Source organism: Oryctolagus cuniculus, chromosome 8, assembly GCF_051225735.1.
Source record: "Oryctolagus cuniculus isolate XC-2025 breed Fujian yellow rabbit chromosome 8, ASM5122573v1, whole genome shotgun sequence".
Classification (NCBI taxonomy): Eukaryota; Metazoa; Chordata; class Mammalia; order Lagomorpha; family Leporidae; genus Oryctolagus; species Oryctolagus cuniculus.
The window spans coordinates 45,412,757-45,484,845 of NC_142874.1; the positions used below are offsets into that span (position 1 = coordinate 45,412,757).

The 72,089-nt window shown below is 39.3% G+C and overlaps 2 long non-coding RNA genes across 8 annotated transcripts in view; both read right to left on the bottom strand.

The window, feature by feature from the left end:
- Positions 1-6,509, bottom strand: part of LOC149125003 (uncharacterized) — an 11,402-nt gene extending 4,893 nt beyond the window's left edge. Inside the window, exon 1 of the long non-coding RNA XR_016211886.1 lies at positions 6,425-6,509. This is a non-coding gene — a long non-coding RNA (uncharacterized LOC149125003). The remainder of the gene's footprint in view (positions 1-6,424) is intronic.
- Positions 6,510-32,313: 25,804 nt separating this feature from the next.
- LOC127483261 (uncharacterized) lies at positions 32,314-50,244 on the bottom strand. 7 transcript variants are annotated; one of them, XR_016211890.1, is made up of 5 exons: positions 50,174-50,244; positions 49,055-49,266; positions 47,357-48,510; positions 33,331-33,397; positions 32,314-32,391 (listed from the first exon to the last, which is right to left on the bottom strand). It is a non-coding gene; the product is annotated as an uncharacterized LOC127483261 (long non-coding RNA). The 7 variants fall into 7 exon arrangements; XR_016211887.1 differs by lacking the exon at positions 50,174-50,244 and adding an exon at positions 49,813-50,101; XR_016211888.1 differs by lacking the exon at positions 50,174-50,244 and adding an exon at positions 49,785-49,916.
- Between the last annotated feature and the right edge of the window lie 21,845 nt (positions 50,245-72,089).

Below are 72,089 nucleotides of genomic sequence, written 5' to 3' on the forward strand. Positions count from 1 at the left end.
AGGTGATCACATATTTGTGTTTATCTGTTGGGGCTCAAATGCATGCTTTCTGCCAGAATTACCTGTGCTTAACTATTTAATCTAACTTGGAAAATAAATGAAGTTCCAATGTCATGCACAGAAAAGATGGGCCTACCTTCATAGAATCAAACACACACACACACACACACACACACAACTATGTGTATATATATATATATATATATCTGTTTATAAAATATGGATTGGAAACTGTCTGCATGAGCTAATAAGTTTTACTTGATACATATGTTGAGAAGATTTGGTGAGCCTTAGAGACAGGTTAGAAAAAAAAAATTGGGTCTCTGTAATTACTATACCTACTAGCTAGGTTCATCATTCACAGATTTGGAGAACATTACTGTCAGGATTTTGTTGTTGTTATTTTTACTTTTAGTAAGTGGCTCTCTTCTCTGAAGACATTCAATCCTAAATTGTATGTCAAGTCACATCCACTAAAATGTATAAAGGACACAGTCAAATATAAACCTTGTGTATTTTTATTCCTTCTATTGAAATGATTTCACACAACCTGAGGAAAAAAGTTAGTAGTTAACTCAGAAGATTAGTGCACAGGATGAATAAAGATAGCACCATGGGGTAGATATCTATCAAATCAATGCACATTGTCCCCTCAAAACAATGCACACTGCTCCCCAACTGCTCAAGGAAGCTAATAGAAATACTATCCCATTGCTATAATATCCTATTGATTTGTCTTCTAGGCATATATGTATGAATAGACAAGAACTATTTTTTAAGGATTTATTTATTTGAAAAGCAGAGATACAGAGAGAAGGTGAGAGAGAGAGAGAGAGAGAGAGAGAGAGAGAAAGTCTTGCATCCACTACAGGGGCCCAAGTACTTGGGTCATCTTCTGCTACTTTCCCAAGCACATTAGCAGGGAGCTGGATTGGAACTGGAGTAGCCAGGACTCAAACCAGCGTCCAAATGGGATGCTGGCAGAGCAGGCGGAAACTCAACCTTCTATACCACAGCACCATCCCCAACAAGAGCTAGTTTTGGTCCTTGGTTGAGAGGATTGGAAGGTAAGGATTGGAGCAGGGGTTAGGACTTGTTGCTTCTTAGAACTCAAATCCCACAAAACATTCTGGCGTGAAGAAGCATGTACCAGGGATACAGGGAAAAACCCTACTTAGCAACCCATGGATCTGGGCTTACATCTCAGCCTTTCTACTTTTTCACTGTGAGTTTATGGAATTTATTTAGGAGCCTCTCTGACCCTCAATTTCCTCATTAAGTTAGTAACACCTCAGGGAGTTATATGAGGATTAAATATATAAATGAAATAATTAACAGCTTACAAAATGGCCCAGAAAAAAATGTGTGTTCAACCACTGTTAATCTCCTAAATGAATATTAGTACTAACTCCAAGCTCTATTGATGGTAAGTCAACAGTAAGGTATGCCTATGAAAAGATGTATGTCTATAATAAATAATAGGAAAACATGTGAACAATGATCTTGTGTTTTAGGCTACTTATGTCACTATAATATCAATTAATTGAGACAGATGGTCTACATTAACAAAATACTTGTTATCTTTATTTCAGTATTTTCAAAAGCAGCAAGTTTAAGGGCTGACGATATTTGAAAGACTGTAGAATAGCACAGAATTGAACTAAGGTCTGTCACCACAGATTGAATGTGTTGATTTTGTTTCCCCAAAGGTATCCATCCACATAGCAACTTGGCAGTAACAATTATCCTAAAAAGTCTAACAGTTTTTATGAAAAATAATAATTGTACCCTTATCTAAAATGTTACGTCCCAATTTCATTTTAAAGACTCATAATACTTTTCTTTTATATATATATCATATAAATTATATATATAAATTATATATAATATGTATATTATATATAATATACATATTATATATATATTTTGGCAGGCAGCGTGGACATTGAGAGAGAGAGAGAGAGAGAGAGAAAGGTCTTCCTTTACCGTTGGTTCACCCTCCTATGGCTCCCGCGGCCAGCGCACCGCGCTGATCCGAAGCTGGGAGCCAGGTGCTTCTCCTGGTCTCCCATGCGGGTGCAGGGCCCAAGGACTTGGGCCGTCCTCCACTGCACTCCCGGGCCACAGCAGAGAGCTGGACTGGAAGAGGAGCAACCCGGACAGAATCCGGCGCCCTGACCGGAACTAGAACCCGGTGTGCTGGCGCCGCAAGGTGGAGGATTAGCCTATTGAGCCGTGGCGCTGGCCAAAGACTCATAATAGTTTTCATAAGGTGCCATTTTTTATTCGAATCCTGTCATTGTAGATTGAAAAGAAGGATGCACACACAAAACTAGGTACTTAACTCAAGAAGGTATTTTCTCTGTTATATAAATCCAACCTTATTGATTAAAGGGATATAAAATGTAACTGTGAACCCAGGGAACTACTCTCAGTTACACTGTAATTAGAGCTCATTTTTTCAATCTGTCAATTACAGTTAATTTAAGGTCATAACCCATCCTCAGAATCTCTCATATCCTGTACAGCACTTATCAGATGCCTGCTATAGAGCCAATGCCCAATGAATGTTTACCACATTGCACAAGTTGATCATCCATCTTATTCACTCACTTGGCTTTGAACAACTTACACTTTTTTTTTCCTGCAAAAATTAAGTCCACCCACAAAGGAAAAAGGCAGAAGGATATTGTGGCAAAAATGCTATCCTGGAAAACGATCTTGGTTCTGGTCCCAGATCCATGTGACTTTGGACAAATCACTGGATCTTTCTAGATCAAATTTCCTCATGAAATGAAAATACTATGCAAAATGCATGCACCAGGCTACAAAACAAGGTACACTCTAAGAAATTTAAAATAATGTACCTGGAACTGTAGACACTTGCAGAGAGACTATAAAATTGTTTTGAATAATTTCAGAAATACTGGGTTAAATTCTAACATTCCAGGATAATTGCTTCACAGAAAATAATGCACATTTATGTTTTCTCTTATGTTTTAAGGGGTTTTTTGGTTGTTGTTTTTTGTTTATTAAATTGCATTACCTTAGAAAGTAGATGTCAGCAAAAGTCTGAAGTTGCTTGGTATTTTTGTCAATCACTATTTAGAGTTTTTCTTTGTTTTTCTTTAATGTATTTGGCTTGGGATAAAAACATTTGTGTGATATAATGAGAAAGAAATAAAAAAGTTCAATCTATTGCTCTTTCAACCTTACCTTTACCTTATGACACATCTGATGCTCTTTTTTAAAAATTTATTTATTTATTTGAAAGGCAGAGATACAATGAGAGAAGGAGGAGTGGGAGAGAGAGAGAGAGAAAAAGAGAGAGAGAGAGAGATTTCATCCACAGGTTCACATCCCAGATGGCAGCAACAACTGAAGCTTGACCAGGAGTTGATTCCGGGTCTCACATGTGGGTACAGGGACCCAAGAACTTAGGCCATCTTGTGCTGCTTTCTCAGGCACATTAGCAGGGTGCTGCATCAGAGGTTTAGCACCCAGGACCAAAGCTGGCATTATGGGATGCCGACACTGCAGGCAGACGCATAGCTACAGCGCTGGCCCCAGATCTGACGCTCTTAAGGAATTCACAAGGTTATTAAAGACTTGAAAGATCTTAGATTCCTACAAAGTGTTTACAGAGGTTCACATTTTGCCAAGTCATATACAAGAAGCTAAAGAGTAAGCTTGCTTTATCTACAATCTGTGTCACACTTGTTCTTTTCTATGAATGTTTCTTTGATAGTTATGCAAAGTTACCAATCAGAGATTCCCCATCAAAATGATTGTTATGTAACTGGTCATGCAGCAAGATATACTCATATCCATCTGAGAGAGAATTTTCTAGCTTATACACATATTGGGCTGGTGTTTGAGCTATGGTTAAGACACCTGCATCCCATATCAGAGTGCCTGGGTTTGAGTCCCAGCTCTAACCCTTGACTCCAGCTTCCTGCCAATATATGCCATGGAAGGCAGCAGGTGATGTCTCAAGTACTTGGGCCTTTGCCACTCATAAAGGAAACCTGGATTGAACTCCCAGCTCACAGCTTTAGCCTGGCTCAGTCCTGGATGCTGAGGGCATTTAGAGAGTAAACCACAGATGGGAACACTCTCCATCATTCTTCCTCTCCTCTCCTCTCCTCTCCTCTCCTCTTCTCTCCTCTCCTCTCCTCTCCCTCCCCACTCCCTATCCCTCTCAAATAAATTAATAAGTAAATAAAATTTTACATTCATATAATCCACAGCTAGTACACAGTTTAAAAAGTTTGGGCCTTTATATTGCTGGGGAACTGCTTTGTTTTGTTTAGATCTGCACATAAGTGCATTTCCTTTCTCATCTCCTAATGTATGGCATAAATGGAAATCTTCACTCACTCAGATCTCACTGTAGACCCAATGAATGGCACAGATCCGACACAAACACCCACACACTTCCCTCAGTTACAGATCTGTGCTGAAGACCAGAAGTTGGCCATGGCTACAATGAATATACACTTCTGTTGGATTTCCATGGTATTTGGTTTCATTGGATTGTGTTAGATTAAATATTTTTTTAAGTTTCATTCTTTTTATCTCAAAGTTAGGGTGCCTGTGAGGGGTTCACAAGAGGATTGGGGCTGTCATGTCAGTCTCCTGAGCCAAGAGAGGAACCTCTGAAGCCATATCAAAGCTGCCAAGCCCAGGCTCATACTGGAATACTGTGGAGCCGAACCAATTTTTAAATGTCTTCATCTGGTCCCTCCTACTTTCATGGTTGCTCTGGGGGTGGTGAGAATTGGGACGCAGTGAAAGCTGCTGGGACATCTGACTCTTTATTTTCTTGGCTCTCTGCATCTTAACTATGCAACAGTCCTCCCAACTGAGCAGATTTCACTTTTGAGAGCAGAGGCTAAAGGAGATGCATCAAGTGGGGCAGGAGCCTTCACTGCACTTTAGGGAGAGTGCAGAAGAGGTATCCACAGTCCCCAGATACTGTGGGCCAACCTGCCAATCAATGTCACTCCTTCCATAATCTAACCTGAATTTGCATCCTACAACATGCTGATACGAATAGGTGTCCCCCAGGGGAACCTGATTTTAATGGTCTCAAATATCTAAGAATCAGTTATAGGGTTTCAAACTGTTCTTTGCTGCACCAAACACAACACCAAACCCCATTATAAAAGTCACTGGATAATTTGGTTTCGTATCAGAGCTTTCTACCAATATCTTGGATCATGCTGGACTGGTAGGAGTCATTAATGTCCCCTTATGGAGGTAGTCAGGCAAGTTCTGGAAACTCCTGTGGCACAGAGATAAGACAAAGAATTCTGCATGGTGAAGAAGGACATTTCTCCCTCCCACCTCCACTCATGGAGAAGGAAATGTCTGCTGAGCTTTTGGGAAGGTGTATATTCCAATCTGATTGGGCTAAAACTAGCATTCTTGGTGCCGCATCCTAACAGAGAGTGATGTCATTGTAACTTCAGAAAGACACAAACATGGCCTGCTCCCTTCCTCTCTCCCTAGACCCAGTCAGAGCAGGTCTTTCCTCACTTTCTCTCTAGGTGTATAAACCATTTGTCAGAGGGTCAGTACCTTACTCCTCTTCTCCTGACACAAAAGGCAGTCAGGTCTCCCAGTGGGATACGTTCTGGGGCTTCCTGGGAACAGCCATCCGTGGAAAGCAGGCCCTTGGCTGCCCGTCTCCTTTTGTCTGGCACTGGTAGGTGCAGCAGACTGACCTTCTGCACACTCTAGGAATGAGGTCCTTGGGGCTTGAGAGGCCTCATCTGGCTCCCCCGGATTATACTGAGTTCTCAAATCCATCTTTTAACAAAGCCCAACAATCAGGGTCTATTAGCCCAGCAGTCAGCCAAGTTGGTTCTTTCACTCCCACTCAGTTATGGCTCTTTGCATTACACAATCAAAACCCCCAAACAAAAACCCAACCAACCCTCACACAGAGCTGTCTAAATAGAACATGGTTTTTCCATAATCATTCGTAAAGCACAAACAGAATTTCAAAGCACATTCACATTATCCTCAGGAAAGAATTCAGGTTTTTTCATAGCAAATATTGAGCTATAAGATGAAAATTTTAAAATCAGTGTATAATTTATAACATCTTTTTTAACCCTAACATCCTAAGACTTAGTGTTCTGTTGAGCATAAAAACACAATTTAAATTTCTGCAGATTCACAGTGCTATTGCATGATAGATTTTATATCTTGGTGCCTCCTATCTATTTAATCACTCAACGAGAATTCTTTGGAGCCTACTGTAGAAAATGTAAATTCCAAATAATCCCCAGGATGAAGTCATCCCCATATCAATTAGACTGGCTTCAATAAATACCACAGCCAGCCGTTGCCATGTGTTGCAAATAAACAATAAACAGATATTCTTTGTACCTTTTAACAGAAAGCTCTTCCTTACCCAAAGAAAGTTATTCCTATAAAAGTCTGTCTCTCAAAGTTCTTTTCTTGTGGTGTTTCTGATACCAGTACAATCAGGAAGCAATGAAAGTGTTCACTGAGAAGCCAGTTTTCACAGAGCCAGGCAGGCCAATGAGAGTGAAGATTAACTCAAATAAACTTCGGAATGCCAGCCAAAGCCCTGCAACTCGTCAGCAGTTCACCCACTGAGAGTGATTATGCTTTTTCAGGAGAACCTTATCCTGAGATGACCTGACCACAAGGCCAGTGTCAGATGATACAGGAAATCAGGTGTTCAGTGTGAATTTTGCTGGCACCAAGTCACCAAGTGCATTCCCATGCACTTTAGCTGTCACGTTCGCTGATGAGAAACAGTACCTTTTCAATCTCCGGCCAAACTTGCAAGACTGGGATTTCACTCCTTCAGGATCTAACCCTCAGTGGATTTGGGGTTAGAAAAACAGTAAACTAATTGAAGCATCTTTGTTATTTCACTTATATGGCATTTTTTGATGGTCATTTTACTTCCATACAATGGCCACTGTACATTGCACTTCGTTACTGAAGATACACCAAAGTCATTCAAATATTGGAAATGAAAGAGTTCAACTGATGATTGACACTGACCTTTCTCCCAACAAATATTCACTTAGTATGTTACAAAGCTTGATTTCTCATATTGGTGTTTTATAGCATCTTGATTTATAGTTGAGTACATGTGAAAGCTCTGTCAGCATCTCCATTATAAGGCCATGTTTTTGTGGGTTTATAAATAAGCTGTTAAAAAGTAATGTGGACTGAAACTCAGAATGCCATGTTTCCACCTTGATCTATAAAGCTGGCCCATTGATATGTGCCACACAAATGCCTGCACATGTAGACCTACATTCTCATCAGATTTCTGCAACTATTGTTTTGTGAAATACATTCATTCAATATATCTCCTTAATGAAAAAGAATTGAAAGAATGCCAAGGCTATGAAGTGAAATTAAACAAAGCTGTCATCAAATGGTAGCAACTTATATCCTAAGATATATTTTAGTAGATATGAAAGTTAATTTAATGACAAAAAAAGTGTTGTCTAGTTTTCATAGTTAAGGATTAAAGGGCAGAAAGATGATTTAATACCTCCACAAAAGAATCACTTTATCTTAACCAGAAATGCTTGCAACTTTCTTCCGCACTATACGGTAGATATTCTCTGAAACTCTTTGTAGATGCAATCTAACATCCTTGAACACATTTATTACAATTCATCTTCTACACAGCAACAGACAGGGCCATGCTCATACACCAGAGCTGGAGCTAGGTCTGGTAAGGCATTAAGGAATCCTATCCATGTGTCATCCAAAGCTTGCAGGCCCACTGCCTGCCTATAAAAGGGAAAAAGGATTTCTGATACACAAATTCCTTCCTAAGACACAGAAAGCTGTTGTCTTCAATTCACATCTTAACCCATTTCTGTATTACTTGACTGTTTTCAAACGCTAAAACATACCTGAATAAATTTTCCATGCTTCTCTTTAAGATGACTGTATTTTTCATTTACATGATCATGAAATCTGTTAGCAAGTGAAAAACAGAATCATTTTCACTGAGACAAAAAACATTGTGAATTAGTGGAGAAAAATTCTGAGACAAGATAACCAAGAGTATAATCTTTTGACAGAGATAAAGAAGAGGATATGTCTGAAAAAAATCACTGACATTTCTTAATCATAGAACATACACAGACAAATAAGATTCAAGAATGAAAAAGGTAATTTGATCGGAACTGAAGTTGTGATTCATGGATCTGTTTTAGCCAGTGAAAAAATTATACATCCAAGATTGAAGCACAGGTTACTGTGTTAATGGCCAGTTGAAATCCTAAATCTAGCACTTATAAGAATCATGACTTTGCACTAGCTACTGAATTTCTCTCTGCCTTGGCTTACTCTTTGGGAAAGCAGATAAATAGTATCTGCCTTGTAGATAGGTTTCAAGGCAGAAATGAATTCATGAAAGGAAAATCCTTTCAATGTCTGGTACATAATAAGTCCTATATAAATATTAACAATGATTATTAAATGACGAAACTCAGAAGGAAAATTCTGTAGCTAAGTAGTGACATTACTGAGTATGTCAAAATCATATATTATCCTGCAAGCCTAGCTCTTTATAATCAAGAAATTCTAACCAAGAGGGAGGCCACATACTCAGGACACAGTGGGTAAGAATAAAGGCAATATTGGCTTCCTTGTTAAGGGCTTTGTAAAAGAAGACCGGGAAGAAATATTCCAAATTGCAAAACATTTCACACTGATCCTTGCCTGTGACATGGTGAGTTTTGTATGTGACGATAAGGAGGAACTAATTTGTCTCTACTTCCTGATGTTGCTTAAGGAAGTAGGTAAAACTAAGGTCTAAACAGAGAAGTTGGTCTCATGAGTGGGGGCAGGGGAGGGGGAGGAATAAAATTATCCTACCCCCAGAAGAAGATTCTTCATTGTCAAATGTCATCCTGGTTATATTAGAAAATGGAGAACATTGCCCTCTCCTCTCTTCTCTGTACCTGGAGGAGAGGGGAACCTAAGACTGCACAATTCAGTGAAGGGAGCAATTGAAGATGATTTGGGTGCCAATCAACCTACAGTCATTACAGGGACAATAGTTTACCTCTCTTCTTACCATATGATTGGCTCAAAAGAATGTACCAAAGCCAGCTGACAAGTGGCTTGTGTTGTGGCACAGCGGGTTAAGCAATTGCCAGTGATGCAAGCAACCCATGTAAGCACTGGTTCTAATCTAGGCTGCTCCACTTCTGATCCAGTTTCCTGCTAATGTGCCTGGGAAAGCAGCAGAAGATAGCCTAAATGCTTGGACCCCTGCACCCCATGGGAGTTTCAGGTTCCTGACTTTGGCTTGGCCCAACCGCAGTCATTGTGGCCATATGGGTAGTGAAACAGTGGATGGACAATATTCTTTCTCTGTCTTTGTGTGTGTGTGTATCTGTTTGTATAAGTCTTTGCCTTTCAAATAAATATTTTTAAAAAGCCAGAAGGCAAAACACAAAATAATCTGATCAGAGGGTTCCCTGGTATGGAACCTTATCCATTTAGCCTAATGGCTTAGATACCTGCATCCCATATCGGAGTGGCTTGATTTGATAACTAACTCTAGTTCTTGACTCCAATTTCCTACCAGTGCTGACCCTGAGAGGCAGAAGTAATGGCTCAAGTAATTGGGTCCCTACCACCCACATGGGAGACCCTAATTGAGTTCTTGGCTCCTAGCTTTGGCTTAGCCCAGCTGTGCTTGTTGTAGGCATTTGGAGAGTAATCCAGCAAATGAGAGACCTCTCTCTTTCTCTCCCTCCCTCCCTCTCTCTCTCTGACAAATAAATAAATAATAATTAATTAATAAAGTGCTTCCATGCTTTAAAAATTTCTACTTTTCAAAGTGCCATGAAGACATAGTTGGATTAATTATCCCTGTCATACAAGAGACTTTCTGGACACAGAATGACAAATCTTATCTTGCTCTCCTCTCATCATTTCCTGTGACTCCAGAGTCAAGGTGAGAATAGGCTTCTAGGTACTGTCAACAAGTAAAGAAGTTTGGGTATGCCGACTTCAACAAACAGAACTCCTTGCAGGGAGAGATCGACGGTGGATGTGCTCATCCAAGACAGTTATTCCTATGGTGTCGGTCACTCCACCCTAGAGCTATGTTTCACCTGCAAAAAGGAGCCCCACACATGGGAAGGCACATGAATATACCCTCTGGCCCAAGGTTTTATAGTCACACTTAATAAGAGCAATGGCGGCCAGTGCCGCAGCTCACTAGGCCAATCCTCCTCCTGTGGTGCCAGTACCCCAGGTTCTAGTTCTGGTCGGGGCGCCAGTTGCTCCTCTTCCAGTCCAGCTTTCTGCTGTGGCCCTGGAAGGCAGTGGAGGATGGCCCAAGTGCTTGGGCCCTGTACCCGCATGGGAGACCAGGAGGAAGCACCTGGCTGCTGGCTTCGGTTCGGCACAGCACACCGGCCATAGTGGCCATTTGGGGGGTGAACCAGCGGAAGGAAGACCTTTCTCTCTGTCTCTCTCTCACTCACTGTTTAACTCTGCCTGTCAAAAAAAAAAAAAAAAAAAAAAAAAAAAAAAAAAAAAGCAATGGCAAAGGCAAAGGAAGGCAAGCTTCTGTTATTTTCTAATGCAATTCCCAAGCTTGTTCAATGGAAAAATACAGCTTGGTTGCCTCTCCCCACCCTTTATTGAATTTCACTGCATATTTTCAGGATCAAAGGATTCAGTCTTCCTCCCATTTCTGCCTTATTATTTGAAAATAAGAGAATTTAATAAAAACTATTAAGGTTCTGTTTGTTTATTTGAGATTCAGAGAGAGAGAGAGAAAGAGAGAGAGCGCGCGCAAGCCCACATCTGCCATTCTCCTCCCCATCTCCTCAAATGCCCACAATAACTGGGAATGAGTTGAAACAAAGCCAGGAGCTGGAAATTAATCTGGGTCTCTCACACAGGTGGCAGAAACCCAACTACTGAAATATTACATCCCGCCTCCTGGCTTCAGCATAAACAGGAAGCTGGAGTCAGGAGTTGGAGCTGGGGATGGAAACCAACTACCTTAATATGGGACTCAGGCAACCTAAGTGGCATTTTAAGTAGTAGGCCAAATGCTCACCACTTTCTATGAATTTTTGAAGATTCCTGATAACAATGGATTTCAAAAAAAGTTTCATAGCATGAAAGCTTACCTTTTAATTTCATTTTCCATGAAGTCTGATGTCCCCTCACAGTCGCGACTATGAGTTAACTCCTACATTTAAAACACTGTACTGAGTACTTTATACATGTTAGTTCATATTCCTAGTAAAACTCTATAGGAAAATATAAATATGTTCATTTGTCAGATGGAAAAACTTAAATTCATTGAAATGAAATCACCTGTATGCTTACGACAAAATTGGAAAGACAGAAGTGGAGGTCAACTGTGTCACCCACAGGAAACTAGCTCTGAAGTTCTTGTTGAGTGAGAGGATAGCCTTCTTTAGCATACATATTAGAGTAGCTAACACACAAAGTAGCTGACAGCTCTTGTTTGTTGATGCCCACATGAGCCAGGTACTGTATTTGTCAGTCTGCATACTATCCTGTTTAATCCTTACAAAAATAGGCATTATTTTCCTACTTTATAAATGAGGAAATAGGCTTGAAAAAGAATGATTCAACTTGTCCCAAGTCACACTATTCCTTGATCCAAAACCAGGATTCTGATTCTTACTTCCTGACCACCATGGCTGGATTTGGGCCACTGTTTTGTCATACACAGTGCCAGATCTCCTGTGGCCAACATGGACTGTTCTGTTATTTGCAGGACCTCAAGGGGCAAGTAGGGTGAAGAACGAAGTCTTCTTGGTTATCCTCCTTAAAAGTTGGTTATATCTCAATTTTCTCAGGAGTTCTTTATGACTCATATTAAGAAATGAGGAAAATGCCTTTGGCGACATTCCCAAGAATATGCTTAACAGTTGTACAGTGGTGTAACTTAACAAGCTTTAAAACAAAGCATACAGTCGAGCATATTCCAATCAGCCTTACTCACTTACCTTTCCTTTAGGGATTGCTCCAGGAGTTATTTGAGTTTGGGTTCATTACCAGACCCAGTTTAGGCAGTTCCCCAGATAGGATTCACTGCCCTACAATCCCAGTCCCCAGTCTGCAGCTGCTTGCTCTAGTCAATGGCCCACATTACCACCATCATCCCTTATCCTGCCACACCAGCATCTCAAACTCTGCTACTGTAGCAGCCACAGTGGTTCTTGGAAACTTGACCAAATTGGATGGATCAATGCACCTGTAACTCCTGCAAAATTTCCAACTCTACACAATGCACTATGCTATGGTATAGGAATACTGCTTCCTCAGTGATTATCTGGAGGTAACCAAGTCCAAAACTATTAACACCCCACACAGTGAACTTTGGCCAGTGAGAGAGGGGAGATAGGAAGGAGAATACAATAAATTCCACTTCTTTTTCCTTCTAACACAAAGATTATCCAACAACTGCCATAGGGCCAATCTGGCCTGCTTCCAATTTTTTTTTTAAATAAAGTTTTATTGGAATGTAGCACCACCCATTCATTTACTATAGCTATGATTTCTTTTGTGCCTCAACAGCACAGCTGAGTAATTGTGACAGAGTCCATATGCCCGACAAAGTCTAAGATATTTACTGTATGGTCCTTTATAGGAAAAGTCTCCCTCCACCTTCTATCCTAAGGGACTGTAGAGATGGTACAAAATCTGGAAACTGGAAAATGCAGTGCAGAATGCAGCCCCCAGTTATGTTTCTTCTGGAGCTGTGAAGAGCTGAATTGTGTATCCTTCTGTATTTGGTTCCCTCCTTCATGCCTCACTTTCCTTTCTGCCTCATCCCTTCTAATCTGAGATTGCATCTATCATTAAATGAACATTAAGCACTGTCACAGGCTGCATTTTTTACAGAATCAGGACAAAGAGAGCTAAAAATATAAGGCCACTTTCATGAATTTTGTTCTTCCTAAATGCACTGATTTTTTTTATATAAATTGTGTGAATCCATCTTGAAAAAATGCTCAGGATCACTGTCCTTCATGGAAATGCAAATCAAAACCACAATGGAATTTCACCTCACCCCAGTTAGAATGCCTCTCATACAGAAATCAACAAACAATAAATGCTAGTGAGATGTAGGGGAAAATGTACCCTAATCCACTGTTGGTGGCAATGTAAACTGGCCCAACCACTGTGCAAGACGGTATAGAGAGACCTCAGATATCTGACTATAGACCTGCCATATCATCCAACCATCCCACTGCTGGGAATTTACCCAAACCAAAAGAAATCAGCATCTGAAAGAATTATCCATATCCCCATGTTCATTGCAACACAATTCACAATAACTAAGATATAGAATCAACCCAGATGCCCACCAACTGAAGACTAAATAAAGAGATTATGGTATATATACAATACGGAATACTATTCAGCTGTAAAAAAAAAAAAAAAAAAAAAAAAAGAAAAGAAAAGAAAAAAGAAATTCTTCTTTTACAACACAATGGATGTGCAACTGGAAACCATTATACTTGGTGAAATAAGCCAATCTTCAAAAGACAGATATCATATGTTTCCCTAATCTGAAGTAACTAATAGAGTACCTAAAATGGAATGCATTGTAGTGAAATGGTAATTTTGATATTTAATGATTTTTTATAGCCCTTGCCTCTTCCGTTGAGCAACAGTTTTTTAAAAATTTTTTCTTTATACTATTTGTTGGACTCTTTTATTTACTGTAGTGTTAATTTTATGATCATTAAGTAAACTAAAAGCAGACCTTCATAAAAATAAGAGTGTGAATGGGAGAGGGAGTAGGAAGAAGGGTTGGAGCATGGGTGGGAAGGAGGGTAGGGTGGGAAGTATCACTATGTTCCTAAATCTGTGTGTATGAAATACATGAAACTTATATAATTTAAATACAATTTTAAAAAATTAAAAATAATCATTTTTAGTTCTGCCATGTTAATTCAAGTAAGTTTTACAAAACCATTGCATGTGGAAGATCTCTAATGAAGATATTGTGAAAATCCAAACCAGTTTTACTTATATCATGTTTATTTTTTGAGCTTTATTGCCATGCATGATTCCCCTCAACTATAGTATCTTGTACTTGGTAGCACGCAGTGAGAAGTCACATGTGTTTTCTATGTTCACGTTTAATGAGAATTATGATTGGCAACCTTCCTCCACCAAAGCTCAATGTCATCTTGCCTCTGTTGTGATTCTCCAATAACTGTCAATCTATTCCTGTCTCTGCTATACTTTTCCCTATCAGTTATAAAGTTTTAATTTACAAATTTTATTAAACCATCAACAGAATACTCACTTTAAGCCTAAAGAAAAACATCAGCTGCTGAGATGGACAAGAAATTGAGCACACATTGTAAAAAGTGGACACGGTGAGGGCCATTCAAATATGCATATTGAGGGCAGGCATGTGGCCTCGCAATTAAGCTACTGGCTGAGATATTGGATGTCTGGGCTCAAGTCCCAGCTCCATGCTTGATTCTAGACCCCTGCTAATACAGACTCTAGGAGGCAGCAAGTGATGGCTCATAGTTGGGTCCCTACCACCCACATAAGAGAACTGGATTGAGTTCTTGATTCCTGGCCTCAGCCTGGCCCAGACCCAGTGATTGCAGGTACAGGCATTTGGAAAATGAACCAATGGATTGGAAGTTTCTCTCCCCCACCCTGACACCACCTTCCTCAAATAAAAAAAAAATGCATGAGTACATATCATAATTTGCCTTGTCTCATACCTTGCTTACTAAGGAAGTTCTCTTGAGACAGGAAAAGTACAAAAGATAATACCAATGTGAATTTGACCTGAACCATTAATGTTCTTAAAACCCAAGATAAGACATACTTTCTACAGGTAGACAAGATATCTAGCCTACATCCTCTCCCTTCCCGTCTCTTTATCTGTTTTTAAGATGATATACACCAGTTAAAATAAAAAGGGAGCAAGAGCCTCCATCAGGGACATTCAATGAGCCCATATTACAAAGTGGGAAGTAGACTTGGACATCTCAGTCAGGTCTGACCACGAGAGATCTTGGAACAGAGTTGTAGAAAAAGAATTGCCTTGATTCCTTCCTCAACTTCTCCTCCCATTTCTCGGGCCAAAATGCATGATCTGCTCTCCAGTTATTAGGGGATGAACTTCACAGCTCTTGGTTGTCTTTTCAACATATTCGGCTATAGATGACCACAAAAGAAGTCATGATCAGACTTCAGAAATAGAGATTGAAGTGGAGGCAGCCATACAAAACTCAGGGACTGTGCTTCACTTGACAACAGCTGCATTCTTCCTAGCCTTTTTATCTTCTGCTTTCATAGGGACATTCACTTGTGAGTGTAGAAAGTGAAATAAAATCTAAACCTCACTAAAAAGTCATCATGCTTTGATCCAAAAGAAAACTTTTGCTTTCCATTAAATCTTGTCTTAATATCCATAGCAACTCCACCTTTGCAAGTAGAAATCAATCTGCAGATCACTGCTTTAGCTGGTATTGAAGTACCAGCCTTAAAGAAGCCATAAACATTCTAATTAGTAAACTTAATCAACTCATTGCTGTTACTCTCAATACTATACATCTGCTTCAGTTCCAAAAGTAAGCTAGCCATAATTATTTAGAATATTAGAAGTCTGCAAATGTGTAATGAACTTAGAACAACAGATAAGACCTTAAAATTTGGTTAATTTTGTTCTCACTGTATGATTAAAATCCAGTAAAGTTCAAATAAGATTTAGGGAGAAAAGTAAGAGTGGCTTTCCTTGTAATTATGCATAAACTACAGAAATAAAAACTCTTATAATTCAAGAAAAAATCAAAGATCTATATTAATCTTGCTAAACCAATACTTGCCACTGCAGTCCTTGCACTTCAGAATCATCTTCTAGAGATCTAATATAGAACATAAATGTCCAGATTATCATAAACAAAATATTCTGATGGTTTCCAAATAGTGTCATCTGTGTCTAGATGTTTGAATAAAAATGCAATTCTTCACTTATCCTCCAAAAACTAAAACAAAGTCAACAAAAAGTCCAGTTACAATTCTTCTTGAATTTCATTTTAAAATCTCTTATTTACATGTCTTAGAATCCCTTCCAGTGTGTTTAAGTCTGCTGTAAGTTTCAGAAATAATGCTTTCACAAAAATTAGTGTTAAATGTAGTAGGAAAAGGGTGGCCATTAAGTGCAGTGGTGAAAACACCCCTTAGGACACCCACACCCTGTATTAGAGTACCTGGGTTCAAATCCCAGCTTTGCTTCCAAGTCCAGCTTCCTAATAATATGCACCCTGGGAATCAGCAGATCAAGGCTCAAGTACTTTGGTCCCTGCTACCCACAAGGAACACTTGGATTGAGTGGAGGGCTCCTATCTTCACCCTGCCCCAGGCCCAGCTGCTGCAAGCATTTGGGGTAGTGAATCAGCAGATGGAAGATCTTTGTCCATCTGTCTATGCATTCTCCCCCTCTCTGTCATAAATAAGTGAACTTTTTTTTTAAAAAAAGAATAATGTACCAGGAAAGAAGTTATCACCCAAATTAAGGACTTAAAACTAAGCCAGCGCCGCAGCTCACTAGACTAATCCTCTGCCTTGCGGTGCCGGCACACCGGGTTCTAGTCCCGGTCGGGGCACCGGATTCTGTCCCTGTTGCCCCTCTTCCAGGCCAGCTCTCTGCTGTGGCCAGGGAGTGCAGTGGAGGATGGCCCAAGTACTTGGGCCCTGCACCCCATGGGAGACCAGGATAAGTACCTGGCTCCTGCCTTCGGATCAACGCGGTGGGCCGGCCGCAGCGCGCTGGCTGCGGTGGCCATTGGAGGGTGAACCAATGGCAAGGGAAGACCTTTCTCTCTGTCTCTCTCTCTCACTATCCACTCTGCCTGTCAAAAAAAAAAAAAAAAAAAAAAAAAAAGGACTTAAAACTAAATTCAAATTTTTCAAAAAAATAATAGGATTGTAGTACCTACAGATGCTATTAAAAACATTTTATGAAGTATCTTAAAAGACATGTTTCCTCCATAATGCTGATTTCTATAATTTGAAAAAGAACATCCATAATGTTGAGCCCTATAAGTTTTGAGTATTTCACAACGCTTTATTTCTGTGAAAGTTCTTTAAGGAGATCATATTTCAGAATCTCACTGATCAGGTCCACTCTCTGCACTAAGATATATCATGTGTTGCCAACATGGCAATGCTGGGGGTGGAATTCTGCATTCTTTAGGCACTACTTCATTTGCTCGGAATTGTGGTGCTGCTGTGAGGCCCACAGCTTCTGCTTCCTGATGGGGGTAGTAGTGGAGCCAGACTCACTCTTCAACAGCATCACGATACTGAGTTTTAACCTCCAAAGAAATCCTGCTCCTCTAAGAGAGAGAGGATTCAAGTGTGCTGCCATGTTTGTTTAATCATCTCTTCAGTTTGATGGTCCATCAGCTGTGTGGTTTGACCACAGTGCTGCTCCTTTTTCTCTGAACTGCCTCACCAAACCACGAACATATTGTCCCCTCTGAACCCTGGGTCTTGGACACATGAAATTTGAGGGAATCCCCCATTGGTTGGTTAGCCCAGAGGTCTTCAAACTTTGTGTGGAGAGAAGCTATGTTAAAATATCTGGAGAATTTTTAAGGCAAAGAAGCCTCCAGTGATGGGGAGTGCTTCCCTTCTCATGGATGAAAAAGCTTCTGTTCTCCACTCAACCACATTAAAGTCCTATCTTTCTCCAAAAATTTAAGGGCTTTATCTTGTACAGATGCATTGGGTTAGACAACACAGTAAGCATTTGTTCTCAGATTCAACATTCATGTTACACCAACAAGGAGTAACCTTGAAAGAGTAAGATTTGAAGCTGGACCTGTTGCACACTTGAAGCTTACCTGATCTCATCCACAGCACACCTCACAACCATTGTTCAGTACTTGTGCCAGCACAGTAAAACCAGGAGGTGATAGAAATTCTGTTTTCCTATGGAAAAAATAGCCCACGAAAAATAGGCAGTTACAGGTGCTAGAGGGAGAAATGAAAGAGAATGTGAAAGAATCTAAGGAAGTTTTGGATCTTACAACATAAAAAATTTTACAGGAAAAAATTTGTTACTTCAGTGTTTGTAAATTTGAATATTTATAAGGCCTTGAGAAGTCTGACTCTTGAATTTCAAGACTTTGTTGTGAATCTAGGGTTTTGTGATAATCATAGTATTATACCAAAAACAAACAATTTATGAGACTGAAGTTTTGAGAAACCAAGCATAACCAACTCAGTCACCAAGTCAGCAACGAGAACAGGTCACAAAAATAAATGTTTTATGAGGAAACCACATAGAGATGTAATAACAATTCAGACTCTACTCAACATTGGCTTGATTTTCACTCACCATAAGGTTTTGGAATCTGTATGTCAATACAGATGAAAGTAATGGATATTGGATGCTTCCCATCAAAAAAGATTCTTATATATTTTGACATATTTTTAGCTGCATTTATAGGACTCAAACCATTTATAAGCGAAGGGAAAAAACTGCATAAAGTCATCACAAAATCTGACTGTTTTATTTTCTTTGACTTCAGTGGTTGTTGGATGCCTTGCCTTTTTCATGTACTACTAAAAGAGCAATATCTTTAGCTATGGAATGTGTAAGGTTGCATCAATTTCAGTGCTAAGACCTGGTCCTGAAACTTTCTGCAGACAATTACATCTAAAGACAAAGAAAGTAGAAATTCTTTGAAGAATTGAGAACATTTCATCACTTTCTGGACTGCAGCCATATCTGGACAACTTAAACCTTTTTGTTATTTGGCGCCCATCCAGCCATTATAGGAAGGCACTAAACTGCCCATAAGCAGTGTCATTCATCTGGCTTTTATGAATGTATGATGTGCTGGGTTCAACTCATATGATAACATCTGTCTATATGGAGAAGCCAAAGCCAGTCTATAAAGATTGATCTTCATATTTCAAAGAATTCTACAAAGGGTAATCTGACTGGTAAAGGTAGTTGGTGGCCATGTTGCCTTACCACAAGCCGCTACCAACTACAGTGTCATCATCCTGTCTACAACATTTCAATATCTCCTTTAATCTTCACAAGTGCTTCAAAATACATGTTATTTAATAGATTGTGTGTGTGTGTGTATGAATGCATGTGTAAAGTAAATCCTGTTGATATTTTCCTCTATTCAATGATGATGGCTCAACTATTCATAGTTATATAAATTTTAAAACTTGAAATAAGACTAAGTTAACCTTCCAAAGTCCACATATAATTTTCAACAATCTTTTTGAAAATACATAATGTTGAAGAACCTGCTTGGCATGTGATATTGAGGTTCTTTTCATCAACTTGCATCTACACGATGTCAAAAATCTAAATCTTTCCAATTTATATGCCTGAACACTTGAAAAATTTATCAAAGAAAGTGCTTATTTCCAGCACAAGAAGTGATTAGTCATATTAAATACCCAAGAAGTTGAATGAAAGTGAACACTTTAGCAATTAAGTAAACACAAAAGAATGAATTCTTATCATTCCAAGAGTTTAATTGCAGCACATCAGTTTTCACTGGACATTATACACAGCATTTGCTTTAGTAACTAAACCAGAGATTTTAAGTTAACAGAAAACTGTAATGTTATTTAAGATTAGCCATTTGTTGGGGCACTGGATTGAATTCTTGCATGACCCTCTTAGTCAATGCCCAACTCTTTCTCCTGCTTTGCCTAGCTTCTACTCAAAATAGACTTCAATGGGCAGCCTAGAGTTTTCCCACATAAAACACACTGACCCCATGCTATTAAAATGAAGCAGTAGTAACAAGAAGCAGAAAATGTAATCTGATAGAAAACTGTCTGATGCCTCCCAGAGTCAACACTCCAAGGAGAGTTGCTTTGGATGTGCTGATGTGAATGATATGTTGTAGTTCCTGATGTTCTCCTCCAGAGGGGAAAGAAAATCAAGATGTGTGCCACTCACACAATCTTGCCCTTGACTTAAGGAGATGTACATATACTTAAATGCTTATTTCTCAATACTTTCTAGGATTACTTATCTTCTCCCAGCTCTTTATCGTCTTAAAAGGAGTGCCCTTATCTAGCTTTTATACGCTGCTAGCTCTCTCAGAAAGATTTCTTGTGACTAAAATGTTAAAGCAGAAGGTTTTGCTTAAAGTTATTCCTTTGGTTGCCACTCAATCAGAGGTAGGGTCAACTATATCTTGCATATAGAAAACCACAATTGGTTTCATATCTGTCAAGAGAAAATATTGGTCTGCTCTGGTGTCCTTTAAAATGACTGGTGAGGGTCAGTGTTAGTAGTTAAGATACCAGTTAAGATGCACATGTCCCACATCAGAGTACCTGAGTTTGATACCTGGCTTTGGCTCCTCACTCCAGCTTCCTGCTAATGCAGATCCTGGAAGGTAACAGTGATGGCCCAAGCAATTGAGGTCTTGCCACTCATATGGGAAGCCTGAATAGTACTCCTGACTCCCAGCTTCAGCCCAACATTTGTGGGCATTTAGGGAGCAAACTGACAGATAGTAGCATTTTTCTCTCTCTGTCTCTCTGCTTTTCAAATTAATGAATTAGTTAATTTAAAAACACTAGAGAGGTGGGCAATCATTCTCCAAATTCATTAGACATTTCTGAATCATTCTAATAGTCCACTGACTCGCTTCTGGGGTAATAAGCTATATGGTAAAAATTAAATACACATACAGACACAAACTCACACATACATATACACATGCACACATACATGCATACATGAGTCACAATAAAGTAGACATTAAGCATAAAACTCTCATTCTGTAAAAGTGAAGATAGTTCCCAAATGCAGACCCAAAGATTTCACAAGAGTCCATGATATAGTCTGTTCCTTTCAGACACAAAAGATGAGGTTTCTCTTCTCCATCATCCCACACATTTCTTTATGACTTAAAAAATGAAATAAAATTTCTGTAGTATCTAGGTCTCTCTGTAAAATTACAACATTGCAGATGTCCATGACATAATTTGTAAAACATAAAAACATGCCAGTAAGAGGAAACGGACTTTCATTACAAAGTACAAATTCAGCACAAAACTGAATGAGCTGTAGAAAGTGATTTGCACATGGATTCAAGGCCCAGTTCTAATCTTGGTAATTCAACTGAATAGCTTTTTGACTTTAGTCCAGTTATTTTACCTCTCAGCTATATGTGAGTATGTTACTTTAACAATTATAATACCAATTATAATATATTTATCAAATTAAATTAGAGCTCCAACATCCCCTATGTACACAAGTTCATGTCCTGGCTACTCTACTTTTGATCCAGCTCCCTATTAATGTACCAGGGAAAGCAGCATAAGATTGCCAGTGTGCTTAGGCCCCTGTCACACAAGTGTGAGATGTGGATGAAGCTTCTGGTTACTGACTTCTGCCTGACCCAGTCTCAGCCATTGTGGCCATTTGGACAGTGAGCCCATAGATTGAGAATCTCTCTCTCTTTCTCTCTATCTATATCTCATTCTTATTCTGCCTTTCAAATAAATCTTTTAAAATAATAAATGAGATAAAGCATGTATTAGCCAAATAGAGTAGTAGATGCATAGTAGGTAGTCAGTAAATATTACTAAGGTTTTATACCTCAATATAGTTGGAATGAAGCCTTCCAAAAGTAATGGATAAGAGCTAATCTTAGCCACAAAATTTAAAATAGAGGTTTATTTGAAAATATGAAAATGAGAGATGAAATTGCTCCTGATTTATTGTTATAAAGACAATAATTCAATTACTGCAAAGAGGGGGGAAAACAAGCATTCATTTCAACTTTGGGGGATTCCAAGAGAGGTTTGCACTATTGTTCATATAATGAGTTTAATTAAACAAGAAGGCTCTTTTCTGATCAGTGTGTGGTTCAAGGAAGATCTGAGCTCCCCAGTAATAGGAGGCAAGTAGACAACTCTCCCCAAAGGACGTGCCACCATCTAATTCCCTTACTTCTTAAGCTATTTTCATTCTATCAAGGTGATTTCTATATTAAGAAGGCCACAGGGAAATTATCACTCAGAAACTTACAGCATTGGATAAACTGACTATCCAAAGTTTATTTTGCTGGACATGTCCTACTTTACTTCTTTCTGTTTCTTTCTTTTTGTTTGTTTGTTTCTTTTGTTTTGCAAAAGGAAAGGGCAGTGTTGCTGGTCAGGCCCTTGGTTAATAATTCTGAGAGGACAGAGATTTGTATGCACAGATGATTGAAGAGTCCCTTTGGCATTGGCATCTGTGGGATGATAAAGGAATTAGGACTAGGCAGAGAGATAAGGAGAGCACCATAAAATCTTCAGCCAATCTCATGAGGAGCTCAGGAGCTAGGTCTGCTCAGGGCAGAGTTGTTAAATGCTTAACCTTTAGATCCTGCCTATCAGATTCAGCCTACCACAGGAAGGAGTAATGACACAATTGTTCAGGACAGGGAGAATGCAGGTTTGCATTGTTGGACTTCAACACTCCCAGAATGATAGCACTTCTTGCTATTGGCCAAGTTCCATGAAGGTTGAAAAATGCTATTCCACAGTAGGGTGGAGATTTGGCACAATGGTTAAGATGCCATTTGGGATACCTGTATGCCTTACTGGAGTACATGGATGGATTCAAGTCCCAGCGCTGCTCCTGATTCCAACTTCATGTTAATGCATGCTGCTGGGAGGCAGCAGTGATAGAACAAGCTGTTGGATCCTTGCCACCCATATAAGAGACCTTGGTTGAGTTCCTGGATCCTTACTTTGGCCTGACCTAGCCCCAGCTCCAGTCCCAGCCATTAGAGGGATTTGATTTGGGGAATGAACTAGAGGATGAGATATTCTCTCTCTCTCTCTCTCTCTCTCTCTCTCTCTCTCTTTCATACACACACACATTGAAGTAAATAAATAAATAATTTTTAAAGATTTAAATTAAAAGGGAAATGTAATTCCAGGAAAGAAAGGTGGGGATGGCAGGTTGTTTCAGTGTACTTGTATTTCTCATTAGGAATATTCTTACCCTATGAGTTTAGAGACCAGTGAGGAGTTCTTCCCATTATATCTAATTATGATTTTGGAAATTAGAGAAATATCACTGGGACACTGGCCTGAATCAAACCTGGGGCAGGACTTTATTCCTTACTGAAAGACAGAGTGACAGAGAGAGGGAGAGACAGAGATCTTCCCTTTACTGGTTCATTACCCAAATGGTCACACAGTTGGGGCTGGGACAGACCATAGCCAGGAGCCAGAAACTCCAGTCTGTGCCTGTCACATGAGTGGCACAGGTCCAAATACCTTCTGAGGTACATTAGCAGGGAGTTGGGTTTGAATGGGAGCATCTAGGACTCAAACAAGCACTCTGATATGGGCAGGCAGTAATTTAACCCGCTATACCATAGTGCTGGCTCTGGCCTCAAATATTTCAGAATATCATCCTTTTTGCCAGCAGCTCAGTTCTGTAAAGGCAAATCCTACCATCAGTTCTGACCAGCTTTGGACCAGAGCAACCAAGGGTCATTCTTGGTGATTCTGGGGTAGTTCTTGCCAAAGCATTCCTTATTGCTTTGATAGGTGGAGTGTGTTTGCTTACATATCAGGTCTAGTTCCCAAGTTTTTTATACCTTCGCTCTCTGCCCCTCAGTGTTGTCACTTGTATTAGCTACTTTTCCGTCTCTATCATGAAATGCCTGAGGAAACTTACTTCATCAAGAGAAAAGGTCTATTCTAACATTTTTGGAGGGTCAAATCCAGAAGCAAGTAGCCTGGCTGGTTTGGTTCTGACGAGGGGAGTACATGACAATGGTGGAGGATGTGTGGAGGAAGAACCACATAACAATCCAGGAAGCAGAGAGTGTGGATGAGTCCAGTCCTAGACTTTCATAACAACTCTCTTATGGGATGTGCTTTTTGGAGAATGCCCCCAAATGACTTGAGATCCTCCCACTTGACCCACTTCATACAGGTTCCATCTCCTCTCAGTAGAGCTGCCTGGGGACCAAGCCTTTAATATATGAGCTTTGGGGCATATACAAGATTCAGACTAATATCCAAACCATAGCATCATTCTATTTGACTTAATGTGGTCCATCACTTTCTTCAAGCTCCTAGTTTTTTTTCCCAGTGGTGTGACAGCATTAGCTCTCATGATATTTATCCTGGGAGAGTCCTACTTCATTGATGAGCTCCCCCTTAGGCAACTTTCCTCTCCTCTCTCATTGGGCAGTAGGCCACAGGGACAGTTTAGAAAATTTGACATCAGCCCAGAAAGAAAGGATCCTGAGCTATCAGAAAGTTCCTTCACATTATATGACTTTTTACAAAATAGATTAGAACTCTAAAGGTTAAATAGGATTGTGAGAATTGCTTTCTGAGTGCAAGCCAAATTATTTTAAAATTTAATATCATCTCAAAAATGTGGGTGAGATAGAAGAGAAAAATATAATCAATTAACACATACTTTTTTCCCTGTGAATTTTGCTATCTTTAGATACTTTTCTTTTTTCTTTAATCCTACAGGATAAGACAAAAAATATGTTCCTACAGCAAATCCCAAATGGGATAGCAAATATGTACAACCACTTGGTCAACACCATTCTCTGGAAGCTTTGTAAGGCACAGAGCTTTCAACAGTATCTGTCTCAATAGAATATAAAAAGGAAATAGGCAAACTGTGGTTATATCAGGTGGAAGGTAGGTATACTCCTAAGATTTTCAAGAATAAAAACAGAAAAAATGATTTTCATAAAGGCAGATCTGACTCTAGGAACTGATACTGCCTGAGACAACAAACAAAATTTAAATTTCTTCTTAAATACCATCCCAAGTTCCCCAGCATCTTCTTTTCCTGATTCTAGTTGCCCTTAGTGACCTAAATCCAAGACTCTCAGCACTGCCAATATTTTCTATTCACTAGAGTTATGATGGGAATTTGATGGCTAAAAGAAACACAAAAGTCATGTTTTGCAAAGGCCAACATCAAAAATTAGTCCCCTGAACTTGCTGAATCACCAGAGAAGATAGATGGTACTTCAAATGGTTAATGAGAAATGTGATTTAAAAATAAGTAAAGGTGAAAATGTATTTGAAATCCATGGATAGTTTTTTAATTATATGCATTTTTCATGAACCTTTTGAAAATCCCCTCATATGCATGGATTTCAATCTCTGTGCTTTAATTTGAAATGCCAGGTACAGAGAGAAAGTGAGAAAAAGACCGTCCAATTGCTGGTTCACTCCCCAAATAACTGCAACAGCCAGGGCTGTCCAAGTCAACACCAGGAGCCAGGAACTTCATCAGGGTCTTCCACATGGGTGGCAGGGACCCAAATGCTTGAGTCATTAACTGCTTCCTCCAAGGTACATATTCACAAGAAACTGGATAAGAAGCAGAAGTAGGATTTGATCTTAAGTACTTATATATAGGTCACAGTATCCCAAGCACTGGCTTAACTCACTGTGCTAGAATGTCTACCCTTAACATTTATTTGTTTCAAACAAATGGAGTTCCTGTTTTCAGCCTGGTCCAGTCACAGTTATTACATGCATTTGAGGAGTGAACCAGTAGATAGGGACTCTGTTTTTCTGCCTTTCATATAAATAAAATAAATGAGTCAAACTTCTTTTAAAAATTCATGTAAGATGGATATTTGGATCAGGAATTTGGAGAGTACATTTCAAATTGGAGTGCCTGGTTCTTGCTTTACTTCTGATTCCAGCTTCCTGCAGGTGCACACCCCGGGACACAGCAGGTGATAGCACAGGTACTTGGGTCCCTACAACTCTTGTGGGAGACCTGGATGGAATCTTGGGCTCCTGGTCTCAACCTAGCCTGGCACCAGATGTTGCAAGCATTTGCTGAGTGAACCAGCGGATAGAGGTTCTCTCTCTCTCTCTCTCTCTCTCTCTCTCTTGTTCTACCTTTCAATTAATTAGTTAATTAACAACTTAAAATTAAGACAAGTAAATAAATAAAAGTTCAAGGAAAGTATAATTAATATATGAATTTATTTTGGTGCAAAAACATTTGAAATACATGCAAAGTTTTTCATAATCTGCATTTTCCAAGAACATCTGAAAGCCCCTTATATCTAGGGTATTTAGAGAAGTCTCAAGGCTTAATAAAAATGCAACTTAATAGAAAATGGGCAAAAGACATGGACAGATATGTCACTGAAAAGGACAGAAATTTTCAAATAAGCACTGAAAGGAGGTTACCATTAGCCCCTTGGGGAATACAGATGAACACCACAGCAGATAACACTGTTCAACCATCAGAATGGATGAATTAAAAACTAGGCTGACAAAACCAAAAGCTGACAAGGCTATAGAGAACCCAGAACACTCATGTACTGCTGGTGGGAATATGATAGTCAATGTTGGAAAATAGTTGAGCAGATTCTTTAAATGCTAAACATATATCTACCAAACAACCCAGCAATTGCAATATTAGGCTTTTATCCCAGAGGAATGTAACCTTATATTCACACAAAAACCTATGCACAAATGTTCATAGCAATTTTGTAATAGCCAACAAGAATCAGCCCAGATGTCCATTAACCAGGGAATGGCTATACATACATGCTATGGAACACTACTCAGAGATAAAAAGGAATGAATTCTTTGTAATACAAAACAATTTAGATGATTCTTCAGAGAATAATTATACCAAGGAGAAACAATTCCTAGTCCCAAGAGGTCACATATTGTAGGACTTCATTTATACAAGGATACTCAAGAAGTTCATAGAACATGGAATTAAATGATAAAAATTTATTTTGGTACAAAAGCATTTTGAAATCAGCACATGGCTTTTTCATAATATGCATTTCCACAAACTTTTGGAGGATCCCTCATGTAACATTTTGAAATGATAAAAATTTTGGAAATGGAAGTAGATTAGTGGTGGCCAGGAGTTATAGGCAGGGCACAAGAAATAAGGAGATAGGTGGATGTGTTCATAAAAGGGCAAATGGTGGGAAACCTGAGTGTGAGAACTGTTCAGTACCCTGCCTGTGGTGGATACATAAACTTACACAAGTAGTAAAAATTGGATTGAATGTAGTACCCAGACACATAAAAGTATAAATAAGACCAAGGAATTCACTGGGTTACACCAATGTCAATAGCCCAAAAGTGATATCATACCATAGTTTTATAAAATGTTACCATTGGATGAAATGGGAAAAGTACACATTACTTCTTACAATTGCATGTGAATCTCTGTTTTTCTCAATAAAAATTCAATCAAAAATAATATTAAGAGTATTTTTTGCATCATTTTACTTGTTTCCTCAATAGGTGGGCAAAACTCTACATGTGATGTTGTTAGACCCTGGGGATACAGGGAATCCAAACAGGGCACATCCCTTGCTGTTAGGTAGTATTTATTCCCTGTAGATAGATCCTACCATACATCAGACACTCAAAGGGTTTTATAGTTAGGAAATACAGGAAAGAAGGGAGGGTTTGGGTTACCAACACAAATGCACAAAATCTCTGGGCAAGAACTTTATTTTTTGGTTATTATTAGGAATAAGAAGTGATGAAATACATAGCTAGTTAAAAGGAAAAACCTGACAGTGCTTGAGCAAGACACCTTGCAAAACACATAATTTCATAACCTATCAGTCCAAAGTCACAGTAACTTAGTCCATTCATAAAGCTTGCATCTGTAAGATGACATTATCTGAAATTCACACTGCTGATGAGAGTACACATTTAAAACAAGTTTTCATTGGCATGGTTGACATAATATTGCACCTTCTGATCCTGATGCAGATCAAACCTACTGTTTCGGTGATTTGTCATCAAAATGTGGTTAGGGCAATTTCATATTATATCATGTCAAATAGGCATCTATATTGTGTATAAATCAGCAACTGAAATCCCAGCTCAGTCCTGGAATCACTGATGTGGACTAATTTTCCTCCGATTGCACACAGACTTTATAATATTGGTTAAATCTCTTAACAAACGGAAACCTGGTTTGATCATCTGCAAATGGGGATAGCACTTACTTTGCTGAATTCTTAGGAAGGTTAGATAACAACAGTGATAAATCTAAATATGCAATGTGAGTTTACAACCCATGTTCTGCATTAAGTAAAGGGGAGAGGTGGGGTGGGGCAGGTAGGGAAGGCTAAAATGAAGAAGAGAAGGAGCACATGTGTCTTCCTTAGCCCGGGGTTGGGGGGAAGGTGAGGCTCTGAAACAAGGCTCCATGGGGAGAAGCTTGGCCAGCCAGAAAGGAGATTCTACAGCTACCAGCAAGGACTCGACATCTCCAAGGTTGGAGAGGGAACAGACAAGGATGTTTTCTGATGCCAATTCCATGCCCAGTGGATTCAACTTAAGGAAAAGTGGAGCTGCTGCTGCTATAGCATTCTCTATAGCATGTTTCATAGCCTTGTGACTTAAAATGTTGGCAAAGTAGATCTAGGAGTTATACTAGGGACAGTGCCACCGTAAGTCCCATTATCAAAAGAAAGCATGGCTGGAAGACTAATGCAATCAGAGGAGAGAATGCCCAGAGTGGACAGCTCTCCATGGAACTGCACTGCAGAGGAGGTGGGAAGGAAGAGAGGGGAAAAGGTGGCCATATATACTTGACCACGAAACTTGATGGCAAGGTGGCTGTCAAATGCAGCGATATGTAGCTCCATAAAGTGTCCTCTGCTGCAGATGTGCGCATGCCTTTCTGTGTGTGTAAATTTGTAATTTACATAATAGTAATCTGTGTCTGTTTTGGCTTTGCTAACTGTCTTAACATTTTCATAAAGTAGTTGCAGCTGTTGTCAGTACAGTTCAGCTTTTCTTCCCCTCAATTAAAAGCAGGATGGTGGAGTTTAATTATACCACAGGGAGTTTTAATAAGGTATCACCAAAATTATGAGATCTCATTAGGTTTACCACAAAACTCTAAATACCCGTGATAGCACCTTTCACCCGGCTAGATTCCAGAAAATTGCTCTGTGAAATTCTGAGATCTTGTCAGCGATGAAATCGCCACACTTAATTCCTGGAAACTAATTGATGTTTTCCTTCCCGGTCTAGTGGCATGGAGTGAAATTTGATGGTGTGTGTTTCAGAGAGGCAAAATGTAATATGTGTTGCCAAGTAGCCGATAGCAAGACGGAGACCAAGCAAAGTGAGGCAGAGACAACATGCTAATTAGCAACCCACTAACGACATCTCACTGAAGCGCTCTCTGAAAGCTACACCTCTTTTTCACAGAGCATCTGTAGCCTTGTGGATATATACTGTCAAAACAAGGTTAAGGAAGTTGCCAATGGGCACGCGATGATTATGATGTCACATCCATAAATACCAAACAATAATAAAATACTAAAGCAATAGGAGAATCTACATAGAGCTTAAGCAGAACTTGATTTCTCAAGAGCCAAATAAGAGCCAGCTGGGAAGAATGCCCAGCCCCAGAGGAAAGACAATAATGAGAAGGTTGTTCTCTGTTACTAGTACAGAGAGAAGCTGTGCAAGTCACACCATAGGTCCATGGCAGAAGAATCAGGTCACTTCAGGAAGGAGGCCTGTGATGAACCCTGGAGAACTTGAGCAGGAAATAGATTTAATAACTCTTGACTGTAACCCTGGTGGATGCTTCAAGCTCTCTCTGTAATGAACCCAGAACATACCGGGGAGTACAACCCGTCCCAAGAAGCCAACAATCCATGACTTCACCTACAGCACATGTTGCATGAAAACCTGCTTTTGTATCCACCACACAACTTCTGCAAATTTCCTTTAACTGACCTGAATTATATTGCTGATTCTAGAAGAAGTATCTAAGCAGCCATGAGGCTCCTGTTGCTCTACAAAGATTATCCTCAATACACAGAGAACAGGGTCCATCTGGGTTCACATAGCAAGATTTATCAGACTTTGTCCCATTATCCATTAGACTTGCGGCTGTTACACCTTGCACCTTTTCTGGCCTTAATCACATTTCCCTGGCTTGAAACTGACTTCAGGATTTTTTTCTGCCTTTTTCCTTTCCTTTCTTTCAAATCCATAACTTCATTTGGACACTTGCTTCATTTTTCTCATATAGATCTAATCTGATGCAGGTTTTGCCACAGAAAGGCTACAGCTTAATAAAATTTCTGATTCTGTTTCATCAGAGTATTATCACTCAATGACAACTAACATGATCTTCTACATTTTATATGCCTTTTCCGACTGGCAAACCACAATCACACACACCAATGCACAGGTACAAGCATACAGACATGAGTGTGCACACACACACACACATGACCACATAATTTAAAATCCCATAAAGCCCATGCAAACAGAAATAATACTGATGGTATTTTTGCTGTTTGACCATCAAATTAGACTTTTGCTTTTATATTTCTAGTCCTGAAGCTTGTAATAACAGCAAATAAACTGTAGAATATTGCTGGGATCATGATTCTAAAATTTTCTCCATACCCAAGTAAATTATACTTTCTTTTCCAATTCCAACAGCAACCTTTAGTTTTTACAAGCACCTGGGATTCTCAGTCTCCATATCCCAGAAAGTTCTAAATTCGTGTGCACTAGGGTATACCTAGTGCTTTAACCTACCTTAAGCCCTTGCTCTTATTTAATATTACCATTAAAGTTTCTTGGATTTTTTGTCTCTAATAGTGCTGGAATATTCATAAGATGCAAATGGCCAATATCACCTACTTCCTTGAGAGCACTTATTCATGGGGCAACAACTCAAGAAAGGATACAGAAAGAGAAAGGCTGGAAAGACCAGAGGAAAACAGTTACAGCTTTGCCAAGAGCCAGCCCCACGCTTTATGAGAATTGAGATACATTTACATTTGGCTTTTTAATTCCTCCATCAATATGGACTGTGTTTTTGTGAAAATGAGATAATGTATGAAAGTACCTAGCTGAATCGTTGGGACATGGCAGACACCCAATAAATAGAAGTTTGTACTACTATATTAAGCATCTTTTTGTCATAAGCAGAGTTTCCTGGGTTGATAAAGAAAAGTTAAAACTCAGTTGAGCCAGTTAGGGGGAAAAAAAAGTCATGCTGAGAATGCACACACAATGTTACCATAAAAATTCTAAAGCTTATCATGATCCAAGAACATCACAGTCTTTGAATTCAATACTGAAAAAAAAAAAAACTAAGAACTGTCTATTGCCCATCTCTGTCTCTAATTATCTTCAAATGAAACCATGTGAATTTTCAAGTCTTTCCATTTCCATTGGTTCCAGGTTATCTTCTAGTTGAGACCAATAATCATTAAACCAACCCCGTAACTGAACTCTTAATAATGCACCCGTATTTATAAGTGAATCTTAGTAAAGGAGAATAGAAATTTTGTTTGTCTAAAATAAAATTTCACTTTAGAAAGCAAGTACAATGTTCGGTGCTTCTGTATTTCATTCACTGGCTACTGAGGTGGCAATCATGGCTCTCCAGTTTCACCACTGATAAAGAAGATTCAGTTGCCTACCTTTGTGGGCTTCTGGGCAGGCAGAGCTTAAAAATGGGACCCACGACTCTACCTTAGCCTGTGACGTGGAATGCAGAGCGCAGGCCGACTCACAAACTTTGCCAGATGTAGCAGCATCTAATTGTGTTGCAATTCAGCAATGGCATTAGCAGATCGCTAATATTTTCTTCAAAGGTTTTTACAATTCTCCTAGTATTGCTTTTTTTTTTTTTTTTTTTTTTGACAGGCAGAGTGGGCAGAGTGGACAGTGAGAGAGAGAGACAGAGAGAAAGGTCTTCCTTTGCCATTGGTTCACCCTCCAATGGCCACCGTGGCCGGCGCTCTGCGGCCGGCGTGCAGGAGCCAGGTACTTATCCTGGTCTCCCCTGGGGTGCAGGGCCCAAGTAGTTGGGCCATCCTCCACTGCACTCTCTGACCACAGCAGAGAGCTGGCCTGGAAGAGGAGCAACCAGGACAGAATCCGGTGCCCCCACCAGGACTAGAACCCGGTGTGCCGGCGCAAGGCGGAGGATTAGCCTAGTGAGCCGCAGCGCCGGCAGTATTGCTTCTTATGTTGTTTTGATATGCTAGGAACTTTCATCTTGCTAAATCAGATCTCCTTTGTATGTAAAAATTCTGGTGTTTATTTTAAGGTCATTGTTATGAGTTTATGTCTTGATATAATTATATGTACAAATTCTGTAACTTACAAAATACTAGACACATGTAAAATATATAAAGAACTTCAACACCCACACACCATTTATTTTACCTTTCAAAATGTTTTGAAGGAGTCCTTTTTTTTTTTTTTTCCATTTTCCACTTATTCTTTCTGCTTTCAGCCAAGCCAACCTTAAGTGTCCCATTATCTGGAGATTATCAGTTGAAACTAACCATCCTAATCATTAATGAAAGAAAAAGAAAAATGACATATACAAAAAAACTTAAATATATGCAAGCAAAATCTTTAGGAAGTACTTAATGCATTTCCTATCCGCCTTTTTTATATGCCACTAATTTTATCCATACAGTATAATACCTCAGGTAAAATTCATTCTTTTAGGTCAAGTGAATTGAGACCCTAACAGTATATATCTTTTGTTCAAAGAATTATTTCTCTGACTAAGGAAAAAGAATCCTAGTTCTCAGTCCAGACAGCCAGCACCATCTGTTGCAGGAGATGACATAACTTCTGAGCATCCCCTGAAACATTTAGGTCACAGGGTCAGTCTCTGCCTTGCTCACAATGATTTAAAATCATTAGCAGCTAATGATTATCTGTGTTGAACAAGAGTCCAATCAGGCCACAAGCTGTCATAGTTGCTACAAATTAGCAATCTTGGTAGCTGTAGTGAGTTCAGAAATTGAATAATCTTATCAAGTGTTGTCTGGTTTTGCAGGAAGTTATATTTCCCATACTTACCCTTTCAGAGAAAAGAGCCCTGATATCTGGAAGACTGGCCACCATGAAGCCTCCAAAATCTCCAGTCATTTGTATGAGACAAGAATACATTTAAAAATACAGAAGAGAAAGGACAGTACATTGTTGCTTCTAATATCCAAAAGTATGATTCAAATAAATATTATCTAAAAGTAATTGAAGGCTTGGTTTACCCAAAAGCAGATTAAACATCTCACTGGAAGCACAGCTCCAATATCCAGGTATTAATAGGCAGTGCCAACAACAATACTAGAGTACCTTGATGTTTACAGTAGGGGCATGCCCTGTAGGTGAACTGATGTGTAAAGATGAAAGCCCCTGTATAAATTAGAAGTCTAGCATGTTCATGAATAATAAATAACTGATTCCTGTGAGTCTATAGAAAAAACAATTTACCTGAAGATTTTTTCCTCCTATTCCAATTTATAACTCTTCTTGACATTTTGTTCTGATATTCAAAATCCTGTCAAAGCAAATGAACTATTATAGGAAAAGTTGCATTAATTTTACCCGTTGATATAAGCAAAACATATTGCCTTTGATTTTTATGAATAGGTAATTTTGTTTTTCATAAATACATAATGAACTCTGTTTTTTTTTTCCCATGAATGGAAAGGGCCTTGTGAATACATAAGATATAGCTACAAGGATGCCAATCTCTTTTTGTTTATATCTGTTCAGCCAACACATTTGAAATGTTCTGAAGCTGTTTGTTCCCTTTTACATGTAACAAAGTCTGTCGCCAACACAATGTTGACAAGACTCACAACTGACCCAGCCTTTATACAGAAAATCATCAACTCATCCCAGGCATCAATAAAAAAATTTGTGGTTAATGTCACATGGGAGACATGTTTGTAGAAATACATTGCATTTTCACTAGCATTCTTTCTTGCCCTTGCAATTGCATGAGTCTAGCCGAAACAGAAAAGGAAGAATACAAACAGTAGTTGTGTCATTGTAGACCTTTTGTTGGTTCAGTATCTTGAACATGGAAATGGCATTTCACCTATATTCTCTTGAAGCTGGAAATGTTTCTCGATCCATGCCGTTGAGTTTGTTTGGGGCTGGGAGCGGTGAGTGGGGGTGGTGGGCAGTGAGGATTCTATCTTTTAGGAAATCTTTCACCATCTGGCTATTCAGCTCTTACTCCAGACCATCAAACCACAAAAATTTCTTTCTTTCACCAAATGCTCTGCAGGAGTTCAATTTAGAGGAAGATGTATTCAAAGAGACAAGCAACGTCCTGTCGGTGAGACTCCTGCTAGAAGAGAAATGTAAGCGACTGATTGAATGATATTTGCCATAATTATGATTTACACTAAAATGCTCAGCATAACACTCAAAGAAACTGCTCAGTAGATACCTGTTTATACATTTGATTCTAAATGGAGCTTAAGGGAAACTTATTAGTCACGAAATACTTTTAAAAGATTTTTTTTCATCTCATCTCATCTCATTATCATGACATTTTATGTCATCTCATATAATTACTAAACAGTAGTATGGTTGTCAGTTTTCTGCTGCACAAAGTTTTTTTGTCAGCCTTTATGTTTGCTAAATTCAATGCAACATCTATTTTATTGTGCACACCTGATACTTGGGGAGTATATAGCTCTTCATATGAGATGAGATACAGCATTATTTAAAACTCTTGATCTCATAAGCACTGTATTCCTGGAGCCTTAAGAAAGACGGAATAAAAAGAAATAAAAATAGTAAGGTCAATCTTTTCAGAAAACAGTGCATAAGATTTGCAGAAACTTATACTCTTTCTCAAATGTGGATAGCACTCAATTCACAGATTGTTCGGAGGATTAAATGGCAACCCATGTTGCCTATATATTTGGTGCTTTGTGAGTATAGAGGAAGTGAGTGAGTGAGGAGTAAGAGACATAGTAAATGGAAATCACTGTAAACTTTAATATCTGTGCAAACTATTAATGCTTTGGATAGTTATTTTCAAGCTTTAATAATTTCTAAATAGCTTTTCCATTTCTTTTTTAAAAAAATCTAATTACTTTCCTGCATTATAGACAACATTGATTGTCCACATGGAAGTGAAAAGAAAATGTCTTCATCTAAGAAAGAAGTGCTCTAAGCATCCATCAGAGTATCCGCTAAGCCCATTCATTTAAAGCAAATGCTCCATTATATTAAGATACACAATAGAATGGCACTACTAACGTTACCAGGTTTTGGTAGAAAAATGAAAAAAAAAAGCTTTATTTATTTGATTTAAAAGGAAGAGTGACAGAGGGAGAGAGAGCAAAAGATCTTCCATGCATCCATTGGTTCGTTCCCCAAAAGCCCACAACAGCTGGAGTTAGGTGAGGCTGAAGCCAGGAGTATGGAAATCCATCCATATCGTCTGCTGCCTCCCAGGCAAATTAGCAGGGAGCAGGATCAGAACTGGAGGAGCCTAGATTTTATCACAGGCAGACTGATATGGGATGTGGGTGCCCAATTGGCAGCTTAACTTATGCCACAACACCTACCCCTGAACAAATTTTTTAGACCTCAAATTCTAAAACATATGTTATGGAAAATTAACATATGGCAAGAGAATTGAAACCATGTCATACCTTGTATATAAATAAGGATTTATGCAGTATAGTTTATGAGTTGGAGATAACTAACTACCTAGCCCCTGAACTAATTTGTCATCTGTGTTTTCTCTAATAGTCATGAATCTAAACATGCAGCCCAGTGAGAGAACTCTCTAAAAGTGTTGGACCCAGACTAGAAGAAACTGAGAAGACAACCAGATCAGAATTTAAAAAATTAATGAACCTCCTTCTTGGGAATAACATTATATAGCCACAACTACTCAGTTAACAAGTTCAGTTATGGTTAGAGCTTATTTTATTAACTCTAGCTACTTCTGAATATTCAGATACAAATGGTTCTATTCTTGTTCTAATTTGGTAGTTGACTTTATAAATGTGCCAGAGGTTTATTCATAGGGCATATTATCTAAGCGCCTTACAAAGTCTAGGATGAATGTTTTCACGTGTGCTTTTGAAGACACTAAGAATCTTTTCCTCCCCTAGGAACTGTCAGTGGGCCCCAATTTTGTTGAAAAGAACATTAAAATCCAGCCATTTTCAGAAAGTGTTACTATTTCACTGTGGTATAAGACATGCTCTTCAGACATCTGGAGTAAAATTATTTACTCAGAAAACTATAAATTATGTCCCTCCCACAGAAATCCTGAATTCCTTGGTAGGCAATCCAAGTTGGACAAAGTCACTCAGAACTCTTACTGAGTGCCAAGCCTAGAGAGCTTGGAACAACTGAATAAATACTGTGACCAAAGAATCAGAAGGATCCAGAGGAGAATGGTCTGGAACCCACAGAAGTTAAGAAAATCCCTTTCAGACTTAAAATATTCAGTCCCATTCTATTCAGTCTAGTTTAATAATAAATCCCAAGCTTCAGGTTGGGTTACTCTGCCTTAGTTTTGCCTCTCTAATGATGAGTACGCAGCCCTTAAGGACAGTGGGGCTTCTGTTTGTGTTTTTGTTCCATAAGTCCATCATTCATCTTCTCATTCATTTACCAGCGCGGGCTACTATCCTCTGGATGCAGTATTTTACTGGGAGCTACTTTAACATTCCAAGATCATCTGTCTTCTCTTGTAAATCCTGAGAGATTAGGAATGCTAACCCTAAAGTTGAGCTCCTTCATTCCCCAAAGCAAGTTTGACAAATTGCCAGGGTCTTGGAACCAAGTCCAAGACTTCTTTGGCATATCCAACCAATGCAAATTTCCAAGTGCAAAAAAGCTAAGAAAAATAGAAAAAATTTACATTACTCATGCAAACCACAACAAATTCATATATTTTATCTAGGCTTTCTAATCTTGTAAATTAATGGCATATAATTGCTCTAGACACTATTTCTCAATTTTAAAATTTCTCTTTCTACTAGTTATTTCCCACTTATTAAATTTCCAATTTACCTCTTGATTGGTTTCTCATCAGTCTTTTCAAAGAATCATGTTGTGCTTTCAAAATTAGGTAATTTTGTTATTATTGCTTTTGCTGTTTTGCATTTTCTTGATTTATTAACTTTATTTGTTTCCTTCTTTTTTTGTTCTTTGAATTTATTTTGATGCTCACTTTCAATCTGTATCAAGTAAATGTTTAATTCCTTGGCTTTCAACTTTTGCTCACTTTTGATAAATATTTAGAACATCAGAAATCTTACCTTTGGTAACATTACACCCCACAAATCTTCACCTATGTTGTTTTCATGTCTTTATAATTCATTCTTTTCCATATGACTCACTACTCAAATCAAGAATTATGTAATGGTATGTTTATGGTCTCAGATATACAACATTATTTTGGCTTTTTGTTAAAAATTTCAAAATTTATTCATCTTAATAATATAGCCAGCGCCGCGGCTCACTAGGCTAATCCTCCGCCTGTGGCACTGGCACCGCTGGTTCTAGTCCCCGTCGGGGCGCCGGATTCTGTCCCGGTTGCTCCTCTTCCAGTCCAGGTCTCTGCTGTGGCTCAGGAGTGCAGTGGAGCATGGCCCAGGTCCTTGGGCCCTGCACCCGCCTGGGAGACCAGGAGGAAGCATCTGGCTCTTGGCTTCGGATTGGCGCAGCTCACCGGCTGCAACGCACCTGCCGTAGCGGCCACTTGGGGGGTGAACCAACGGAAAAAGGAAGACCTTTCTCTCTGTCTCTCTCTCTCTCTGTCTAACTCTGCCTGTCAAAAAAAAAAAAAAAGAATATAAAAGGTGTGTTATTAATTGTTGTGAATGCAGGGTGCTTACTTTTGGATCTATACCTAGTCAATTTTTGCATGTATTGTGTGTGCTCAAAAATAGTTTATTCTGTGTTTGTTGGGTGGGAAATTATAGTAGAGGCCTTCAGAAAGTTCATAAAAATACACATTATCTTTTAATTTATTTTATTCATAAACTTTTTGAAGTACTCTTATACATGCAAATGCAAATTCACATAAATATGATTTTATTATTCAAATCTTCTATACCACTTTTTGCTTCTGAATCTAACAATTAAAATCACCAACTATTGATATAACTGTAACTTTATCTATCACTTTGTTTATCTATACATTTTGAGACTATTTTAATATATGCATATATATTCATTATCATTTCTTCTTCTTTTGCTTGTGTATAATATTTCTCTTATTTTTCTTTATATTTTAACCTTTAAATTATGTCATTTCTAAAATTGCTACCAAACATTCTTATTATTCCTGTTTGACTTTGTTTTTCTTTACTTTAAAATATTTTGTATCGTATTGCTTCAAATTTTTCACTTATTTTTAAGTAATGTATTCATAGTCTTGGTTTATTTTTACAAATTGATCTGAAGTGTTGTTTTTCAATGTTATATTTAACTCATATACATTTATTGTAATTACTGTTACATTAAGCCTGTGCCACTCGTTCTTTTACTTACAATAATTTTATTTCATTTCTTTATTCTACATTGTTCACTTTCCACTACATCAAATTTTTTTCTGCTGCTTTAATATTTATATATCCCTTTTAAATTTTTAAAAATTTACTTGAAAGGCAAGGAGAGAGAGAGAGAGAGAGAGAGACTAGTGGGATCTGCTGGTTCATTCTTCAAATGCCCACAATTTTCCCAGCAGGAGCTGGATCCAGGAGCCAGGAACTCAATATGGGTTTCCCATGAGATTGGCAAGGACCCACGAGCTTGAATCATTGTCAAAGCCTCCCGGGGGGGGGGGGGATTAGCAAAAAGCTGTCATCAAAGCCAGAGATGACACTCAAATCCAGGCTTTCAATATATGATGCAGGCATCTTAGCTGCAACTGAATGCCTGCCCCTACATCCTGCTTCTATTCCTTTTGTAAGCACCTTTTACTTGAAACTCATTAGACTTCCTCCCCCTAGCTCTCCTAAAACTTATAAATCTTTATACCTTTGCCATGATAAGGAAAAAAAACTATAATCTCACACCTCCCTCTGACCTATTCTCTTTAACTTGTTCACATCCATGCTGTCCTGTGATACTATCCAATATTCCGTTTTCAAATTTTTTATTGCAGAGGGCAGCTGTTGAGGCACAGCAGGTTAAGCTGCCAGCTTGCAATGCCCACATCCCATACACAAGTGCCAATTCGAGTCCAAGGAATTCTACTTCTGATCCAGTTCCCTGCTGATGCACCAAGACCTGGATGGCGTTTCTGTGTCCTGGCTTCCATCTGATCCAGCCCCAGATATTGAGGCCATTTGGAGACTCTCCCTCTCCCTCTCCCTCTCCCTCTCCCTCTCCCTCTCCCTCTCCCTCTCCAATAAATAAAAATTAACTAATTAATTTTTTAAAAAATTAAGTGTTCCTATAAGATTAATGATCAACAATCATACATGTCAGGGTGTTTATTTCAAACTATTATATAAGTTTATTTGGCTAAAAAAGTCTAATACTTAAACTATTTTCCCTTTAAGATATTATTCTATTGTCTGCTTTTCCAGTCTTTTAGAGAAGTCTGAACTCAATATGATTCTTATTACTTTGTAGTTGATCTACTCTGCTTCTCTATAAACTTTTAGAAGCTGTCCTTTGTGTTTTATGGCATGAAAGTTTGCCATAAATTTTTCTCATGTACGTGTGGGTGCCGGGGGGCCTCCAGTGTTCCACTTAGCACTCATGTGCTTTCTATCTGCATTTGTAACTTGTCTGACTTCTGGAGAGAAATTGGCCAGTTCTTTGTTTTTTCCATTTTCATTTTATCTTCCATTTTTGTTCACTTTACTCTCATTCTAATATCTCTTATTCCTCATAATACCTTAAGTTTTCCTGTAGCACTACTTTTTGTTTATATTCATTCTGTCATTCCAACCATCTTTTCTGTTACAGTAACAATTAAATATACCAAAAATTGTCTTTTGTTTCTTTTAGATAACTCTTATTAACACATATACTGATTTTCCAATTCCTCCCAGAATATTTGTTATTTTATAGATTCTATTATTTTTATTTCCTGTGCCATAGATTGTTTCATGTATTGCTTTTTTGAAAATAATGCTTGCTGTCCACAGAAGCCTAATTACTTTTTCCCATGCATTCAAGTTTTACTCCCTTAGAACAAGCAGCTGTCTTGACTAATATAATATCAATACACACTTTAAACAAATCACCAATAAACAATGGACTCTCTCCATTCCTTCTGAAAATTTAAAAACTACCCGTATCATGCTGAAATTTTGAAATTAATAGGTTGTTCTCATACCCCAAATGTCTATTCCCACCAATTGAGTACAATATTAGTTTTCTTTATTTCCAAATCTATTTATTATGTCTGTTGGTAGTGTTATTGGACACAATTGAATTAAATATTATGTAAATTGATGAAATACGAATGAGAAAAAGAAAAAAAGAATGTTCCTATGAAAATATTTCCAGGGTAGGGAGAGACAGGGGAAACATTTAGCCTAGCAATTAAGATAACCTTGTGCCATACTGGAGTATCTAGATTTGATTGCTGGCTCTGGCTGCTGACTCCAGCTTTCTCCTAATGCACACCCTGGAAGGTAAAGGGGGTGGCTCAATTTGGATTCCTTGCATCTATGTGGCAGGCCTGGATTTAGTTCCTGGCTTGTGCTTTGGCCCAGCTCAGTCCTAACCATTACAGTTCTTCCAGGAGTTAACATTTCATATAAACAAATATAAATAAGTAAATTTGGGAAGAAAAAGTTTGTGAGTTTTTAAAAAACAATTTAGTCTGATAAAGAATGTATTTGTGACTTTTTAAGAATGACCAAATATCACAAGAATATGGAAGGAGTCTCTTTCAGATTGATTCTCAAGTGTTTATAACTTTAAATAATCAAAAATAAAAATGATAAAAATGTGCAGCAGTGCAGTTTATCCAAAAACAAAACAAAACAAAACAAAAAAACAAAAAAAAGCTGGCAGAACTCTAAATTGGAATTATACTCAATAAATTGATTAAAAAATGTATTGGGGCTAGTTCTGTGGCATAGCAGGTAAAGCTGCACCTGCTGGCATCCCATATGGATGGGCACCTGCTTAAGACACAGCTGCTCCACATCCACCTCCCTGCTTCGGCCTGGGAAAGCAGTATAAGTTGACCCATGTCCTTGGGCCCCTGTACCTGCATGGGAAAACCCAGAAGAAGCTCCTGGCTCCTGGCTTCGGATCAGTGCAACTTCAGCCATTGTAGCCAATTGGGGAGTGGAACCAGCAGATGGAAGTCCTCTCTCTCTCTGCCTCTCCTTCTCTCTCCGTGTAACTCTGACTTTAAAATAAATAAATAAATCTTTAAAAATGTATTTTTGCATATTCGGTTACTAATATAGTTAAGGTAAACAAAAACTTAAAATTTTTCTCTTTAATCAGTTTATTTCAATTAAGTGAATGGCCACTGTAGCCTTTCTTGTGGTTGCCACATCCACAGGATGCATAGGCCGATGAAGCAAGGAGGAAATGCTCATCAAATCCTAGCCCAGTGCAGCCTGCCCTGCCACTCCTTGCCCCTCCAAGGCCAGCCTTGTCAGATTCGTGATCCCTGGTACTTGCCTGTCATGGCAGCTCTTCTGTCACACAGTTGTAACAGGTAGGCAATGACCTGCTCAGAGGAGCCAGAGGAACACCAAGGGGCACAACTTGAGAAGCTCCATTGTCCCTCCCACTGCATCTACATTCGCCTCTGCTACACCAAAACCCAACTACCTTCTGCCTCCCACAGGCTTGCTGGTGTTTTCATATCAATGTGTGGGAGCAGTCTAAGATCCATCAACCCCGTTATATCTTCACTGGTATTTGGGAGTTCATCCAAGGGAAGAACCCAAGAACCTATGTGGTCCACCTCTTTACCTAATCATACAGGGCTTGTTTAAAAGTATTAAGGTTATAAAAAATAAATTTTAAAAATTCCCCACCTGCCAACTTTTTTGACATTCATAGCTATCTCAGAAGTTTTCCAAGGATTGGAAAAGTTCAGAATGACATTTGTTTAATCTCTGTAGTATATAAATCATTGGATTTGCTAGGAAAGACTTTTTTTTCTTTTTTTAAAGAGACTGCATTCCCAGTAACCATTCCTATCCCACGTGTCTCCTTACCCAGCCCAGGGGACTTGGCTCAAGCTATCCCCTCAGTCTGCACTCCCTATAGCCACCTGTTATACCATATGGAACTGGCAACATTTTCAAGTGACACCTCACCAATTTTGAACTTTTAAAGCTCCCACTACAAGAAGGTCAAAGACTGTGGTCCAGGAGAAGACACTTTCACTGAGAATTTTAATGTAGGGAAGAGTTTTTGTGCTACTGAAGTAAAAAGACAGATGTTGCAAGATGTAGAGATATTATTAATTTCTCTTCCATGCAGTCAAAGCACTTGTACCTAATGAAGTGTTGCTGAAGTTGATATCTGTCTGCTTTGAAAACCCTCTACCTTTATCAGCACTGGTTTCCAGTAAGATCAGATGTAACAAATCAACTTTTAAATGCTGAACTCACTTACACCATGTGGTATAAATTATGAACATTGTCTCCTACATTTATATGGGACATGAAATCCTTCATAAACCCCAATAATAACATACTGAATACAGAGCAGTTACAAATAGTCCTATCACTATAATTAGCCAATTGGGAAGAACCACTCAAAGCTGATTTTTTTAAAAGATTTATTTATTTATTTGAAAGTCAGAGTTACACAGAGAGAGGAGAGGTAGAGAGAGAGAGAGAGAGAGGTCTTCCATCCACTAGTTTGCTCCCCAGTTGGCTGCAACAGCTGGAACTGTGCTGATCCAAAGCCAGGAGCCAGGAGCTTCTTCCGGGTCTCCCACATGGGTGCAGGGGCCCGAGGACTTGAGTCATCTTCTACTGCTTTCCCAGGCCAAAGCAGAGAGCTGGATAGGAAGTGGAGCAGCCGGGTCTCAAACCAGCACCCATATGGAATGCCGGCACTTCAGACCAGGGAGTTAACCCACTGAGCCACAGCGCCGGCCCCCAAAGTTGATTTTACATGTGTGTGTGTGTGTGTTTGTGTGTGTGTATTAGTAAAAGTACCAAGAAGTCAGATTATTTTGTCTCCTATCAAGTAAATCTTCAGATTAAAATAAAATTTAGTAGATATTCCAATGTGGACTTGCTCATAGGGAAATCTAAGATCTTATATAGAGTTTAGCCAAATATTTCACATAGCAAAACATCCATAAAGCTTATTGAAAAAACCTTAATTTGTCAGATTACTAGATAAAGATTTAAACATCAGGGATTTTGCATCTCTTAACAGTTTCACTTATTTTCAAATGCCCTAATTTACAAACATCAAAACATTGGTCTCAGACTAAAAAGAAGATGGTTGGTCACTATTTCGTAGTTTAGGTAATCTGTTTTATCCACGAACTGAAAATAAATGTAAGGACAAGTGACACTGTGGAGTCTGGATGACCTAATGGAAACTTGTAGGTACAAGTGTCCTACAAGTGACACAAAGGACCCGGGATGACATAATAATCTACAGTTCTAAGGTATATTGTCCAAGCCAGAACATGCATACACTCAATATTAAAGCTTGGCTCCCTGTCCCTCCTTGAATTAAATCCAAATTCATAATCTTCTTTCATTCATCTGAAAAATATTTAAGTATCTACCATGTGGCTGAAATTTTTGATTCCCTGAGCATGGATATAACACAATCCAATGTGAATGCTTGGGATTAATTAGCGGAGAATTGTTCATCAGAGAGGCAATGCACAGTTCTAGTGCAGGCCTAGCCTCACTGCTGAGGATAGGAAAATCCAAATTCCAAGGCATTTCTAAGGTCCCCAGGAGATATATTCACAGACATTTTCCCCATGGCCCATTTGGAAATGCTGATTCTGCATGTATTAACTCCAAAGGAATAATTATGTTTCTTATCAAATTGTCTACAAAACACCAGTGACTCAGACATAATGATAAGTGACTTAATTGTAAAAAATTCAGTCTGTTTGGCATTTCCAAAGGAGTTTTTAAGTATATATTTTCATGCTCATGCTTTATCTAATCGTTATCCTGTAACCGAAAATAACTAAATATCCAGCATATTATGATAAACCCATGACTTGACAGTGAGCCAACGTGTTTAAACACATTGAGCACAAACAGAAATACCAGACACCCTTGTGTATTCTCCTGTTAGATGGACCCCCAAAAGGTTCTCACCTTTGTAATTATTTCCAGGCAAGTTAATCTTGTCACCCTCTTATTTCATTCAGCTTGTAGTTGTAACAGCTCTAAATCCTCCCAGTTAAGCAATATTGTTTTAGGACCTTCTGAACTTTCATAGTCACCCCTTATCCCTGCTCATGTTGCTCTGAGTTGTAACAAGGAACTATCAATAGAGGAAAACATGGCCGGCACCAGATTCTGTCCCGGTTGCTCCTCTTCCAGTCCAGCTCTCTACTGTGGCCCGGGAAGGCAGTGGAGGATGGCCCAGGCCCTTGGGCCCTCCACCCACATGGGAGACCAGGATAAGTACCTGGCTCCTGGCTTCGAATCAGTGCAGTGCGCTGACCACAGCGGCTATTGGGGGGTGAACCAATGGAAAAAAGGAAGACCTTTCTCTGTCTCTCTCTCTCTCTCTGTCCACTCTGCCTGTCAAAAAAAAAAAAAAAAAAAAATAGGGGAAAACAAACATCTAAAATCTTTGGTCTACTTCCACTTTGGATTTTTCACAAACTCATTTCAAGTAAAAAGGGAGAGTCACGGGTCATGAAATAGGCACTCGGTGGAAATTGGGTGACTGATGCTCTCTGTGAACCAGGTGTGACTCTGATGGATGTTCCTGAACTCCCTGGGACTCAGTTTCCCCCATCTGTGAACTTAAGGGGCAGGGTGGGCTCTCATCACTGTGCTCCCTTCCAGCTGTAAAATTTGAAGTAAGACACCAGTTACCTTCCTTACACGATTCCCTGGCTACTCACATACTCATTTACTAAATGACGTTTTAATTTCAGCCCCCAAGTGTTTGAGATTTTTCTCAAGTTCAACAAATGGTGCAATCCGCGAGCTAAATGTTTTAGGTTTGATCACACAATGCTAAGAGTTGGTTATAGCCCTGAGACTATGATGAGATGACTGGAGATTTATAATTGAAACAGGCAGCACGGCTTCTGGAGAGCCACTGGGGAAAAGGAATCTATTCCAAAATGAAAAAGGCATTACTGAGTTTCTCAGAAAAATATCCTGAGTCACAGTGGCCAGCCTATTAGGAACTCTACTCACTCTTGCCAATTTTTCTAGTGACTGCTTTGTGTTATCGCTGTCTGAAAAATAGGGGTATTTTTTTTTTTTTGACCAAGAAAAAACAAGATGCATTTGGTCATCAAAAGCAAGCCTTTCAGAGAGGGCGATTCAGAGTGTGGTGGAGAGCAAATGCATGCTTGTTAAAGCCACAGCCATTCGCTCCTTTGCCAAGCTCTGTTATTCCAGAAACAGCTGCTCTGAAGGTTGGCTGAGGTCTTGTTTAGAGAATCAATTAGCCAAAGAAGTTTAGGCCAGTGAAGAATGTCGCTCAAGTATAGAAAGATTTGGAAAACACATATTTTTGTGTTTCCTGCAGGAAAACTTGCTCATGTTCTGCACAGCTAATATGCCATGTAACTTCACAAAGAAATGAAGCAGTCAGGATGGGTTTCATGGATGGCTTTATTAGCAAAGACGCCGACCAAATGAAAACTGGAGCCCAACCAATGATGAGAAATAGCCCAAAGATTCCTGGGACCGATCACAGTCCTCAGGGTAGGTTTCAGTTTTATTTCTACTTTATTTGAAAGAATGCAATGTCAAAAAGTTCTAAGGGCAGTAGAAACTTTACATTCAACTAAGAAGTACATTTCAAGCAATCAAGAAATTACCTGCATGTATAACATAGGCATTCTTAAGAATGTTTTCTTGATATTATTAATTTTTACAAAAAACATGCGAGAATCTCAAAAAGTTTGTGGGAAAATGAAATTAAATAATAACACAGGTGTGGATATTCAGCCTAATGGTTACGATACTGGCTAAGACACCTTGTTTCATTTCAGAGTACCTGAGTTCAATGCCCAGTTTCAACTCCTGACTAGGTTCCTGCTAATGCAGATTCTAGGAGGTAATGGCGATGGCTCAAAAGTTGCATTTCTGCCACCTACATGAGAAACTTGGATTAAGTTCCTGGCTCCCAGCTTCAGACTCTTTAAAGCTATTGTCAGCATCTGAGGGGTACACCAGTGGAGAAGGTAGGTCTCTCTCTTCCCCCACCTTCCTTCCTACCTCTCAAATTAAAAACAAATAGTATACAAAGATAATGCACATTTTCCATGAACATTTTGAAGACCTCTACTATATTTGACTTTGAGGAAAAGAACAATACTCATTTGAGTTTCAAAATACTTAATTTTACTATCATCATTATCAACATTTTTATCTTTTTCCTGCTTTATAGAAAACCAGTGAAATACATTTAAATGTGTGATATGATTACAGTGGCAACTATGTAAAGAAAAGTTTGCAGATAATCACACGTACATTTATAGATGACAACTAACAGGCTATTCTAATAATTTGAGTAAGAAATAATGAGAGCATGAGTGAAGTTTTGGTGGTAGGAATAGTACCATATGGTAATTACCAATTATTTAAAACAACATTTTATTTCTATGTTGCCTAGCTCCTTTTCTCAATAGGAACAGATGGCTCTAAATATATTTTATATTCCAAGAATTAAACAAGTTTGGGAATATACTTCTTGTGGTAACTATATTCATGTAACTGGGGAGATAATAAAAAAATAGAGAAGACAAGAGAAAGGAGAAAGAAAAGGAATGGGAGAGAACAGAGGAAAGGAGAGGAGAGGGTAGGGTAGGGAAAGATGGAAAGGAAAAGAAAGTGAGGGAAAGATGAGACAATCAGTCAAAAAATAATTGAATACCTAAAATTCTGGGTGCTTGGAATTTAGAGAAATTAAAAAAATCTCTTGCGTGCTTGAAATTTTTATTCAAAGTAAATTAAATATATAGTATATGGAGTATCATAAATGCTTTAGAGAAAAATTGAGCAGGAAATTTAAGTAAGGAGTTTATAAATGGTGCGATTTCAGATATGATAGACAGGGGAAGGCTCTCAGAGAAGTTCAATTGATTGAAGTAAGAGTGTTCTATTGGGTAAGTGTTCCAGGCAAAGGAACAGCAATTGCAGAAATCTGTAGCATACAAGGACTCTTCAAAACTTCATTGAAGATGCAATCAAAAGTAAGTCTATTTGGGAAGGAAAAAAAATTAAAATTCATGCATATGAAGGGTCTTCAAAAAGTTCATGAAAAATGAAGATTGTGGAAAAAAAAACCTATGCATAGACTTCAATGGTTTTTTGCACCAAATAATCTTATTTTTTAATCCACTTACCCTGAACTTCTTAAAGAACTCCTATACGGCAAGCAGAGCAGTGCAAAAGGCAGCTGTGAGGTCATGTTGGCTATCCTGGGCCGATACAGAGAACAGAACGATTTTCACAGAGCAGAACATGATCTGCCTTGCTGTTTTCTACCAGGATCACGCTGGCTGTGGCTTTGAGGGAAAGACTCCACAAAGGCCCAGGCTAAGCAGGAAGGCTGTTGTTAGAAGACAATGGCAAAAACCTGGGTAAGAGATTGCCACCGCAAAGTAGCAGTGGAACTGGGGAGCCAGGGGGAAGTTCTGAATGTATTGTCCACGGTGGAGCCACTAGCATTTGCTGATAGGTTGGACATAGGGTGTGAAAGAGCTGCAAAAAGTGAGACTTTGGCCAACACTTGAAATAAGAAGGAATGAATGAGAAACACATTTGGAGTGAACGATCAGGGGAAGTTTATGAGAAGATGGAAGTGAGTGTGGACATTTTTGACATTTGATTGGATAATCATTTAAAAGAATACATGGGCAGCTGACACCAAGGGTCAGGAAGAGAAGAATGAAAGAGTATAAGGTGACTAAAGCCAAAGGATAGAGATGATTAACAACATGACCAGAAACAGAGAAGAGACAAGGTCTGGGCCCTGGGAACTCCAACATTAATCAAGGTGTCAGGGGAGTGATGATGAGGAAGAACCAGCAAAATCCTCTGAGGAACAGCAGTGGGAGGAGGACCCTAGAGAGTGTGTCTTCGAAGCTAAGTGAAGAACCTCAAGAAAGAGGCGGCCAGCAAGTCTGCCAAATGATAAGTCAGATTGTGCCCTCCGAGGACAGTGCTGATGCAAGGTGGAGGGGCTCCAGGGAGAAGAGGGAGGAGAGGTTAGATCCAGGCAGAATGCAGCAGCTTTTCTTTCTCTTCTTCTTCTTCTTCTTCTTTTTTTTTTTTTTTCAAGATTTACTTATTTAAAAGTCAGTTACAGAGAGAGAGTGAGGAAGAGACAGAAAAGAGAGACAGAATCTTCCATTTGCTGGTTGACTCCTTGAGTGGCCTCAACAGCCAGGGCTGGGTCAGGCCAAAGCCAGAAGCCTCATCCAGGTGTCTCATGCAGGTGCAGGGGCCCAAGCACTTGGGCCATCTTCCGCTGCTTTCCCAGGCCATTAGCAGGGAGCTAGAAAGGAAGCAGAACAGCCAGGATATGAACTGGTGTCCATAGCGGATGCCGACATCACAGGCAGCGGCTCTACCCAGTACACCACAGCACTGGCCCCGCAAAAGCTTTTTTTTTTTTTTTTTTTTTGACAGGCAGAGTGGAGAGAGAGAGAGAGAGAGAGAGAAAGGTCTTCCTTTATCATTGGTTCACCCTCCAATGGCCGCCGCAGCTGGTGTGCTGCGGCCGGCACATCGCACTGATCTGATGGCAGGAGCCAGGTGCTTCTTCCTGGTCTCCCATGCGGGTGTAGGGCCCAAGGACTCGGGCCATCCTCCACTGCACTCCCGGGCCATAGCAGAGAGCTGGCCTGGAAGGGGGGCAACCGGGACAGAATCCGGTGCCCCGACCGGGACTAGAACCTGGTGTGCCGCCGCCACAAGGCGGAGGATTAGCCTATTGAGCCACAGCGCTGGCCCCTGCAAAAGCCTTTCAAGGAGTTTTACAATAAAGGTTGACAGCAGAAGGAAGAAAAGCGATGGAAAATGTTACTGAATTTACTCACATCTTTGTCAGAATTCTTTCATAATCTGCTTGGTTTTTTCCATTAGGAAACCATTCAGTTCCCTTGAGAATTCCTGTTGCTCCTCTTCTCCTCACAATGCATTAAGTAGACTCACGTGCAACATCCTAGGTATCGACTTATCAAGACTTTATTTAGATGTGCTGTGCTTATTTTTCCTTAAATAGATTCAGCAAGGGTCAGAGAATCCAAATCTATTTTAGAAGATAAACAACATTCATCCTCAAAAATGCATAATTTGTTCCACTTTTAATGAGCCAATTACTAAAAACTAAATAATTATTGTTTTAGCCCATTTAACAAATTTCAATTAAGCACCTGCCCTTGGCACTATGGAGGCAGGGGAAAGCTGTTATTGGTCAGACATCTTTTATTTAAAAAGTCTGTGGTCTGGGGCAGGCGCTGTGGTATAGCAGGTTAAGCTGCTACCTGTGATGCCGGCATCCCACATGCGTGCCTGTTCGAGTTCTGGCTGCTCCAGTTCTGACCCAGCATTCCTGCTCATGTGCCCCTGCCACACATGTCGGTGATCCAGGTGGAGTTCTAGGCTCCTTGATTCAGCCTGGCCCAGCCCAGGCCATTGTAGCCATTTGGATAGTGAGCCAACACTTCCTCTTTTTCTCTCTCCCTCTAACTCTGCCTTTCAAATAAACAAAATAAAATGTTCTTCACAAAAGCCTGTGGCCTATTAGAGAAATAGGTATCCACATACCAGTGACATAAATACTCAGATTACATACTGAATTAGGAGGGAAATCCTCAACAGTCAGGTTAACCTGATTTTGTCTTCATCACCACGCAGAGCTAGAATGATCAAGGCATTTAACAAGGGCTCTCCATTCCCCGGATCCTTTTCTCTTTTTTTCACATCAATATATCAATGCCATAAAATTTTGTGTGACGCAAGGGATTTGGAGAGTGGTGTATATTTAGATGTGAGTAATGCCCTCCAAGGGACGAATAGCGTTGAGTGCTGAGATTGACGAAGCAAGGGGATGCTGTAATGTGTGCTCAGGAGACTTCTGGTACTTAAAAGAGTGTGTGCAGGAACAGGGGGTCCTGTGTTCCCTTTGTTCCCTAAGGTTCCATCTTCCCACAAACCTGTACTGGGCATGGCAGTCCAATTTCCCACCTTTGCAGTAGAGTTTTTCTAGTCCAAGTGCTAAAGTGATAGGAGCCACACCACAAATCTTCTGCTATTTATTTCATTTCATAACATATATCAACCTGGAAATTATTGCGAGTTAATTTGCCAGGGAAGAATTGTGGCTTGGTTGCCGACACAATCCGGGAAACAGCTGCAGAAGTGTAAGGGAGCTTTACAAAGTCAAGTGCTACCTATCGTAGATCTTGCAAATGTCAACAACAGAGACATTTTCTTATGACGTGTAGCATAGATAGGTCCTTTCCTGCAGAGACACTGATCTATGTGTCTCTATGGAAAAGCTGGAGCATTCAGTAAGACCACCTCAGTATCAGTAGTTGGAGTTTGGAATGAAACATTAATTTCCATTTTATGGGATTGATTATTTTTGGAGTTAATTATTCAATAAAGGGGGACAAAATCTGTTTACTAAATCTTCTACTCTATAGACTTAGCTTTCTTTATTAATGGGAATAGAATCTATATTAATATACACTTAAAACTCTATGTAGTGGCTAAGACTTCAAAATAGTGAAAAAGACCCTAAATTTGCTCTAAGTTCTAATAGGATGTAAGAAATAGCATTTCCTGAGTAATGGGATTGTCTCTTTGCTTCAAGACCTTACCCAAGGTATCCAGATAATGGCATCTATCCTTAAATCCCATTTACTTCACCATACTGCAATCTTGTGCCTGAATACTAATAGATGCTTCCAGAAGACAGAATGCCAGCAATGGGGTTGCTATTAAAGAGCACTAAGTAATGTCTGGTGTGCAGATAATGTTACGTTTTCCCAGCTGGCTGTTGGTTCCACAGGTGTGTTTCATTTGCTGTGGGTTATTCCTGTGTATAATACCACAATCAGAAAAGTTTAAAACCAGTGGTGTCTGAGGCTTAAACTCTTCTGAAAAGAAGCAGTGCAGTTGCATTTTTGAAAAGCATTATTAATAAGATGAACTTTGGGAAGTGAAGTTATCAAGTTCCCATGCCTTTTGCACTTGCCCCCTTATCTCTGTACTCCCCTATCTGCATGCTGTGGTAACCTACAGGTCCACCTGCCTGGCTACTTGCCCACAAGTCTGTTATGTGATGGTTTGGTTCTGGGCCACTTTTATATGTGAGCCCATATAAGCAACTTGGGGGCATGGCTAGACACAGAGGTGTGTGGATAGATATAGACATATATGAGGCTGTGTGTACTTGCTATTGTGTGGATGTGTATAGATGTCCGTGTGTGTGTATCTGACAGCTGTCATGGACACACAGGTGGATATCTCCTGTGGCCCCACTGCCATCAGGGGCAAGTGACTGTTCCCTGTGCATTCCTCACTGCCACTGTGAGTAAAGGAGATACAAAGCCACAAATGTCTCTCATACTCTGATCTTTCAGAACCTCAATCTGCTTATCTTGGGCCCTAAGCCCTGGGCATATAATTTTTTTATTTATATTTAGCAATGTTTAACACATTGCTAAATATAAATAAGTATATATATTATGTATTATATAATTCTATGTAAGTATTATATACATACACATACTCTTTTACTTGAAATGTATTATATGTAAATATTATATACATACACAAATATACTATTTTACTTGAAAGCAGGGATATTGGATATCACATAACATGGGATTAATGTCAAGGACCAGAAAGTGAGGAAAGAAGAATATATCGGCCAGCGCCGCAGCTCAATAGGCTGATCCTCTGCCTAGCGGCGCAGGCACACCAAGTTCTAGTCCCGGTTGGGGCACCGGATTCTGTCCTGGTTGCCCCTCTTCCAGGCCAGCTCTCTGCTGTGGCCCGGGAGTGCAGTGGAGGATGGCCCAAGTGCTTGGGCCCTGCAACCCATGGGAGACCAGGAAAAGCACCTGGCTCCTGGCTCCTGCCTTCAGATAGGCGCGGTGCGCTGGCCACAGCGCGCTGGCCACGGCGGCCATTGAAGGGTGAAATAATGGCAAAGGAAGACCTTTCTCTCTGTCTCTCTCTCTCTCTCTCTCACTGTCCACTCTGCCTGTAAAAAAAAAAGAAAAAAAGAAAAAAAGAATATATCATTAAGTAGAAAGTATAATTCGGTGAAGACAACATTTATAGCTGTTTATGTACTAAATAATTTGATAGCCAAGCCTTCTTTATACTCTATATTAACTTCCACATATGAGAGAAAATGTGGGAAGTGTATCTTTCTGTATCTGGCTTATTTCACTTAACATAATGATGTTGCATTTTATTTTTTTTTTATTTTTTGTTTGTTTTTTTTTTAACTTTTATTTAATGAATATACGTTTCCAAAGTACGAATAATGGATTACTATGGCTTCCCCCCCATACCGTCCCTCCCACCCACAACCCTCCCCTTTCCCACTCCCTCTCCCCTTCCATTCTTAGTGAAACTAGGACTCTGATTGAGACTGTTGCCCTACAAGAGCTCCAGGTCCAAGAGGGCTCACAGATAATATTCATTAATTCTAAAAAGACCCGGGAAAATCTGATGAGGAGCAACATGGGTTCCCTCTACTTTAGGGTGTAACCGATGGTGGTTGGTCCACCAGCAGTGGATACTGCCTGGCCAGAGTACGCAGCTCTAGATAGTGAACAAGCACAGTTGGCTCCTGGGTGTGCTCCTTGGTGTTCCACAAGGCTAGCAACTCCAAGGGGCAAGCCACAGCTGTAGGGGATTTACCTCCACACTTCCCACCTAGATTCTTCCTAAGATGTTTGGGGTTGTGGGGGGGAGGGCAGTGCAAGGTTCTCCCGGAGGCCACCTCCAGAGCGAGGAAGCTCTTTCTCAAGGGGAAGGGCAGTGTGATGAACCTTCCCTGCAGAGAGGATGGGTGCATCCCCAAGGATCCTATCAGAGAAACAGCCAGTGGTACCAGTATCTTAAGAAATTGAAATCAAGTGATTGTGGGGTCCAGCGGAGCACAGTTTGCAATTGCCATGGCGGCCAGCAGGCTGGACACCCTGGGGCTGGCGCTTCAGTTCACAGGTGAAATTTTTCCTCAGAGCAATGTCAGTTTTGCCCTTAGACCTTTTTAGCTGATTGTTTGAAACCTACATTATCAAGGGGAGTCTTCCTGACTTGCACTCAGTGGATAACAGATATTTTTAAACACCTTCACAGCAACACCTAGATTAACATTTGTTCTGTCACATAAAACTATTGGTATAATGCGTTATGTGAGGATTATGGGTTCTCGTTGAAAGTCACTGTTTTGTGTGGGCTATGTTGTATCACTGGGAGCTTTAAAAAGATGAGGACATGAAATAACAAGTTATGGATGAGAGGAAGCTTTTTCTGTTGTTATGTGCACAAGCTCAGTACTTTCTAAGCCTCCCCCAGCATGACCCCTGAGGAGGAAATTCTTCATCCTTATTGTCTTCTCCAAATGAATTTCATTTACAAAGGCTGAAGAAATCTGTTCCATCATTTGGAGTGATAATCACATTCCAACAAGCAAAAACGTGGTTTTTACCAGCATCAAAATTTGCCAGAATTTATGTGTATGCAAAAAAAATTAAAAGGAGTTTGAATTTTAAAATTTCAGACTTGGCACATGTATTTCTCCAGTGAGGCATGTGGGGTTTGCAAGTTTGTGGGGGAAGGGATGGGAAGAGGAGGGATTCACTCACTTGAGAATGAATGTTTCCAGTAAGAAAAGACCTAAAGTTTCAGTTTAAGTAACCAACATGTAGGGACGTAGCAATATACCATTCCCCTCCCCCACCATCAGTTTTTCAAAGTCAATGCCAAGCAACAGGAAAGAACACATTTTTTGGTAGAATCCCCATCAGTGGTGCATTTCTTCCCCAAATTCCTATACTACGTCAAGGGCAGCAAAGGGAGCCCAGATATTTTCTTTTTATCAGCTTCATTTTAGGATAACAGCTATATCTGAGTTGGTGAGACTAGCAATATCTTGTAACCCCTGCGCACTCCCTATATGCCAGGAACCACTCTCAGCGCTTATGTTTATTCATTTAATCGTCTTGCATCTAAGTGGTACGTCCTGGTATTTTCCCTCATTATCTAATTAGGAAACTGAGGCACAAAGAAAGAAAGGTGATGTCTTTTAGATCCCATGGTGACTAAGTGGCCCATGACAGACTCAATCCCAAGCAGCCTGACTCCAAAGACTGGCTCTGAATCACCGAACTAATTCCCTGGAACCCACAGAAGCACACTTGATTTTTGGGCACAGGATACAAAGTTGTTATGCTCAAAGCCATTCAGTTATTCAAATGTCTTCCTTTTTGTATTTTATCGACAGGCTTAAAATAATCTCTTGAAGATATTAACCTTTGTAAATTGTACTATTTAGCACACTAAATTTATACTTGTTAACGAAATCCACCCACCTTAAGGAAGTAATGGACACCAGCTAATAATACCTACCAATCAGATGTGGGGGCCACCTGTTTTGAGTTTTATGTGATAATACAAATCACAACGCTTACATCCCAGCAGACTGACCTAGGGGTTGCCACTGGTTAATTATCAGTTTTTTTAGTCCAAACTACTTGGAGGTTGGAAGGTAAGGATTTTTCTCTAATCCATTAATTTTTACCAATTTATGAAAAGCTGTAGGATAGGATTTGTGGAAGAGAATTCATAGTTGGTAAAATTCCACTTTCTCCAATATTTTGTCTCTAGACCAACAAAAAGAGCAGTGATAATATCTTTTCAGAGGCAAAATTGGTGTGGATTTTTTTTTCTTCTTAGCAGAACTTTAGACTCTGAGGAAGTATTTTGGTATGCTTATTTAAAGAACAGTTAAGATTTACTGCCAAATAGCTCTTCATGAAAGACATATGTAAATACTGCAGAGTAAACGAGATAATTCTATTTCATTTTAAAAAAACACTTTCTTAATTATGTGAACTTGTTTGAAAGAATATGAAATGCTCTGTATTTAGTTCTGCAAGAAATTTGGCTGTGATATTTATGATGTAATCATAGCCAAGAGTAGAAAATCAGATTAATATTGAATGCAAAACTATTTTCTTTCTCTCTTCTTGTATTTTTAATAAAAGAAAAATGCTAATTAAAAAATTGATTGCAAAAAATATCCTCTCTGGCTCTAAATATTGCCATTTAGCTTTATTTTATTCATAATGTGTCAGGATTTACATTTACAATGCTCTAGAAGCCAAACTATTATATAGAAAAATTGAATGAAATATATTCTTTGACAAAAGGTGGCTTTAAAGGACAAAATACTAGTCTTATTGATATCATAGAGTAGTCCAGTAGAAAACTTATTGTCCCAAATTTTCAGCTCCCAAAAATATTGAGTATTTTTGCTTCTCATCCTTCCTGATGTGAAATTAGCATATGGAATCTAGTTTCACATCATCAATCTAGTTCAAATTTTAAGACCCTGTGTAGTATCTATCTTTTGCAAATAGAGAACTATGGAACCAAATAACTTAGTCCTTTGCCCCAAATCCTGCTGTTAGTGGGTAAAATCCATTCAAGGATATTAATTTCCTTTCTTTTGAAGCTAAGGCTTTCTCACTCCACCATGCTGCCAGCTACTGCCTGATTTAAATGATGATCTTGGTAGTTAATTTGTCCCCCTTGGTTGGCCTTAGCAACAATATATCATAACCCAAGTAGTTCAAATAGGCAATGAATGGTTTCTAAAAATTTGGTTTATTCTGTCCTTGCAAACATTTCTTGTTTTTTTTTTTTTTTCTCTACTAAAGTTAAGATGATCATCACTTATGTAGACAATTGTCTACATGAAATTACTAATGAAATCCCCAAATTGATTTGGTCATTGTCACTCCATTCCCAGTGGGTGTGTGTGTGTGTGTGTGTGTGTGAGAGAGAGAGAGAGAGAGAGAGAGAGAACAATCACTGACTCAGCAGTTTTATGTCTTCTATTGCCTTTGCCCTTTATTCTAATCACAAAGGTTTTTTTCATTGTTTTTCTTTTTGTTTTCCTTTCTAACTATTTCTGGAATCAACGTGCCCCACTCCATTTCAGATCTGGCTCTGTTAGTTCAGGTTATTCCCTTTTTCTTGTTTAAACAACTAAAATGACTTCCTATATGGTCTCCCCCAAATATTCTATTCCTGCTCCAATCAAATATTAACAAAGAGGTCTTTCCATCAACCATATCTGTCACACACCTGCTTTAAACCTTTGAATGCCTCTATCAAGATAAGGTTAAACTCCACATTCAGGTGCACACAGTTAGTGAGCAATCTCTTGACGCGGGCTCATCTCCCCCGCCCTTCTATATCGCCCCTATATTCTGGCCATTCCTAGGATCTTATTACAGTTACCAGGCCCATGATAGTCTCTCTTCCCAGAACCCACAAGTTCTATCTTCCAATAATACTGTCTCCACCCTCAGAACCACACAGAGGCAAATTTGTAACAATAATGCCTTGGGGTATATCATGGTCAGTGAATATTAATCCATGTGTGCATCAAATTCCTCACTAGCATCCTAGAAAATCACAACTTCTGTTCATGTCTCTCTTAGAGTAGTTCTGTCTCCCTTCTCTTCTAATAATTAACAACAGTTTCAGTAATGGATACCAGTTGTCAAATTTAAAGTGATGGGGTAGTGGGCCAGTGGGATATACAATTAGAAGTATAACAGCCACAGACAATAAAAACTCTAACAGCATTCAGAGGATTGGAGTTTTAAACCTACTGTCTTTAGCACAGTACGAAGTATACAGCTGACTTCAAACAAAAAGTTTATAGAAAAGTGTATAGTATATAAAAACTACTCATGCATTTCAAATAAATTTTGTACCAAAATGAACTTATGTTTTAATTTTATTTTCTATGAAATTTTGAAGTCCCAAGCTACAATGCTTCAAAGTATTCAGAAAAAAATTTATCTCCTTACATTTAGTGTAAAGAGTAAATTACAGTTTAGTAGATCTAACAGCTTCCTGTGTCACCACAACCCACCTAAATCAGCTAATAATTCACATCATCCAAATATTAGCTTAAGATCCAACAAGAGACGTTTAATAGGCAGAAACCTAGACATAAGTCACTGGGGGAAGGACCATAAGCTCCTCCTCCAGGGGAGGGACCAGGGACACTGCTCTTCCCCCAGACCTACTTATGACTACCCACTTCACGGTTTAACTTGTGGTTAAAGTGTTCTGATGAAATACAAGCTCAGCCAAACCAGCAAAGTCTAGTCTATAGTCAAGCGTGCAGACAGCCCAAAGGGATGCAACTCCAAGAGGTCAATGCTATTAAATGCCGATCATGAGCATCAGAGCTTCTCCAGTGGTCAATGTCCCTCATACCCTCATACTTCAGGGATAAGAGCCAAACCAGGAAGAAAGAGCACCATGTTTTCTCTCTACTGCCCTGTTTGTCTCTTTGAACACACTTTAATAAACTTTACTATCCCTAGTCAAGCTCAAGCTGGCTGCACTGTTTTTTGTTTATTTTTTTATTTGACAGGTAGAGTTACAGTGAGAGAGAGAGAGAGAGAGAGAGAAAGGTCTTCCTTTTGTTGGTTCACTCCCAAGTGGCTGCAACAGCCAGAGCTGTACCGATCCAAAGCCAGATCCGAAGCCAGGAGCCAGGAGCTTCTTCGCAGTCTCCCATGCAGTTACCCAAGCAGCTGGGCCATCCTCCACCACTTTCCCAGCCCACAGCAGAGAGCTGGACTGGAAGAGGAGCAGCCAGGACTAGAACCCGGCACCCATATGGGATGCCAGCGCTGCAGGCGGAGGATTAACCAAGTGAGCCATGGCAGCCGTGCTGGCTGCACTGTTAATAAATCACAGCTAGCTAAGTGGGTTAATGATGAACATGGGGCTTGAATTAATCTCTTTTGTTTGAGAATAAATTAATCAATATAATAATATAAATTAAAAATATTAACAACAGGAAACTTGAAGGGATTCTACATAAGAATGAAAGAAAAGATACATTCAAAGTGCCCCAGACTTGAAAGGAAGCGTCACTTCATGTTAGCAGAAATTCCCTGAAAGCATACTGTCTATTAAAGTAGAGAAACAAATGGAATGATCTGGTATCAACTGAAATGAAGATGAGAGCATGAGAGCAGGAAGAGGGGGGAGGAGATCCAGGCATAAGTCTTGAGGGGCAATGTTTTGAGAAATTAGCATATCAATGTAAAAATTTAAATTTGCATTCAAACCAGTACAGAGTACAAAGAAGAGAAACCACATACATGACGAGGTGCACCAACCTGAAGAGATAATCCAAAATTCAGTGATTCCAAAATGAAAAATCTGAGAAAAAACAAAGATTAAAACAGAAGAAAATACAAAGAACAGCACTGAAGAGACTGTGAAACTGAGGAGCAAGCACACTGGCTAAGGGGCACTGCAACTGTGCTGGACATTGCAGGAAACTGCAGTGAATGGGGAGAATTACTTAAACACTCGAGAGAGCTTTGAATTGTAAAGACAAGAACAGATATATAGACATAAAAGATGCTCAAAATTTTTTGAAAGTCTCAGATTAATCCTCAGGGACAAATATCAAAATATAATTCTACATAAATGTAAAAAAAGATAATCTAAGAAAATCAATAGGTTGAGCAAAGCAATCACTTGTAGCATAAAATAAATGGTGTACTAGAACAAAATGAAATAATGAACCAAAATTAAGAATTATATTAAGAAGTCACACGTTTTGATTTTTTAAAGAAAAAAATGTTATGTTTCCATCCTCAAAATCTATATCCAGCTAAGATGTAGAGTTTATATACTAGCAATATAACAGAGCTTTAGCTATACATACCTATGTGTGTTTATGTGTGTGTCTATGTAGGAGCATATAAACATATTACTGATGAATTCTTTGGAGAGTAAAATGATTCCATGTCTAATTTGACTCCACTAAGAAAGGAATAAAAAAAAAAAGACCCAGAGAATATAGAATATGTGATATATGGGGCAAGATAGTGCCTTGACATACATATCATAAATAATATTTAAAATAGGAATATAATGCCATTTCAAAACTGATTTATAGCAATATATTAGGATTAAAGCTCCAGTTCAAGTTTGAATAAATTGAGTCATTTTAGGAAATAACATTGATCAAAAACAAAATATTCTCACTAATTAAATAGTAAAGTCAAAGTAAGAATTGAGTGGAATGTGTATGTAAATTGTTTTAAAAATCTACAATAATCAAACTGTACAGAAACAGAGTCAAGTCAAACAGAAAAAAATATTCCTACAAACAGGTCAAGTATTAGCATACATAAGCATTCAGAATGGGATAAAATGGTGTCTTAAATGAGTAGAGCAAGGACAATTTATTTAATAAATGAAGCCAGGAAAATTAACTTACAATTTGGGGAAAAAATTTATTGCTATCCTCAGGACACATTATAGATTGATAAGGATTTATTAAAATAATGAAATGAAATGCTTCATAAAAAATTATATGGGGCATTTTACACACATTTAGCAAAGACACAGACTTTCTAAGAATGCATTAGCTCAACCAGACCAAAACAAATAGCAACAATATGGATATAGTTATGCATATATTTGAAGCCAATATTTTTCTAAAAAAAGCCACATTAAAAACTGAAGAAAGTATATTAAATGTAAATGACAAGAAATGATTTAATATTTTTAAATATATAAAGTATTCTTAGAAATCATTAAAAAGACAAAAACAAAAATTTCAATTTAAACAGCAAAATTTGTTATGATACCTATAAAAATGATTTCATGATTAATGAAAGAAGTATACATTTTAAAAATAAAGAAGTTACATCTTTTATCCTAAATTAACTGAAATTCTGTTTATCTATAATATCTAAGGCTAGCAAAGTTATAAACAAATAGGTTCCTCATGCACTATTGGTGAGGTGATAAACAATTCTTCTTGGAAACAAATTTAGACCCAATAATTTCACTTGCAAGAACTTATCCTAGGGGCCAGTGTTGTGGCACAGTAGGTTAATCCTCCTCCTGTGGCCTCAGCATCCCATATGGTCTCTGGTTCTGACCCACCCCAGATGCTCCTCTTCTGATCCATCTCTTTACATGACTTAGGAAAGCAGTAGAAGATGGTCGAAGTGCTTGGGCCCCTGAACCCATGGGGGAGATCTGGGGGAAGTTTCTGGCTCCCGGCTTTGGATCTGCCCAGCTCCGGCCACTGGGGAGTGAACCAGGAGATGGAAGACCTTTCTCTCTGTCTCCCTCTCATTGTCTGTAACTCTACCTCTCAAATAAATAAATAAAATCTTCTTTTAAATGAACTTATCCTAAATAACCATGAACTTGCATAGGTATGCATCTATAAGATTAGTATAAAGTGATCTAACAGTCATGTCAGATACTCCTCAGAACTTGAAATGTGTCTTGCAATAACATTTTCTGTAAATTAGTGCTATGACCAAATGCTTATGTCCCCATCATGCTGAAACCCTATTCCCAACGTGATCCCATCTAGAGTTGGAGTCTTAGCTTGGTAATTGGATGATGAGGTAGAGCCCCATGAATGGGATTAGCACCTTGATGAGAGGAAGCATGAAAGAACTTTCTCTCCGTCTGCCTCTTTCCTTCCCCTTCCATATTTGTCTCTTTGTCTCTGACCTATGTGAGGATTCAGTGAAAAGTAGTTGTCTGCAAAGCAGAAAGAGGGTCCTTACCAGATACTGGAGCTGCTAGAGATCCTGCTCTCCCCAAGCCTCCAGAACTGTGAGAAATAAATGTGTGTTGTTTAAGTGCCCTAGCCTATAGTATTCAGTTCTAACTTCCCAACCCACAGCAATTATAATTTAAAATGTTTTAAATATGGCATAACGCAAGTATTATTTTTCCATCATTGGATGGTGGTATCGCTCTTGGATTGTCTTCAGCCAGGGAAATGTGAGTGAAGGAAAATAGCAAACTTTCAAATAACTGTGTAGGGCAATTGAGAAAAAGGACACAGGATTTGGTGAATAAACAGGGAAATGTAAGCAGTGATTGTTTAAGTAAAGAACAGAAAAATTGACAAATCAGGCACTGTTGTCCCACTTCTGCACAGACAAGAAGTTAACTATACTGGCACTGTCCCCCTTTCCAACATTAATGGAGAATCGGAAGCATGGTAGCTTCTGCTGTGGAGGGTATCCCTTGCCCACCCTTGTCTAAACCCCTTTGTCTATAACGTCCTCAGGACAAATGACTACGGGGGCCTAATATTGTGCAGAAAGTTTGAATCTGTCTGCAAAGAGAACATTCACCGTTTTCCACATCAATTACAAGCTTCTCTGTAGGGTCAAGGCATGGTAAAAGCCACAAGGAGACAGGTGCTAGGTTTTGTATTTGAATGATGTAGACCTTTTTAAAATAGCCTTCTTGTCAAGTGCACTTGCATGGTTTAACTTCATTCAAAGCAGCAAATGCTTTGAGTTGTTAATTCTCCCTTATTATAAATTCAGACCTAACAGGAATTGTTCCTTACTGTAATAGAAATATGTCACTCTCATAAGACTGCCTATATTTGGAAAATTGCACATCCTATGCATCTCGATAAGAGACAAGCTGGGTTCCCTCAGAGAAGTGGATTGTCTCATCATCCCACAGGCATTATTCTGGTTCATTCTAATAATATACTTACAGGTTGCGAAGATCGGGAAATAGTAGGAATCCTAGGTAAAATCTGCATGTGCTAGATTAGAGATAAAACCACAAAATCAGAAAAGTCTAATATTCACTTCTCTAAAAAACGTTTTAGGGAGACTTGGGCTTTCCCATACAAAGTGAATGATAAGGCACAATCATTTGCATCCATTTCTGAAGGGGACAACGCTGGGGCTATTTGAGGTTTAAGAGAATAAGTATAACCACATCTGAATAAGCCATCTGAACATTTAAAGGAGGCCAATGATGAGTTGGATCCTAGATGAAAAAAGGCTCTTATTTGATCAGGCTATACTGGAAGCAGCTCTGTTACTTTTCCCATGTGCCCAGGAAATCCAGTATTCTAGTAGTTAAATTGATTGCCAACCTCAGTAGGAGAGTCACAGCAGATTGTTTTTTTTTTATTTATTTAATAAAAGTGAATTTACAAAGTGCAACTTTTGTATTGTTGTGGCTGCCCCCCAACCTCCCTCCCTCCCACGTCCCTCCCTCTCCCACTCCCTCTCCCATCCCACCTTTCATCAAGTTTAATTTTCAATTACCTTCATATACAGAAGATCAACTTAGTATACACTAAGCAAGGATTTCAACAGGCTGCACTCACACAACTGCACAAGGTATAGGGTATTGTTCGACTAGTAGTGTTGTCTTTAAGTTTCATAGTAAAACACATTAAGGACAGAGATCCTACATCGGGAGCCTGTACTCAGTGACTCCCGTTGTTGATCTAACAATTGGCACTCTTATTTATGACATCAGCAATCACCCGAGACTCTTGCTATGAGCTGTCTAGGCTATGGAAGCCCCTTGAGTTCACCAACTCTGAACTTGTTTAGTCAAGGCCATATCACAGTGGGGGTTCCTTCCTCCCTTCAGAGAAAGGTGCCTCCCTCCTTGATGGCCACAGCAGATCATTAAATCTTGTGGGCACAGCCACTGCCATTTTCTCATGTGTCTGTTTATGCAGAATAGCATCTCCTGCTTGTCCTGGGAAACTATTTACAACTGAACATGGGACCTCGCCTTATAAGTTTGATATATTGATCTATCTGCCTATAAAGTTAGGTGTGCCCCCAAATGTTCCATCATCAAATGGAAATGGATATATAGAACTGGACCTCATAATGTTCTGAAGGCACAAATGAGTTTTGGAGTCTTGTTACTGTCTATCCCTCCCTCTGTTCTTGCCCAAGGTATCATAAAGAATTTCCTATGATCAACTAACTGACTGAAGTGGGTGGGTGTGGGATGATGGTGTGGAGGGGTGAAGGGAAGCCTCTATTCCAAAAAGTCCCACACACAATACAAGCAGTCAAATAGTTTTGCTTCCCATCCATGAACTCTGGATGCCAAGACTAGAGTTTGTAATTTTGTATTCATTATATCTGTCATCTATATATCCTGTGTTAGTTATCCATTAATCTATAACAAATTAACCCCAAACTAACTACCTTAAAACAACAAACACTTCTTCTCCCCACGTTTCTTTGAGTCAGAACTCTGGCTGGTATATCAGGTTCAGGGTCTATTAGGAAGTTACAGTAGAGCTGTTGGTCAGGGCTGTGTCATCTGCAGACCTGGCTGGAGCTGAAGGATCTTCTTTCAAACCCAAGAGGATGCAAAAAGCCTTGTTCCTTCACCATGTGGATCTCTCCATAGGACTGTTCACAGTTTTGTTTTCCCCAGAGAGAGAGAAGGAGCACTTAAAACAGAAATGCAGTCTTTTACAACCTAATATTAGAAGTGACATCCTACCACTAGAAGCAAGTCGTTAAATCCACAACCAAGGGGAGAGTAATTCTTCTCTACTTCTTTTTTGTTATTTTTTTATTTTTAAAAACTTCTTAAAATTTATTTAAAACACAAAGAGATAGAAACAGAGACAGAAACCATCATCTGTTTCTTTATCCCTCAAATGCCTACAAAAGCCAATGCTGGGCCAGGCCAAAGTCAGAAACCTAGAACTCAGTCCAGTTTGTCATGTAGGTGGCAGAAAACCAACTACTTGAGCCGTCACTTCTGCCTCCCAGGATATGAATTATCAGGAAGCTAGAATCAGGAACAGAACCAGGACTCAAATCAAGGTACTCTGATGTGGGAGGCAGGTGACCCAACTGTCATATTAACTGTTAAACCCAACTTCTTCCCCATAAACTTAACTTTTCACTTTGATTTCCATGAACTATTTGAAATCCCTTTATATATAAAGCACTTAATGCATAAAATATTTCATAATAAACACACCCAGAAAACTGTGGTATAAAAAGTTAAGTATATCATTATAATTAACAATAATTGTAAGTGTATGTGTGTATGTGTGTGTGTGTGTACATGCAAACAAGTACTACCTGGTCAACTCCACCTCAGATGACTGCTAATGAATTACAACAGAGTCGAGGCACTTCTTGTGAAGGTGTATGTTTTGAAATGTTTACAAGTGGATTGCACACTAACACATAAATAGAAACAACCTCAAACTGTAGGAGGTGGAGGGATAATAGTACAAAGCTCAGATTTCTTGAAGGAATTGTGAGGTCCCTGAGGGAACTCTAAGGAGAAAAGGAGTTGCATACAACCAATTGCGTTAAGTTTCCAGTTGGGAGGAAAGTATTTGCTCCAGGTACCTGAGGGTGATTGGCAGTCAATATATCCCTACCCACCAGATTCTCTGGGGGTGTTTTCTCTCAAGACTTTCCGTCTCCAACCGGTGCTTCTCATGGCTGCTACCACTAATACCTGAGTGGCGAAAGTGATTGGCAGTCCAGTGTAGGAATGCCCATAAGTAACTGGATGTGGCAGGGAAAGGAGAGAATTTTGCAGGAGAGAATTTTGTCCAACTGCCAGTGAGATTTGAGTATTGATATGGCTGTGACCTCATTTTTATCGATAGAATGTCTGATAGAAAAAAGGTTTTTTTTGTTAATCTACATCTCTACATCTCCTAAATTGTCTGTAATTATGGCAATGAAAGGTTAAGTTTTTAGAATATTTTTTAAATGTAAAGAAAAAAACAAAATATAATAGAAGTGAAAAACAGGGCACTGAACCAAATATAGTAAGAATCCCATTCATTTTTAAATGCAGGTATAGAATAATTCAAAGTAATAATGTAATAAGTAAAAAAAGTAATAATGAATTAACTGTGTATATGTATATATTCTATATTGATATATTTATTATACAGATAGAGACAACTATATTTATATCCATTTCTCTACCTATCCAGGAATAGAAAATCTAGATGGAAATATACCAAAATGTAGGTAGTTCCACTTTATGGGATTACAAATGATTGTCATTCTCTTTGCACTTTTCCAAATTTCTTTAATGAGTATGTGTTATTGTTACAATCAAACAAAAAAAACCCTTAACATTTTAAATAAGTAAAAAACTGAAGCTGTGACACTTTCATATGATGATTTATACAGCTATTAATATTATACTTCAGAAGGTATATAATTTTATGTTTAAATACTCAGGACTAAACTATGGCTAATAAGAGGTTAAAAATCAATGTTGTATATATATATATTTCACATATATTCATATATATATAAAACAGGGATTTGAATAGAACTCTTCCTGTTGTCTTAGAAATTTGGCTGAAGCCCCAAAACTGAGAACAATGGGTTATAAATAAACCCACATTCTAAAGAGAGATGCTAGAACTCTCCATGAAGGACAGAGTGAAGAGAGCATAACTGGACCAGCAATTACCAGCCCTCACCATCCACCTCTAACCTACTTAAGTTTAAAGTTCAAAAATCGATTCCAGAACATCTGAGTGAGAGAAGTAGAGTCAGCCTTGAAGAGTTCAGTAGCATTCCCCTTCTTTCCAAGCCCTTCCTGGAATGCTCCAAAAAGAAATGCCCGTGGAGCAGTAGGACTCCCATCAGCCTGAGAGACTGGCCCTATGGATTGCTGGACCTGAGGCTGCCATGAGACAGAAATGAAGTGAAAGTCCTGCACAGAGCTTGTTTCTTGGAATTTGGGGTGCCTGGAGCCTAGTTTTCCATCAAAGAAAACTCAAAGCTGGCAATGGGCTGGAGGCACTTGATTTAGTGAGATAAGAACAAAGCCTAGTCATAAGGCTCAGTTTGTGCTTCATCTGTTTAGTGAGGCAAGAAGGTAAATGTTCCCTGAGAGCTAAGTGATGCTACGGATGTGCCCTCACTCTAGAGGGACAGTAAGAAGTGCATAAGTGTTTTGAGCCAGTGATTTTGATACAGAGAAGAACATCTTACGAAGTTATCAGGGGCTGGTGTTTGACTCAGTGGCTAAACTAACTCTTGGAATGTCCATATCAGAATCCCTGTGTTTGAGACCCACACTGTCGCTCCCCCTCTTCACGGAGGAACGACACAGGACCCTGCGTTGTTCTTTTGTCTGCTCGGCCCTCCACGGGTTTGCTGCTGGTTCTTCCCGGGTTGGCTACCATCCCTTCCACCTCCGTGGAAGGGCGGTTCCCCCTAGCCACTTTCCCCACTTCCGCGGGGGAGCGGCATACCGCCGGCCGGCTCTCTCGGGGGCTGCTCAGGTGTTCCTTCAGATAGATGTTCCTCGGTGCATGTTGTCTCTCTCCTCCTTTATAGTCCTCTTCCACCAATCCCAACTCTGCTACCCACACGCCGAGTACGCTGCTCTCCTCCAATCAGGAATAGGTCCTACAGTTTATTGGTTGAACTGGAGGCAGCTGTGTAGAAGCTGTTTCCTCCTCTCCCAGCGCCATATTGTGGGAGAGCAGATGCATAGAATAAGTCTTAATTCCAGTAACTTAGTCTAGTCCGAGTTGCTCCCAGTTGCTCCCCACACCACACTATTTCCAACTCCAGCTTCCTGCTAATGCACACCCTGGGAGACCTGGATTCAGCATGACCCAAGTCCAGCTGTTGTAGGTATTTGGGGAATGAGCCAAAAGATGGAAGATCTTTGTCTGTCTGTCTGTTTCTTTTTCTCTGTCTCTATGCATTTCATTCAGTAAATATAAATAAATAAATAATAAATAAGATTTAATAAGAGAAGTCAACCCCAAAGATGTCTGTATTAGAGAGAAACAAGGGACAGAGGTTAAAGTCTATGTAGTTTGTACATTTGGAGGGGGCTGTATACACACACAGGTGTGTATTGATTCTACAGAATGAGAATCCATTCCAATCAGTGTAAATATTTGGACACCTTCCAAAATGGAGGACACAATTAACAACCATTGAATGCATTGGTCAATAGAGAACTAAAATCAGAAGTCATAGAAGAGTTTGTCTCTTTCCCTCTAATCTCTCTCCCTTGTTTGAATCCTGGGGAGTCTAAACGTAGGCTGAGGAGAGAACATGGGTAATGTCATGTTTCCCTTTCTCAGTCCAAGTCTGTGACCTCTCATGGGTCACAAATAGGTTGATTTGAGTTGGATGGGAAATGGAAGTTTTAATTTCAGGTCTCTAAGACCTGAAAATGTTTTTTTTTTTTTAAATTACATTACTATAATTGAAAATACACAGAAAGACATGGACTAGTCAAATAACCCTTTGTATTCTTTTAATTTTGATCATTTAAAAGAATGAGTATGTGTGCACATAATCATGTGTGTGTGTATGTGTTGGAATAAACAGATGGCTACATGACAGTGGACAAATATAGTATGTAGGTCTTAACACATAGATCTGCACTCCCTCAAAAAAGTAATTGTAAAGAAATATATTAAGGCTTTTGCAAAGATTATCTTCAAGAGATGAGCTTAAGAGGCATTGTTTTTCATCTATCTTGAATTTTTTTATATTTTGCATTAACACTCTATATTCATTTAATACATAGGATAAGACGTTATTGGATGAATTTTGATAATGAGGCATTGCACTCTTATACTAGATTCTACCAGACTGAAAAATCCCACAATGACAGAGTCCATTTGCTCCCTTATTCAATACTTTGTCCCCAGCACAGTATATCACACAAAAGAGATGAGAAATAGACACCAAATTCATTGATATATTAAATAATTAGTTCCAAATGCCTAACTTGAAAATGCAAATGGAAGAAGTAGAATTTTTCCATGCTACTTACTAACCATCTCTGTGTCTATTAATGAAAGGCAAAGCTTGACGAAAAGGGAAGTGAAATCTAATCTGAGCCCAAACGTACATTTAACCCAGGTCAGAAATACTATTGATGCTTTTTTTTTTTTTTTTTAATTTTTGACAGGCAGAGTGGACAGTGAGAGAGAGAGACAGAGAAAGGTCTTCCTTTGCCGTTGGTTCACCCTCCAATGGCCGCCGCTGCAGCCGGCGCACCGCGCTGATCCGATGGCAGGAGCCAGGATCCAGGTGCTTTTTCCTGGTCTCCCATGGGGTGCAGGGCCCAAGCACCTGGGCCATCCTCCACTGCACTCCCTGGCCATAGCAGAGAGCTGGCCTGGAAGAGGGGCAACTGGGACAGAATACGGCGCCCCAACCGGGTCTAGAACCCGGTGTGCCGGCGCCGCAAGGTGGAGGATTAGCCTATTGAGCCACGGCGCCGGCTTTTATTGATGCTTTCTTACCCTCAAATCCTCTCTATGGAAGCAGAAGTCACAATGTAAATAGCCATAGTTTGTCTATGAGAAGAACCATTCTTCCAACATGCAGAATCAGCACCATAACTATTTGCATCTGTAGTTAATACCTTGATTGTATCCTGATGTTGGCCGATATGGCTTTCAAAATTGCATTTCAACTCATTCCAGAAAAAAAAAAAAAAAAACTGTTCTACCCCAGAATTCACTTTCATTACCCTTGTGAAAATGAGCATATTGAACCACCCATAAAGCTTGCCCTGTTCACCTGCTCAGTGCTGCTTCTGAAAAAGCCCTGTCTTGGTTGCTAAAGGAAGGACCAGGTACAGTAGAAAGACCTCTAGGCTAAGAGCCAAGCAATGGTGTTTGAAGCATCAGCAATGAGACAAAAACTAAATTGCTTGACCTTCCCTGCTCTGGGTTCCCTGATCAGAGTCCCTATTTCATTCCTTTTTACTGCTGTGTTCAGGAATTCCACATTGTGGGGAGCAACCCGGACTAGACTAAGTTACTGGAATTAAGACTTATTCTATGCATCTGCTCTCCCACAATATGGCGCTGAGAAGGGAGAAACAGCTTCTACACAGCTGCCTCCAGTTCAACCAATAAACTGTAGGACCTATTCCTGATTGGAGGAGAGCAGCGTACTCGGCGTGTGGGTAGCAGAGTTGGGATTGGCGGAAGAGGACTATAAAGGAGGAGAGAGACAACATGCACCAGGAACATCTAAGGGGAACATCTATCTGAAGGAACACCTGTGCAGCCCCCAAGAGAGCCGGCCGGCGGTATGCCGCTCCCCCGCGGAAGTGGGGAAAGTGGCTAGGGGGAACCGCCCTTCCACGGAGGTGGAAGGGTCGGTAGCCAACCCGGGAAGAACCAGCAGCAAACCCGTGGAGGGCCGAGCAGACAAAAGAACAGCGCAGGGTCCTGTGTCGTTCCTCCACAAAGACGGGGAGCGACACACATGGTCCCAGTGAACCAGCTTCCTTAGGGGCAAGTTCTCCTCTTCTGTTCATTTGTGCCAAAGATGAGTCTTAGATACCTTCTGATGCTCAAGCACTTTATTCAGGCAGTATCTCACAAGACAGATTATGGGAACAGGACAGTGGCATGGGCCAGAGTCACGGGTCAGGTCGCAGATCACTGGGAGGGTTCCAGAGGCAACTCTTCTCAGAGTTGGGGACATCATTCCCCTTTCCTATTCCTGATTAGTGTGGATCAGTTACCAGGTGTTTGCTTCAGAAAGGGATTCTCCATGGTGGTAAGGGTGGGCTTTGTTTCAAGTTTTATGTGAGCTTCTGTGTTAAGGAAATCTTGTGTCCTGAATTTCCCTGGGCCAGACTGCATAATTCGTTATGTGAAATGTGGTATAGACCCAGTGAGAGGCAATGGGCCTCTGGCTATCACTAACCTTGTAGCGTGATAAGCCTCCTATAGTATACTACACACACACACACACACACACATACGCTGCTCCCCTGGATTCCCACATTTAGTAAAATTACGCAGACAGCCAAGACACATGGTTCCTTCACTTTGTCAAGGTCCTTCCTTAGTGGACCTTTCTCTCCATCAGAACTTACACTAGAAGTCAAGGCTGCTTCTCAGGCTGCAATGTCCATAGATGCTCAAATTCCAGCAACAGGTTGAACATTTAGGTCCCTCTGAGTCAACAGGCTCTTCATTATAGACTCCTTCTGAGAGCTCAGACTAATCTGTCTCCCAAGGCATTGTCAGATCCATTGCAGAGCTCTTCATAGAGACACAAACAAAAGGGGCTCCACTAAGTTCAGGTTTCATAAAGAATCAACATGAATCCATATGCGGTAACTAGGAAAGATGTAATTGGTACACTCATTGCATCAGTTTGTTTCTGTCAGCCATAAAAGAAGACGTGTTTTGCCTCCTTCCAACAACAAATGACCTAGAACAGGTTCCTTCAGGGGCTATCATAATGTCATTTTTAAGTCCTCTACCTCCTTTCAATGTAAAGTGGAAAGTCTCAACAGCTTCACTGGGTATTGCTATTCCCCAATTAAAGTTTGTGTTTTCTCGCCAAGTGAACACCTTGACTTTCTGGGACATTAATTAATGGTGTCAAAAAACAAGAGCCATCGTTCCTACTGAAGTGACAACCAGCTACTTCCACCAAGTAGTAAAAACATGAGAGGAGTTCCAACAGCAACAAATAAGTTGCAGGATTCCTTGGGCAGGGCTGTTTGTAGCTCTGATTCCTAACCTGATGAAAACATAACTGTTAATACGTGAAAGGCATTTCTAAGATTTTCAGAGTGAGCTGGATATAAAACACTCTAGGAGTGGTTCCTGAACTTATCTTCTGAACCTTTTTTCAAGATCTGAACCTCTTTTAATTGTCCAACTCTCCAAGATCTTCTGAAAAGAAATAAATATGTACTCGTAACTTATCACATGTCTTCACTGAGAAAATTGTATTTATACCTAAATAAATGACACTGCTAAAATCTGTGTATCTACTATGAGTGAAATCAGTTTGCATATTGTATGTACACATTTACTTTAATAAAAATAGCTGACATTTTATACTGTTTTAATTCCTGCAAAACTATTTCATGTGTGTCCTTAATTTCTAATGATCAATTAGGTTTTCTTTCAAATGTCTACATTGAATGCTATATAAATTACTCACGATCAGATAGAACATTTTGTGCAGGAATACCCTACAACCCTGGACTTTCATTATTGTTTTTAAAATTGCAAAGGAAGGTATTAAAAACAATTCAGGCTGGCGCCACAGCTCGCTAGGCTAATCCTCCGCCTTGCGGTGCCGGCACACCGGGTTCTAGTCCCAGTCAGGGTGCCGGATTCTGTCCCTGTTGCCCCTCTTCCAGTCCAGCTCTCTGCTGTGGCCCAGGAAGGCAGTGGAGGATGGCCCAAGTGCTTGGGCCCTGCACCCGCATGGGAGACCAGGAGGAAGCACCTGGCTCCCGGCTTTGGATCAGCGCGGTGCGCCAGCCGCAGCGCGCTGGCCGCAGCGGCCATTAGAGGGTGAACCAACAGCAAAAGGAAGACCTTTCTTTCTGTCTCTCTCTCTCACTGTCCACTCTGCCTGTCAAAAAAAAAAAAAAAAAAAAAACCAACAACAATTCAAATAATATAAAAGTATACTACTTATAAAGTAAATACCAGTTTTCACCTCCTCTGTTGTCTCCCTCTTACTCTGTCTTTCCTAGACCTTTCCCAATTAGTAATCAATGTAAATTTTGTCTATGTATTAGCATATGCATTTAAATACAAAAAATGTATATGTGTAAATAAATTTTTATAAACCACACACATTATTCTGAAAAATTGTCTTTTTCTCCTTAAATAATGTCTTACAAATATTTTCTAATTTTTTTTAACTTTGGCATAATATCCATTATACAAAGCAGCCATTCAGTCTTTCCATTACTGATTTACATTTAGTCTAATCTAGTTATTCTTGAGTGTAAATTGTGTTCCAGTGACTATCCTAGTGCCTAAGGCTGTTCCTATTTACATACAAGTAGAAATTTGGTTCAAGATTTAAGTACTCTTGTGCTTAGAATTTGAAATCTGGCTCAATAATTAAAGGTTATTTTAAAAACTTGATAGATATTTCCAAGGTCCTCCAAAGAATTTTAACAAATTTGTATTCCTACAAATATATTTAGCATTATCATTTCCCACAAAATTGGCCAAATCTGTTAAAC